General features: G+C 34.3%; 2 protein-coding genes across 2 annotated transcripts; one reads left to right on the plus strand and one right to left on the minus strand.

Annotated features, from left to right (window-relative positions):
• Positions 1 to 17,807: 17,807 nt before the first annotated feature.
• On the plus strand, positions 17,808 to 23,455 carry LOC133854129 (protein NRT1/ PTR FAMILY 7.3). The gene is made up of 5 exons (XM_062290175.1): positions 17,808 to 17,903; positions 18,068 to 18,182; positions 20,926 to 21,143; positions 21,332 to 21,894; positions 22,126 to 23,455. Exons 1-5 carry the CDS (start codon positions 17,877 to 17,879, stop codon positions 22,994 to 22,996), a joined length of 1,794 nt encoding a protein of 597 aa, XP_062146159.1. The 5' UTR covers positions 17,808 to 17,876; the 3' UTR covers positions 22,997 to 23,455.
• A 7,436-nt stretch (positions 23,456 to 30,891) lies between these two features.
• LOC133854419 (pyruvate kinase isozyme G, chloroplastic) lies at positions 30,892 to 44,515 on the minus strand. Its single transcript, XM_062290619.1, has 12 exons — positions 44,134 to 44,515; positions 42,514 to 42,795; positions 41,818 to 41,983; positions 40,935 to 41,069; positions 40,721 to 40,831; positions 40,510 to 40,598; positions 39,809 to 39,871; positions 37,147 to 37,322; positions 32,964 to 33,066; positions 32,553 to 32,701; positions 31,277 to 31,385; positions 30,892 to 31,193 (listed from the first exon to the last, which is right to left on the minus strand). The coding sequence occupies exons 1-12, from the start codon at positions 44,347 to 44,349 to the stop codon at positions 31,080 to 31,082; spliced, it is 1,713 nt and encodes a 570-aa protein (XP_062146603.1). The 5' UTR covers positions 44,350 to 44,515; the 3' UTR covers positions 30,892 to 31,079.
• Between the last annotated feature and the right edge of the window lie 20,105 nt (positions 44,516 to 64,620).

Raw genomic sequence — 64,620 nt, forward strand, 5'->3', positions numbered from 1 at the left:
TCCCAATGACACATTCTATATTTGATATGAATTATTATTGATACCGGATAAAGGATCACACAAGAATCGATGAATAGAGCATGCCAGAGTTTTCCTTCAAATTGGGTTGGAGGAAATTTCATTTAACTTAATAATATATATATATATATATATATATATATATATATATATATATATATATATATATATATATATATATAATAATAAAATTTAATTCTTCCAATTTTATCTATGCAATTAAAAAATGATGTGCTTCTCACGTGCAAATAGACGAATGACAACATTTTTATAGACTCAGTAAAAAAAACTTCTTCCAACCAAATTTGGAGAAAATCTTTATCCGCCGTTATAAATGCATAACATTCTAAGGGTGTAAGTCAAATTAACCAAGCTAGTTGAGCTTGACAATGGTAAAACAACCTATTATTCCTTTCAGAAGTTTGAAGATAAAATTTCGAGTAATATTTAAATCTAAGCTCAACAGTCAACTCTAATTAATTTAGCCTTGAAAAGAATATGCCACTATTGGAGTTTAGATTAATAGAAAGCCCATTATATATATATATATATATATATATGCTCATTCAATATTGTTCATAATTAAGGTGGACGAATCAAATTAAACTCTAGAGCTATTTTATTTTGGATGAACAAGTAAGCCTATTATTTGACCATTTGAAATCATAACTTCTAGTAAAACAATGTAAAAATGATATTAATTAAAAGTGTACTAATTTGATTGTTAAAGTCCTATCGACACACTATGGAACAATGATATCTATGATCATAGAATCCAAAACTTATTAAGAGTACAAAACTAATGTCCATCACTAGTGCAAATAGCCCAAAGATTACAAATACTGTAGAATTTTATAAAATAATGAAATATGCTAAAAGAAAATATCAAGGCTTAATATGAAAAATATCTTAAATATTCTAACAACGAAAAAGAGAGAAAATTGGTAATGCAGGTGTGGAAATAGTGCCTCCCAGGGAAAAAGGAAAATTGAATGACATTGAATTTGGCCAATATGTGTCAACCTAGCTATTTGGTTGAGATCCTTTATTTATTTATTTATTATTATTATTATTATTATTATTTTATTCATAAAATTAATAACCAATTCATTTGGAGAGTTAATGGGATAGACACACTAACCAATTAAGCTAGGGTTAGTAGCAATCCTGAAAGCCAGGGATCTTTGACAAAGATTGATCGGGGGGATCTCATATAGTGGTAACTTAGTCATCAATTTTGTCCACACCTTGTTATAAGTTCAATTCCAATTTTGCGTTTAGCCTAAACCTAAATTTAAATAATTGCTAGAAGTTTCAATGTGGGTTCTTCATCATCTCTCATGACGTATAATCTTACAATTAATGATCGATGAAGGCACAAGGTGAAAAGAATATAAAGAAAAAACAATAATGCTATATGTAGCAGACTATTATATGATGTTATATAATTAGGATGACGTGACAGTGAAAATTAACTTTTGAACCAGTAAGAACTTGTAAAAGGAAAAATCAAGGGTTAACTAGCTAAGTTGTTGCTGATAATTAGTTATTAGCAATGACTTCTTGTTGTCGTTGATAATTAATTATTAGCCACAACCTAGTGTTGTAACTAATGACTATTATTAGTGGCGACATTTCATTTCAAATTTTGAAGTTACTAGTGACGACTCTAAATATTATCAGCGCGCTGCTCAATGACAAAAGTCATTGCTAATAAAGAGTTATAAAAAACGACTTAAAGTCATTGCTGATGAGCAATAAAGCCAAGCTTTTTGCAATGACTTATCGGCAATGACTTGTCGTCGCTAATTAAAAGTCATTAGTGACGAGTTTTGGGCTTGTAGCAACAAAATGTCGTTATTATAGACTTATTTTTTTGGTAGTGACTGTTACATCATTACAGTCGTATAACAGTCTATTAAATAATATTTCTTTGAGAAAAATGAAGAAAAAGAAAGAGAACAATAAGGGATATTGTATGACAAAGATTCAAAAAGGGAGAAATTAATTAGTTAAAGTCTTGTGGTTGTAATTCTCAGTACCATATATGAATTAAGAAATCATTAATTATTCTAATACTGTTGAGTAATAATAAATAATATTAATCTCATCATGAAAATGAATTAATTACTTGGTTGACAAGCTTGCAAAATCATCATTCATGTCCTAATTAACAAGAAACCATTAAGAGAGAACTGTTTTCATCATCATGACATCCTCCCATTGATATGGTATTCAGCCCCTAGTATATGCACAACTTTTCTAGGAAAAAGAGAACCACAAAATCTTTCTATTATCCCAATTTAATGGAGTTGGTCATGTATTATATTATTCCTATTCTGGATGATCATTTCGATCAGAACCTTTAGAGCTTTGAAGAAAGGTTTTCTGGCTTGTTTTGGCAGAGTTTTAAACTTTCAAGCTACTACTTTCTCCCTACCTTTTCTTTTTTCTTTTTGACACAGAAATTCAAGTTGTTACAGGTGCATTAAATTACGTCTTCTTTACAACCCATAAATAACTTTCATGTGTCCACGATTATCGTGTAACACATGATGTTGACATGCCAACCAACTAAATTCCTTCAAGACAATGTCATTATCAAAAAAAAAAAAAACCAAGCTATATATGCTTTTCTCCATGGAAAAATGAACTTTAAACAACATTGGAGAGAGTTGTTCGACTTGAACTTGATATGTTTTGGTGTTTCATCATACTGAGGCTCCATATTCATAAATGGGGTTTTTTTTTTTTTTTTCTTTTTTCTTTTAATGATTATGCAGTTTAATAGTGGTTTGCAACAGCAGTTAAACTGGTTTCATGAAACATCAAGAGAAAGAATGGAAAACGCTTTAAAAGGAGACGCAACCAATAGAAGTTAGTACTCTAATTCCCTACATGGGAGGGCCTAACTGATAAGATAGGTCATGGACATGCGCTGATGTTGTTGCCTTCACCTCAGTGGCTAGAAAAGTCTATGTCTACTTAGTGGAGCTAAGTCATTGTTAATTAAAAACAGAAAAAAAAGAAAAAAAAAGACGAAGCATAAGCACGCCATGTTTCTTTTTGTGGCTCAAGCTGTATCCAAATTTAGATCCGCAAATAGTATCCAGAATTTTCTAGTCATTGGACAGATGCAAGCTAGAGAGACGTACGTACAGTATTTTCATCGATCCTCGCACGAATGGCTCATGACACACCATGTCAAAGTTGCAAAGAAAAGTCTAAGAGGACTGAATGCACGTACGTACAGTCTAAGAGGACAGTATTTTCAGTGATGATTATCATTGGAATTAATGTGCTTCATCGGAGAAGAGGTTTCATATCACCAACAGTTTTTTGCTTATTATACAGTTTTGCAGTTCAATTTTTTTTTTTTTTTTTTGGCACTTAACTAATTTGGAGGCCAAGGAGCAAGCGATGCTTAATTGGGTTAAAAATAAAAAAGAATGAGAATTCACTTACCTGTCATAAAAACAATTAGTAACAAATATTTGATGAAGCAAAATAACATTTAGACAGGACTATGCTTTTGTTGGAAATTAATGGAACATCCATATGGCCTCTTTAATTAGTAGAGTTAGGGTCCGTTTGGGTTTGCGATTTCAAAAAGTGCGATTTAAAATAACGATTTTAAAATGTGCGATTTGAAAAAAGTGATTTTTAAAAACGCAGTTAAGCGTTTGGCAAAATCGCAGTTTGGCCTTTAAAATCGCGAATTTACCTTTAAAATTCTGCGTTTTCAAAAAAGCACCATCTTATCTGCGATTTGAAAAAGCAGATTTTTTGCGTTTTCAAATCGCAATTTTTAAAAACGCAGTTCCCAAACGATCTATGTTCTGCGATTTGGTTTAAAATCGCACTTATTGTCTACGAAATCGCAATCCCAAACGCACCCTTAGAATCCAAATTAATTGAGACCGGCCAAAGAGTAGGTACGTGATCGATCAGGTGGTTATTTGATAAGTACTACTCTGTACTCCCTACTAATTTGGATTAGAGTAAGACTGATCTACTAGAAAAACTCTTATGTCGATTATAAGAGGACTGAATGCACGGTTCAGTACGTAGCACACTCAGTTATACCCTAAAAAAGTAGAGAAAAATTGTTGTCGCACGTACTCTCTACAACCATAACCTCTAGGGTAGACGTACTATACGTAACCATCAAGAACCCTAGAATTTGAAGTGTAGAAAATCTATGGAGACTCTAGTAGTCTTTTTGGTGATAAAGATGAGCTCTAGTTCGTAAGATCATTTATTGGACATGGGTTATAAGACAAGCAATGAATTTGACCTCTGGGAGATCCACTCGGAGAGAGGTGTACATATAGTATATCCCTGGTTTTAGGGTTTGTGGAATAACCTAACTCGTGAGAAGATAGCTAGCTGAGGGACAGCATCTTAGTGGCCGGCTAGCTAGAGAGGTCTATGTCTACTGCCAACAGGATATAAATTCAATATTGTTAAGTAAACATAAATAGTATGCTAACCTGGCCGCCTGTTTTCCTTTTAAGGTTCAAGCTGGTCCCGCTAGATTTCCCGATCAAACATTTGCATGCACAAGTTTTAGTGCTCTATATCCAATATTTTATCCCCCCCCCCAACTTGAGCTTCAGTACATATGGAAAAACATGGTAACAATCCTACCATATGCTAATTTTGTGGTTCCAAATTAACGAATAGATTAGACCCGCGGCCTCCATTCCTAGTGGCTGACAACATCCTTATCTCAATGATTAATTCCTTAATTTTCTTCTTCTTATTACTAATATGACATAATATTGATCTTGTAATTATTACTGATATGAAACAGCCCGTCAATGAAGTGAAAACCTGATAACTGGTTAGTGGTTAGTGGACGATTACAAAAACAACTATCAATGATTAATGATAAGCGAATTCGAAGATTATGGTACCAACAGTAGAAAGTTAAACGACTTTTGCTAGCTTATGGTGAAATAGCAGAAAGAGTAAAGACATGGAAACTAAAAGAAAATTTGCTTCTTTATTCAGGGCACCAAGAGGCGCAACCAATGAGTGCCTAGAAGTGTGCTTACAAACATGGATTACAAAAAAAATACAGGCCGTTGTCTGCCTCAATATATTGATGATACGTCATCAAGTTTGTTCAATCAAATGGATATTCCTTATGAATTTGGTAATGATGGTGATGTTTTCAGAAAATGAGTGGGATCTGACTCGTATAATAAATGGCAAGAGCAGCAACGTGGAAACATGGAGGCAGATGATCGATAGACCATCCATTTTCGATACTAAAATCAACATCACTTTTCAGCGTGGAAAATAAGCATTTAATTAGTGTATCCGTGCGTAAGAAAATCTAAACATGATCTTCATGGTGTTGCTGTTGATAAGTCAGTGCAAAGGAGAGATTAATAAGAGCAATTGCGTTTCACCATCAGTTTGGTGAGTTTTTGTTAAACATAGTAAAATGAATTTCCTTCCAAGTTTCATCTACCAGCTGCCTTGCTTCTAGTGATCATTGATATATATATACTGTAGCTTGCTTTTTGTAATTGAAAGAGCTAAAAATGGTTAGAATGATGACATGCTTTATTTTCTCCTTTATTTGTTTAAAACTGAATATATGGTGCATACCCCCGCCACGCACCCTGTGAATGGCTTTTGTGGGGTTGTCTTTTTATATTTTTGCCTTTTATTCCCTTCTAGAAGAGTAAAAGAGGAAGATGGGTGTTGGGAAATGTAATTAGGTCATGCTCAACCTCTTTTTCTTTCTTTTTTCTTTTTAACTAATAACTCTATGCACAAGGACTAGGAAAAACAGATCAAGGAAAAATAGAATGAGAACGAATTCGTCTGTGTAATATAGGGTAGAACAATATATACTTGTATAGCCTATATATAAACTTTTACTGAAAGTACGTAATTTCAGTCATTTCGAGATCGAGTTAATGGCTTTCCTTTTCATACAGCACAGTAATGGTTTAAACAATATATATAGGGAGAGAAAGAGGCTCGCACAGTAGCCTTTATAGAAAAGAAAACAATTAATGTAAACTTCTTCTGATTAAGAGAGGAATACCATCCAAGCCATCCCACTGATGTGTAGATAGCCACACTCAAAAGTTATCGCATTAGGCACCGTCTCTTACTTCTTCTTCCTAGCTCTTATCATATGATTATACTTATTTCGAGGGTTAATATGCCCTTAATTTATTTATTTTGTAACAAGTAGTTATAAGGCAAAGAAAACATTATGGACCAGAGACTGAATTTTCCAAAACGAGAAGATCGATCAAGGATGTGGGCGTGTGGATCGACTTTGAGTGGTTTAAGTTCATCACAAGCATGATGTTTTCAAGCTTTCAAGAAAACGTTAAAAATAAGTGAAAACGGCGAGTCCAGAGAAACAATAACAACAAAGGCGGGCTCCATAGGGCAGACAAACAAGAAATGACAAAGGGTAGGTCTATCTGACTATATATAAGCACATTTTTAGAAATCTCTCAAACAGTAGATAGTCATCTATTGACACATGCAGAAAGGCTTAAAGCCAGTTGGGCTCTCATTTACCTATTGCAGAGAGTATAGACAAGACCCTAAAAGAGACCAATAGAAACCTAGTGAACTTGTCAAACGTATACTATACTATTGAGTATACATGTGTGAGTGTAAAAAGATTGAGTTCTACATTAAAAAGATGTAAAAAGTATGAGTGATTAATATAGCATAATTAGGCTCAAACTCATAGAATTAAACTTTTAGATTGTGTGGTATCTTAACATGTTATATTATAGACTCACTAAAAGACTCTCCAATATATGTGTCAATCTTCATAACATACACAAGTCTCCCTCTAACAGCGAGCCACGTACATAATCGTGGCATGATAAGGAACTGAACTAGGGAACCAAATAGCCTTATGTTGAAAGATAGGGTTCCCTTTAGGCTGAAAAATAATCCCAAGCACTTTTGGTAGAGAAGAGGCCACTTGGGTTATGATGTAGATACATTAGCCAACTTCATGGAAAAGTTTGAGTGGATCGTAAGAAGGGTGTTTGAGAAATGCTAGACATCCAAATATTTTTTTTCTAAAATTTGGTTCCAACCTGATGTATCACAATTCTATGAGATTGTGATACATTTCCCAAAATGATAGATCTCATGGAATTGTGACACATCAGGTTGGAATCAAATTCTGAAAAAAAAAATGTTTGGATGTCTAGCATTCCTCAGTGTGTCTTGTGAGGGGGTATTTGTGATTTAATAAATACCCAAGAGTTGGATTTTATTTTCATTTTTCCTGATGGCCGCTCAAGCGAGACAGTTTGCTCATGCCAATGATCGAGCGAAGATGAGATGTTGTTGGTAGAAATTCTAGAAAGACTCGATCGACATTTCGATTGATGTTCAATCGATCAAAGTGACGAGGTCTGCTTAGCAGAAATTCCTGAGAGGTTCAATCGATAGTTTGATCGATCGAAAATGCGATCTTTTGTTCAATCGATCGAACTTGCGATAAGGGTTTTTGTTTCGTAATTTTTTTTCAATGTTGCTACCCAACTTCTATTTAAGCTCAATAAAGATTGCCTAGTCGGCATTCAATTGTATTTTTCAGTTTTCTTAATAAGAAACTCTCATAGAGTATTTTTCTTCAGTTATCCTGCAATTCCTTGATTTTTCATGGTTTTGTGGAAGAGTTGCAAATTTGCTTGCTTGTAAATTATGCTTCCTACTAAATCACGTTGCATCAAGTGGTATGAGAACCTAACTAATTTCCTACAACGGCACGCAAAGGAGCATATGGAGGAAGACATGCAACCATTGTCAATGTATATGAACGCGATGAGGCAACACATAATTAATGAGCAATTTGATCAGTTTGGTGATCATCGAATATGTGGAAGCATATGTTGGTCAAGTTTTTGCCATAGCCGTTGCTAACGGCGTCACTATCAACAAATTCAGCGTTTTGCAGAGAAGGATGGCGAGTATAACATCTAGGAGAAGCCCATTAATCCGTTTGCGGAGTGTGGAAAGAAGGAGTGCCCCTTGGTGGCAAACAATGGTAGTAGATAGGAGGCAAAGTTCAAACTCGACATACCGAAATTTCAAGGTCGCTTGTTGTAACGCCCCCATTGACTAATCCTTATATTAGGAACTAAAAGTGCTTTTAAACATTAATTACGCATCGAAAAATAATGCCATACCCATTAAACAAAAGTCTGAGCGGCATAAAATTTTAAAACCATTTCCTTTACTCTAATTAGTCTAATACAGTCCTCATAATCTAATGAGGACTTTACATACTGTTCTTGCTTACCCACAACTTACATATCACTATAGTGTTCCATATACCTTGCACTTGGCTACTGCATTACCTAAACTCATATTCCCTTGTCGTCTCTACTTTGCGGTTGTATCTGCTCCTTTACTTTGGAGGAAATCTTAGATTTCAAGGAAGTGTTTGATGATCAGAGAGTTTCTTTGGTGATGTAGGGGGATCCGTATCAGATGATGTTGAGTTGTCAGATTGCACATTGATGGCGCTGAATTACTTGGAGCAGGTAGATCACCCCAAGATTGGAAAGAAATCGTGATCTAGCCTAATTGGGGCAATTTTCGAGTGCGTTACAGTATTTTGGCCATAACTTTGGCTATGAGTATCCGATTCGCGCATATGACCGCAATTCGAAAAGCTCTTTTCAGCGCGCACGTCTTTGTCACCAAGCTATGCTTAGTGCACCTTGTTTCGAGCCCAAAATCCGCTATTTTCCTTTCCAAAACCTTAATTTTAGATATTTTTTTCCTTTTATGGTAACTTTTCGTTTATTAATTAGAAGGTGATTCTGAGCCCGATTTTGACCAGATTTTTGGCAAACTGTTTATTTTATTCTGTATTTCGATTTATTAGGGCTTTCGGGATTTTGCTATTTTTGGTAAAATTCTGAATTTTCAGCTATATTAGCCCAGCTTGTGGGCGTTTTCCAACGGTTATTGATTATTGATAATTTTATCAAATTCATAGTTTGTCTCTGTGTTTGGGATAATTTTTATGTTTTCTTCCTTGTAAACTACCTGTTGGTTAGCCTACAGAATAATCGCTATTCTGTCCGGTGTCATTTGGGGGCGACCAAATTTAAGGGGAGAGACGTTAGGTGGTGACAGCAGCCAAAACAAAGTAGAGTGCGGTAAGGAAAGACAAAGCTTAATAATTGAGAGAAGTTGTTGAAACACAAGAGAGTGGCGTTCTTGCCCCACATTAATTATGTGAGGATGATGCATTTATCAACTTCATAATATCAAGCAAGGGACACGTTTTGTGGATAACTACACTGCGAAATTATATAGATTGGTGGCATGTGTTGATCTTGCGGTGTCATATGATCAATTGGTTTCAAGATACAATGAAGGTATTAAACAATTACAATTTCAGGATGCCCTGAATTTCTTTGATCCTATTAATGCATCTAAAGCCAATTAGAGGGCCTTGCATTTAGAGAAGACTTTGTCTAGGAGACCGTTGGGAGTAGTATAAGGGAGTATTGGAGGTTTTAATCACCCAAATCCAACACCCTAATAAGGCGGCTTCGACTAGTGCCCCACCACGTTGCTCCAAATGTGGCGAGCCTAGATATTGGATTGCTGATTGTAGCTAGCTAGAAAATGTGGTTGCTTTGGTAAGGGATTATTTATTGAGTTTGGGAGTCAGTTGATGATTTTGTGGGTGATACCAATTAGATTCCTGACTATGATGCTGGAGAGGATTATGAAGAAGAGCTTGTCCAAGGTGATGAGGGTCATTTCTTGATTGTTATGAGGGCATGTTTTACACCCGGTAAGTCTAATGGGGATGACTAGCATCGTAAAAACGTACATCTTCCAATCTACTTGTACCATTGAGGGTAAGGTGTGTTGAGTTATGATTGACTAAAAGAGTTGTGAGAATGTAGTGCTTGAAGAGGCTGTGCCAAAATTGGCGTTGGAGACGGTTGAAAACATTCATTTGAAAGGGATTGTAACTAATCTGCTGGGAAAACTCACAATTTATGAGGAAATTGTTAAAGATACACGTGTGAGTATGAATCTTTAGGTCCCAAATTAGAAAATAATTATAAAAGTGAGTGATTATATAATACAATTGGATATAAACTAATAGGCTTAAACTTTTTGCTTTATTGTAGTGTTTCAGTGGTGGAGCCAACATTTTTCTTCAATGGGTGCAAAGTCTCATAATTGACCCAACATTTTTTTTTTTTTTTTTTTTTTTTTTTTTTTTTTTTATGGATGTAATAGTAAAAAAAAAAGAAAAAAAGGAAGCACAACTTTATAATTAATTTTACATATACCTAAGCATTTTTTAAAATTCTAATGGGTGCAATGTGAGTATGTGGCTTCGAAACTTTCCTAGATATTAGAGAAATATTTTCTTGTATTCTCCTATCATTCCATTTTTGAAAATTAATCATTGAATCCGTAAGATCCACACGTGGGTCTTGTGTAGGTCATACAAATTCAATGGTTAATTTTCAAATTGAAAGGATAGGAGAATGACCCAAAGATACTAAATAGCGCATGTCTCTAGATGTTAGTTATCTTCTAACAATAACTAAGGAGTAGTCTTAGGAAGGAATTGAACACAATACCATTTTTGTATTTGGGAAATTAATTTGTAGACTTTGAAATGAGATTAATTTAAGGTTAATATATATCTTCAGTGGGATGCCGCCCACTTTATGACCATCATCATCCACCACTTACATTAATATATATGTGATTTATATATATATGATCGACTCACTCGTGGTTACAGCTTGGGTTTGAGAAAGGAAATTAATCATGTATTTGATATATGCCGTGTTGGGAATATTTCTTCATATGTGTTTACTGTGAAAATCGACAAACTTACCTTTCCTTGATCAATAATTTAATTTAACATGATCAGCAATCGATCCTCCATTAAGCTGGAGATAATAGATATACATACATCGTATAGGCCAGGAGTCCACTGCCATCCTCTGCAATCCACTAAGTAGATACTATACTTTATGTCTTTGTCTTTGCTTAAAGATAAAATTTATAGGGATTTTCATTCTTGTCATTTTCTTTCCTCAACAGTACGTACTACTAGTGAAAGTTACTTTTCTTTAAGGCATAGGCATTAGGCATCCACAATTAAAGAGAGAAATTTTTTTCAAAAGCAGGTGGAGATAAAAAGAATCATATTAATTATTGAAAGATATATAGGAGCACCTGCGATATGATCATCTTCGTCACAAAATTACAATAACAAAGCAATACAATCCAAGCTATATATATTTATACAAAAAGAAAGTAATTAGCATGATCATGAGCTTGCTGCCTTAACTATTGGGAGATCCTTATTCTGCTATATATATAATTGCATTTTTACTTAGAGAAATGCTTGGTTGTACACTCACATCCTACTCATATCCCACCTTTGTCAATGTGGACAAATAATATTGTGAAAAAAATTAGAGTTCCACTACATTCTCTCTACTATCTCTCACATTATTGGTACATGTAGACAAGGGTGAGATATGAGTGGAATGAGAGTGTACAACTAATTATTTCTCTTTATTTAAGATATAAAACTATTGGGAGATCCTTATTCTGCTATATATATAATTGCAAATATAATATATCTATTTTCTCTTGAGATATAAACCCGGATGGATATAATTAGGGAAAAGTACATATATTCCCTTCAAACTACCAATCAATTGTCAATGTACCCTTCAAACTACCAATTGTATCAATGTTCGGCCTCCCTCAAACTATCAAAAAATGTCAATGTCCCCCTTAAGACTAACAAAAAGACAAAAATGACCCTAAATTTTTTTGAATAAGACAAAAATGTCCTTATAAATTCAGGAAAAAAAAAACTAAAACTAAAAACAAATAAAAATATATATATATATATATATATATATATATATATATATATATATATATATATATATATATATATATATATATATATATAAAATCTATTTTTTTTTAAAAAAAAAAATCAATAAATTCAATAAAAAACGAAAAAAAAAATTAAAAAAAAAAAAGAACGATTTTTTTTTTAAAAAAAAAAAAACAAAAAAAAATAATTGAAAATTATAAAAACAATTTTTTTTAAAAAAAGAAAAACCTGGTTTTCTATTAAATTAAAAAAAAAAACTTAAACAAAAAAAAAAACTAAAAATTATAAAAACAATTTTTTATAAAAAAAAAAAAAAAACAAAAGAAAAACCTGTTTTTAATTTTAATTTTTATTATTTTTTGTATGAATTTTTGTTATTTTATATTTTTTAATAATTTTTTTAGTTTTTATTTTATTTTAATAATTTTATGAAGGGTATTTTTGTCATTAGGAGGACATTGACATTTTTTGGTAGTTTAGAGGGGGACATTGACACAATTGATAGTTTGGAGGGGGGAACATTGACAATGTGATGGTAGTTTGAGGGAATTATATGTACTTTTTCCATATAATTAATAAAACTTCAGAAATTTGGTTTTAAATCCTTAATAAGTTTTTACCAAAATATGTGGAGGAACTATATACAATTGTTCTAGAACTCTTCTGAGCATTTTATGGTACATCTTGTCTTGCTAAAAAATATTCTGCATGTACAACTTTAAGGATGCATGTTAGAATATTACCATTGCTACAATATATTACCGTATTTGTGCCAGAATATTTTCACAATATATATTCTCAGCATATTATGAAGGGCTGTAAGCGAGCAGAGCTACTTATGACATATGTTTGGGCTTAGTTCGGATTAGTCCCGCTCGGAATCAGTTCGTTTATTAAACGAACATGAGTTTAAACAAAAAATTCAGGCTTGACTCGTATAAGCTCGGGTCAATTCGTATAGGCTCGAATAACTTTATTTTTATTATTTTTCTAATATTATTTTTAACTTTGTAATGACAACATGTTAAGTATTTTTTTTTAAAATAAATGTTCTTCATAATGTAATAGATAAAAGTTGAATTATTATAATTGTGAGTCTGAATATAGATATAAGTGTATTTGTGTGTATATATGAATGTATAAATATATATATATATATATATATATACACACACTATAAGAATAAGATAAACATATAAAATTGAGATTAGATTATTTAAGATTTGAGTTAATTTCTAATTATTTAAACAATAAATCTTAATCACTATTAAGTAACTAATAATTAGTATTAATTTTTTTAAAAAAAAAATTAAATAATCGCGACATTTGCTTTATATATGGAATGACTAAATTAATTGAGTAGCTTGTGATCAAGTTTGAGTTCGTTAAAAAAATAAATGAATAGAGTTTGAACAGATAATCTGATTCGATGATAAGATCGAACTCGACTCGCGTTCGAAAAAAAAATTAAACGAACCGAGCTTGAACATTCAATACTCAGCTCGGCTCGGCTTGGCTCAGTTCGGTTCGATTACAGCCCTAAATTTTTGATAATATTATTTATTAATACGTTGATTAATATTATGGTAACTTTTTTTTTCTTTTTTTTTTTTCTTTATATACTACCATATTATATAGATATTGTAAATATTCTGGGTATTATTTCTACATTCTGTACATATATACTTATATATACTTTTATTTAGCGTATTTAATTAGTGTTTATATACTTATAAAAAAAAAAATTAGTGTATATATAAATGACACTCATTTTACTGTAAAGTTTACATGCATCAGAAATTCAAAAGATTTTTTTTTCTACAATTCGATCTTTTAACATGTCTTTTTCTAAACTGGAGCCAGCTGGCATGGAGGTGTATAATATACAACCGATGCTTGATGTCGTGCTGATATATATTGATGAATTTAATTAATTAATTAATGATGTAATTCTGTGGACTAAAATGAGAACGTGTTTCTTTAGGAATCGTCAGGCGAATATATAAAGCACGATCATTCATAAAATAAATAAAAATTATAAAAAGCACAAAAGAACATTAGCATATATTATCTTACATATGTAGTAAACGAAATGCATGGAGAGATGTTGGCCAAAAGTACGGCCTGGAAGAAAGTTGGCATGATTTATGCATCGTGCCATTTTAGCAGAAGAACCTCTAATCTAAACATCAGGCATAATATATATATATATATATAAATGCTTTTTATTTTACAAGATCGTGAAAACTTAATAAAATCGACTTAAAATAGCTAGGGTTGCAAGTTCACATACTGTTTACCAAACTCAATAAGAATCCAATTCCTACGCAACTAAGGGGTATAATATAAACAGTATTGGCGGAACCACATTTAGACCGGTGAAAGTTAAAGGCATCTTATATGTATAGTTTTTGTATATCTCATATATATATATATATATATATTTCTAAATTAACCATTAGATATGTACGACGCACGTGTAGGTTTTTGCGGGTCCTATAAATCGATTCAATGATTAATTTTAAAAAAAGATATATGAAAAATGTAAAAAAAATCATTTCTCTAAAAGCCATAACCAGCCCCCACCAAAGTTGATATGCGACGATAGAGAAGTTAAGAGAATTTTTCTTTGTTGTTTGTGGAATTAATTACCTCTCACGATTTGGAAATTCATAGACTTGCATCTCCTATTTTTCATTTTTTTTTTCAAGTTTAATATCTTAGTTTATCCTCATTCAAATTTGAAAGGGAAATTATTCAGAACTTCCATTCATGTTTTGTTTTTTGTTTCTTTTTATAAGTAATCATGTCTACATGTTATATATGTTACTGATATATAAATTTATATATTTAGAAAAAACTTCACTTACACTTCCAAAATATCAACGATTTTGTAATCATAATCTCGAACTTTGAATTTTTGCAATGTCGATATCCCAGTAATTTTTCCTTTTTAATTTCACCCATTATTTGTTCAAATGCCCAAAATGCCACCCTTTTTTAAAAATAAAAAATAAAATCACTCAAATCTATGTCCAGCCAAATCTATGTCTAACCAAATCTATGTCTAACTCAAATCACTCAGACCCTTAGAAATTTAGAGTTTTATGTTTTTTTTTTTTATTATTTTTTCTTAACGGGGCATTTTATGTCTCTTTACAATTAAAAAGAAGAAGAAGAAGTTGTAATAGAGATATTACTTTTTAATTATTTTATGTCTATGAGTACGTAATTTGTGTTTAATATATGTTTATCATTTATGACAGGAACATTGACAAGATATGTCATGAAATTAGTGTAGTTTTATGATGAATACCTAATTTTCAAAGATCATGCGGGGGAACCAATTTATCCATTAAATAATTGACGACAAAGTGCCTTTGAAGACAGCTTAGGATCAAAAAGCAAGTTGGGATATGAGGATTTGTTGGGGAATGTCTTAGCAAGTTGAGGTAAAGAAGTGTATTATTTGCTCATAATTCAACACTTACTTAAAGACATCGATCTCTTCAACATATATGCCAATGGTTTCCACTAAGGAAAGAGATCAAACTCTAATCTGGGTGCCCTTGAATATAGTTTTTGGAATCCTATCCTTTGTAATAATTGAGCAGCAAAGTCATACAAATATGTCTCATGCACTAAATAAAAATATAATCAAATGGTTAATTCCTTTATTCCAGGAGATGAATTATTTCAAGAATCCTCATCCTATTCCTATTACGAGATGATGGGCGGCTCGAGCCTTAGGCAACTTAGCCGGTCACCTAAGGCCCCTGGCTAATTGAATAAGGCCCCTAAAAAAGAAAAAAATTAAAGCTCTAATATGGTAATTAAAAAGTTAATAAAATACTCTTTAATTAAGGCTCCCACTTAATAATTGTACAATAAAAGTTATTTTCAAAACAAATTTTAAGACTTTAATATGGAAAAAATTTAATAAATAGTTTCTAATTAAGGTTCTTAATCATGTTAAAAGTAATTATAAATTAAAAGTCTCATTATTCATATTCAGGAAAAAAAAAATCCATAAATTTTTGAAAAGTCCCACTTATTTACTCTTTTAAAAACCTAATTAATTTTTACATTCATGAAATTAGTCTAACGTGCATACTTTTTTCTCCAACGTTTACTTGAATTGAATGTTTAAAAAAATGTAAAAAGTCTTCAAAGTGCATAAATTCTCATTGTTTGGTTATACATAATCGATCAATAGAATTACATGCACCCTCAGTGAGTTTTCAATGTCCAACAATTTTTTCTGCATTATGTTCTATTACAAATTAAATCAATCTTTATGTAATTTATTTCTATTTTTCTCTTTATTTTTCTTTAAATCTTATGATTTCATGTCTTTGAATCAAGTGATAATTCATTCTATATCTAATAAATAATATATATATATATATATATATATATATATATATATATATATATATATATATATATATATATATATATATATTTTTAAAATACATTTTATAAATGTAAGAAAATGCTCTAATTGACATATTAAATAAAAAACATAATTAATCTAAATATTAAAATAATTTTAATTTAATTAATATTTAAATATATATATAAAAAAATGACATCACTTAAACTTGTCACTTTAGGCCTCAAAATTTATCGAGCTAGCCCTGCATATATGAGACTAAAGTACTATGTAATTTATACTTAATTAAAAAGGCAGCATCACCAACTGGAGCAAATATCAACATGTTTAAACTAAAATCTGTAACCCAATCTTAACATGTTTTGACAAAAATAAAGATGAATTAATTGTAACTTAATCGATCTATATTTTTCAAACCGAAGTCTCACTCTTTCTGCTAGCTAGGAACCCATTTAAGGGAGGAAAAGGTTGTCGTATATATATATGCTGCTGTTGGCGTAAGCTTTTTATTAGAATATAAATTAAATAATTAAATTATCAATTTTTATGCGCTTAAGTTTTTGGGATTATAAGCGGTGATTTAATATGAATAGTATATGAGTTTAAATATTATCTCTGTCATTCACTCCATTTCAGTTAAATATTCTGTTTAAACTTTTAAAATAAATAGTGATTTAAAAACTTTTATGGGCTCCTCAATGGATCAAGTTCATTTTGTACAAAAATGAAATATGCCCCTAATTATCATTTGATACAAAGAAACCATTTGTGAAAAATAAAAATAAAAATAAAAATAAAAAGATTATTCCATCCAAAAATCATGTAATTAACTAATTATATATCTTAACATTCTTCTTTTCTCTTCAGCTTCCCTCCTATCTAGGGGAGGTTTAATTGCCTCACCTACTTAACTTTTCTCAACTCTTTTCTACTTCCACTTTCTTTTGGCCTTATATGTAAGGGAATTTTTTTCTTTCTTTCTTGGCACATATTTGTTAAAATAATGCTATTTAGTAAATTGTTATATATACAATTAGAATAACGTAATAGTGAAAATCAATATTTGAATTAGTGGAAGCTTGTAAAAAGAAAAATCAATAATTAATTTTTATTGTTATATCATTCAAATCTTATGAGAGTCGTATGACAATCTACTAAATAACATTTATCATATTTTTTAATCTGTCCATGTCAAACTAATTACCCAATTAGAGACAACGAGGATATAAGAGAGGGATCCTATACTGTTGAGCAATGCACCTTCCCACTCCCGGCCACCTTAAAATTAAAAGGTGGAAGATCACTTTCTATTTTTTTCACAGTCCAAACAAATTGAGACATTAAAAAAAAAAAAAAAAGGTGATGATTTGGCATGTGGATGTCCCTATTTTATTCCTCTAAATCTCCACCGTCCATTCCACTCCCCCCTCGCTCTATTTATACCTCCTCCTCACTTCTTTTTTCGTCCCAACCTCAACCTCTTCTTTGACAATCCACATTCCTCTCTGCTCACATCCCCAGCAACTTCAAGATCGATCATCAATGGCCTGCTTAGAGATGAGTAAAGAGGTGAGTGAAATTACTTCCTCTGTTTTACTCACTCTGTTTCTCCAAGCACCTTTTATATATACCATTGCATGTCATATATTTTTCTCTAAATTTTGTTGTTTTATACAAAAAGAATGTAATGATAATAATAACATGGATTTACTAATTTTTTCGAGAATTTGCAGGTTAAGTTCAAAGAAGAGGAAGAAGCATGCACTCTTGATGGAAGTGTTGATTGGCATGGCCGCCCTGCGATCAGAGCAAAATCTGGACGATGGGTTGCTGGAATTATCATACTTTGTAAGCCTTTTTAACACATCGACTTTTAAAAAGAATCTTAAGAGACCAGGGAAAGAGTTTAATATATATATATATATATAAACAAGATTGCTTAGTTTATTTTTGTCTTTTCCAATTGTTTATAGGATATATTTCCCATTAATATAACCAGTTTCTGTGAAAATTAAAAACTTTTTCGATGATCCCATCTTATTAGAGAATCTTGATACATAGTTCATCTTCATAGAGTCACTTTCAAAGATCCTCTGCTTTTCCCGACCAGAGAGAAAAGGACCAGAATCCAACCTCCTACCACTGTGGGTGCCATTATCAGGCATATCTATCTTGTTTTCATCGCTTAATCCCAACGCAATTCAAGCCTATTACTCGCATATATACACGCTCTTGCATGCATACATAAACACAACATACATGTATACATAATCCATTTAGATAAGCAGTTACAAGAAGAACTTTGATAACTGATAAGAACCAAAGCCCACAAGAAGACAATCCTATAATTTATAAATGAAGTGTTTGGCACTGAAAACCCAACCAGGTGTCGCAGGTTGAGAACTAGACGACATGCCTCTCTCAGGCGCAGAGAGAGAGAGAGAGAGAGAGAGAGAGAGAGAGAGAGAAAGAGAGAAGGTGAGGAAAGCATGCATATGAAGTCAGACGTGTCTGACACGTAATCAGTTTCTTGATTTTGCATGACGTGGGTATTTTACACGTGGCACTTGTCACAAGCTTACATTAAAGAATGCATGAAGTGATAATAAAAGCCGAGCGCCGCTCCACCCCCCCACGTGAATTTAGCACCTCTTCCTAGCCATGTCTGATGTCTTCGTCTTTCTTTGTCCAAAAAAAGATATATTTTTTTTTTTAAAAAAAAAAAAGAATTCAAAACAAAAAGAAAAGAAATAGAGAAAGAAAAAAATTCAAAGGTAATATATAGAAGGTTGAGAAAGAAAGAGATCGAATAAGTAAGAATATTGGTGCTAATTATTCTGTGTGCTTGTGCACGTGTGAATAAGATCCTTATTCTTCGAAGAATATAAAAATTCGAACAATTTAAAAGATAATTAAAACAGCGAGATCCATATAGCTTAGAATCCAATAAGTCCAGAATAAGTAAGTTATGTAATCATTTTTCTTAAATTGATCAAATATATATATATATATATATATATATATATATATATATATATATATATATATATATATATATATATATATATATATATATATATATATATATATATATATATATTGTGTTTGCATTATGTTTTTTCTTTCATTAATTTCAGTCTTTTTTTAAAACATTTTTTGCTTTTTGTTCTAGTTTTTTTCTATCAATATGAAAAGTAAGCAATTATATGATTTAAATTATGCATGTTAATGTTAAAGTAATTTTACTTCACCCAATTTCTTTATTTTTATATTTTTGGCTGAAAATTTTAATTAGTGGTCTACAGCTTCAAACTAGTCGCAATCATTTGTATCATGAAGTTTGGTCATCATACATAATATTAGAAGACCAAAATTAATTATCTCTTTCATCTACATTAGAACTAATATTAAATTAATTTAATGTTTAAAATGTGATCTGGTCTTTTTTCTCCCTTCACACATACACATGACATGTCCCACTAACTAAGCTAATGATTAATGACGTGAAAATCACTTTCATAAAGTATTAATTAGTGGAATAGGATTAGAATTAAAAGATAAGGAAAAAAAAAAAACATTTTACTAATGCCATTTGGAACTGAAATAGTGGCCTCAAAGTCACTACTACAAAAGAACAAATGCTTTTTGCTTTATTGCTCAAGGCAATAAGGATCATTCTTTGGTGCTCTTTGTCACGCTTCTAATTAAAAGGAATGCCTACAGCCTTGAGATAGATAGATATATACCTCTTATATATGTACTTGTCAAGTTGCTAAAAAATAGCTTGAGTGCACATATCTGATGAATGATATGCTTATTATAGACGTTTTAGATCGAAGAGTTCCATTCATGCTAACAAGATAGACCAATTATTGGCAGTTCAATATTTTGATCTTGATTTACAAGTACTTGTAGTCACGCAATCTGTTTTTATGCTTTCTGAGAGGTTTGGCAACTGTTCTTACGAATCTTACTATATTTAGTGCCTAGGGTGAGCGTGGAAGTTACTTTGAGAATGAACTTTTGATATATATCCCCTATGTGGAGGATGATTTGATGGCTTAGCTAGCTTCCTTTCTTCTATCTGCAAAAGAACATAGCTAGGGTGGATATGTATATACTCCTGCTCCTTTCTTAACTTTTTATCAACAATTATTTATTTAAAAATAAGGTTAGAAACTACACTTTTATCTCACCATTATTATCACTCCATGATGACGTAATAGTGTTAATTAGACACTTAGATTAGCCCTTGTTTAAAATATAAATAAATAAGGATTAGCTATTTATTTGGTTCTGCTTAACGGTACTAATTTATTTTTACAAAAATTGGCAAACCCTCAAAATTCAATAATACCTAAGATTAATTCCCAGGAAAAAAGATTTTCTGAGCCCAATTTATTTTATTATAGGTTCAATTAGTTTTGAGCCCGTCTTAATTTAATTTGCCCATTTTATAAAGCAAACCAAGCATATATAAATATCTGTTTCTTTTCTAATGTTCACTTTGGCTTAAATTTCCCTAGAAAAAAGTAGGCTCTTAGTTTGTGTTATATATGCTAATTAATTGCTTGGTTCAATGATTGAACAGTGAACCAAGGTTTGGCTACCCTAGCATTTTTTGGGGTGGGAGTGAACCTGGTGCTGTTCCTGACAAGGGTCTTGCAGCAAAACAATGCTGATGCTGCTAACAGTGTGAGCAAATGGACTGGAACTGTCTACATCTTCTCTCTAGTTGGCGCTTTCCTCAGTGATTCCTACTGGGGAAGATACAAAACTTGTGCAATATTTCAGCTCATCTTTGTCATAGTAAGCTTCCTCAATTTTTAATTATTTTATTTTTTATTCAACTCCTGGACTAGAGCATATCACAAAGAGAATGAGTGAGAGTCTTCACATTCTCATAACTGTTTTGTTAGTTAAAAAAAATCATTCATGGAAAAAATATATGAGTCTTCACATTCTCATGGTACCTATGTGCATGCATTTCATGGCAGGGTTTGATATCACTATCACTATCATCATACCTCTTCTTGGTCAGACCTATAGGCTGTGGGGATGGAAAAACTCCATGTGGTACACATTCAACCATGGAGATGGGGTTATTTTACTTCTCCATCTACCTTGTTGCCCTGGGAAATGGAGGGTATCAGCCAAATATAGCTACATTTGGAGCTGATCAGTTTGATGAAGACGACAGCAAGGAAGGACACTCAAAGGTTGCCTTTTTTAGCTTCTTCTACCTGGCTTTAAACCTTGGTTCCCTCTTCTCCAACACCATATTGGTGTTCTTTGAGGACAAGGGGATGTGGGCTTTAGGATTTTGGGTATCCGCAGGATCTGCCTTTGCAGCATTGGTCTTGTTTCTTGTTGGGACGCCAAGGTACAGGCACTTCAAGCCAAATGGCAACCCTCTCTCCAGGTTTTGCCAGGTCATAGTTTCGGCGGCAAAGAAATGGAGGTTCGAGATGCCACCAAGTGCAGAGGGCTTGTTTGTTGTGGATGGAAGAGAGTCTTCCACAAATGGTTGTAGAAGGATACTCCACACCCATGGATTCAAGTAAGCATAAGAGAATGATCATTGGCATATAATTTAATCCATTTGGTTCATAATACTTGCCTGAAGATCCATCAAAGCAGGGAATGAGATATAGTTTAGCCCCATTATACCTTATTTTGGGCCAACTTGTTTTCCAATGTTCATGCTGGGAATCCTGATCTTGTTAAAGTAATATTTACAAAACAACCAACAAGTACTCAATCTCATTTTCATCTATATTCTATGTTGTAGGTTCTTGGACAGGGCAGCATTTATCACATCAAGGGATTTTGACGACAAGAACCAGAGCATTCATAACCCATGGCGTCTCTGCCCAATTACCCAAGTGGAAGAAGTTAAATGCATTCTGAGACTGCTCCCAATTTGGCTCTGCACCATAATCTACTCAGTGGTCTTCACACAAATGGCCTCCCTCTTTGTGGAGCAAGGTGCTGCCATGAAAACTAAGGTCTCAGGCTTCACAATCCCACCTGCAAGCATGTCTAGCTTTGACATACTCAGCGTGGCCCTTTTTATCTTCCTTTACAGGCGAGTTTTTGATCCGCTTGTGGGTAGAATTAAGAAATCTAATTCCAGGGGGATTACTGAGCTGCAGAGAATGGGCATTGGCCTTGTTATAGCAGTGATGGCAATGGTTTCAGCTGGAATAGTGGAGTGCTATAGACTAAAGTATGCAAAAAAAGACCGCTCGCATCGTGATGGTTCAAGCTCCTTAAGCATCCTTTGGCAAATTCCTCAGTATGCATTTATAGGAGCTTCTGAAGTTTTTATGTATGTGGGTCAATTGGAGTTCTTCAATGCACAGACACCAGATGGGTTAAAGAGCTTTGGAAGTGCACTTTGCATGACATCTATCTCTCTTGGGAACTATGTGAGCAGCTTGCTTGTGAGTGTGGTGATGAAGTTCTCCACTGAGGATAACCTGCCAGGATGGATCCCAGGAAATCTGAACAGAGGTCATTTAGACAGGTTTTTCTTCCTTTTAGCCGCCTTGACAACAGTAGATATGGTTGTCTACATTGCTTGTGCTAAGTGGTTCAAGTGTATCAAGATGGAGGGAAGATTTGAAGAGAATGACAAGGCAAATGACTTTACTGTATGATCCATCTGAAAAAGTACTTCAGCAAGACATTTTAAGGCCTGCAGTACCAGCTTATATGAATAAGAGTGGGAAGGGGGTAGCCACAAGCACTACATGTGCTCCTGCTTGAAGATAAATGGAGCAAGAGAAACTCATTTTCGTCCAAGTCTCTTACAGTTGCTTCTTGCTGTTTCCACACCAAACTCAATGAGTTTTTCTCTCCATGTTCTTGTAGCTATGTAGCTAGGTTACATAAGAGTTGGGTTTGAAGAGGTGGGTAACCTTTGGCTTAAGGCCTTCTAGTTCTACCAACATATTTCTCATTTGTTGGTCCCATTGCTACATGGGTGTAAGTGTAACATTTGCTTTCAGAAAGTACTTCTATTGTAAAAATGACTTGGCTCTCTGTAAACTGCAGAACATATCTGTGCATAGAGAGCTGCTCTTTGGACATTAATAAAAGCATCCCTTCCCTCCAAATCTGTGTTTCACATCTTCTAGTAGAAAACAATTAAATAAACTATAATGGCATCTTAATATGTGAGGGTTAAATATATATACATACATACATACATATATATACCTAGAACATACAATTAGTAACACACTCATATATTTTGACAAATCTAACCATTTATGCTCAGTAAAATACATTCGAAATTTTAAAAGATCTTAATCTGATGCAACGTTTGACGAAACGACTTGCAGAATTATGAGTCATCTTCAAGATTTAATTTGAGTATATATTTAAACGAAGGAATGATTCATTCTTTTGTGCTGGACATCATAGGAAGAAGGGTTGGAAAGGACTATTTGGCATTGCAATAAATCCTGGAGGGACTGATGCAAAGTATACAGAAGAAGATCTAACCATTACTGTCAAGCATTTCGTTTCATTCCTTTCCATGATAAGTTATTTTACAACAGTGCATATTTGAGGGAGAATTCTCTCACATTACTCATAATATGCCCGTATACACTCTTACGCCCTGTGTAAATAGGGTTGCGCGGTCGTTGCTGTTGACCTTGGGCAGGTAACGCGGTTTACCTGTGGCCACAGGCCCCACCCCCGTCAGCTAATTAATTGAAGTGCACTTAAACTGACATAGAGACAGATACCGCTTTCACTAAGTGAATCAGCGGGTGCGCTTCCATCTCGAGCTCCGGTACCGAGCTAAATCTCTGCGAATCTCTGCGGGTCTAGGGCCCAAAATAATAGTCTCCTCCACACACGTGCCCTTTTCCCAAAAATTTATATATAATCTCATAGAATTTCCTCACAAAACTTTCTCATTCTTTACTTGTATATCCAGGGGCAACGTGTTTGAGGGTTTTTTACTGAAAATCACGATTTCCAAAAATATTATTTTTACTCAATAATTTTTCACATCAAAACCAATTAAAAACAAATCCTTTATATAAACAAGATAATTTAATAATTTGAAATACTGAATCAAAAATAATCAAATCGAAATTTTACAAATAAATGAATAATTAAAGTAATATATAATAATTTGAGAAGGGGTAGAGGGTTCCCTTACGCAAATAAAGGAATAATTAAAGTAATATAATAATTTGAGAAGGGGTAGAGGTTTCCCTTACGCAAATAAAGGAATATTTAAAGTAATAAAATAATTTTTGAAGGGGTAGAGGTTTCCCTTACTTGGACTTTCTATTAGCATCGGGATCGAGCTTTTTACTCTCCTTGTATAGTTTATTGGTTTATTAACTAAGAATTTTCACTAGAAAATCCAGTGAAAACGATGAGTTCGGTCACGGAAAAGTCACCGGAAAATCGCCGGAAAAGTCGCCGGAAAGTCGCCGGAAAACTCTGCCGGAGACGGGTTTCTTTCTGTATTTTTTTTTCCTACTCTCATGATTTTCTCCCTTGTAATTCTCTCAATCTCACGGTCTCACACTCTCTTGTTCAGTATCTCTGCGTCTCTTGATTAAAAGAGAGCAAAGGAAGAACAACAAAGCAGGAGAAGGGAGAAGAGAGAAGAAGGAAGGAGTGTGGAAAACAAGGAGCCTTGCATGCTTATTTATAGGAGAATGAATGGTTAGGATCAAGTAGATAGGTTTTGATCCAATGGATGAGAATTGGTGCATCCAATGCAAGTGGGTTTCATCATCACTAAGGTAGTGCATTTGCATTATCATTAAAGAAAATGAAATTTAAGCCAACTCTCTCTCTCTCATTCATGATGGCTTGGCCACTAGGGAGATAGTGCACAAATTAGGAGAAGTGGGTGATGAGTTGACAATCAAAGGAAGTATTAAGTAATGCTATATAAATTTTCGTCCAAATAGAGACCAGCCTACTCCAAGCAACGTTTTGATGGTCAAAACTACTCCGATCGCTGTGAAATTTTGAGGGTAGATACATGACGTCAAGACGAACACTTTCTCTTTTTGGTCCAACTCAATCCGAGTTCGTTATGACTGAGTTTTGGTCAATCAAAGTTTCTGGTTTACTTTGACAAGTTAAAACAAGATATTGTTTAGACTACTTTCATTTTATGATTACTCTAGATTCTATTCTAGACATCTTTTATTCTTTCATCATGAGAGGAGGAGGGAATAAATGTAGTGGAATGTTGCACTAGGTGTTGAATCATTATATCTTCCACTATCATATTTAATCATCCAACTAGAATGATTAAACACACATTTATTAATGGTATTCTTATGGTATAAAAATAGGTCTTTCACATGTTGAGTTGGGTGGTGACTCATGTAATCATCATGATCATAGGAAGATAACATGTGATAGATGGGTTGGATTTGTGGATAGCAATTGAAATGGGTTGAATTCGAAATGGGCTCATTAATTATAACTTAACTGAATTTTCGTCCTATTCAGAGGTATAATTTTTCACGGATGTTTTCGGGTATCAAATAGAGTCCAAAAATTATGAAATTTGGAGGGTAGCTAGAGGACTTCAAGATGAGCGTCTCAGTTTTTGAATCGACCAAAACGGAGTTCGTTTGACTTTGGAATAACGAAAACAAGGTCAAACGAACTCCGTTTTGGTCGATTCAAAATTCTGAACGCTCATCTTGAAGTCCTCTAGCTCCCCTCCAAATTTCATGATGTTTGGACATCGTTAAGGCCATGAAAACATCCGTCAAAAACACAACCCCTGTTCTGGACGGAAATTCACATTATTCATTAATGGGTCATCTTTGAACTTAACCCAACCCATTCCAATTGCTATCCACAAATCCAACCCATCTATCACATGTTATCTTCCTATGATCATGATGATTACATGAGTCACCACCCAACTCAACATGTGAAAGACCTATTTTTATACCATAAGAATACCATTAATAAATGTGTGTTTAATCATTCTAGTTGGATGATTAAATATGATAGTGGAAGATATAATGATTCAACACCTAGTGCAACATTCCACTACATTTATTCCCTCCTCCTCTCATGATGAAAGAATAAAAGATGTCTATAATAGAATCTAGAGTAATCATAAAATGAAAGTAGTCTAAACAATATCTTGTTTTAACTTGTCAAAGTAAACCAGAAACTTTGATTGACCAAAACTCAGTCATAACGAACTCGGATTGAGTTGGACCAAAAAGAGAAAGTGTTCGTCTTGACGTCATGTATCTACCTTCAAAATTTCACAGCGATCGAAGTAGTTTTGACCATCAAAACGTTGCTTGGAGTAAGCTGGTCTCTATTTGGACGAAAATTCATATAGCATTATTTAATACTTCCTTTGATTGTCAACTCATCACCCACTTCTCCTAATTTGTGCACTATCTCCCTAGTGGCCAAGCCATCATGAATGAGAGAGAGAGAGTTGGCTTAAATTTCATTTTCTTTAATGATAATGCAAATGCACTACCTTAGTGATGATGAAACCCACTTGCATTGGATGCATCAATTCTCATCCATTGGATCAAAACCTATCTACTTGATCCTAACCATTCATTCTCCTATAAATAAGCATGCAAGGCTCCTTGTTTTCCACACTCCTTCCTTCTTCTCTCTTCTCCCTTCTCCTGCTTTGTTGTTCTTCCTTTGCTCTCTTTTAATCAAGAGACGCAGAGATACTGAACAAGAGAGTGTGAGACCGTGAGATTGAGAGAATTACAAGGGAGAAAATCATGAGAGTAAAAAAATAATAATAATAATAATAAAAAAAAAATACAGAAAGAAACCCGTCTCCGGCAGAGTTTTCCGGCGACTTTCCGGCGACTTTTCCGGTGATTTTCCGGCGATTTTCCCGTGACCGAACTCATCGTTTTCACTGGATTTTCTAGTGAAAATTCTTATTTAATAAACCAAGAAACTATACAAGGAGAGTAAAACTCGATCCCGATGCTAATGGGAAAATCTAAGTAAGGGAACCCTCTACCCCTTCTCAAATTATTATATTACTTTAATTATTCCTTTATTTGCGTAAGGGAAACCCTCTACCCCTTCTCAAATTATTATATTACTTTAATTATTCCTCTATTTGCAAAATTTTGATTTGATTATTTTTCGGTATTTCAAATTATTAAATTATTTTGTTTATATAAAGGATTTTGTTGGTTTTGATGTGAAAAGTATTGAGTAAAAATAATATCTTTGAAATCGTGATTTTGAGTAAAAAACCCTCCAACACGTTGCCCCTGGATATACAAGTAAATAATGAGAAAGTTTTGTGAGAAAACTCTTTGAGTTATATATAAAGGAGAAATTTTTGAGAAAAGGGCACGTGTGTGGAGGAGACTATTATTTTGGGCCCTAGACCCGCAGAGATTCGCAGAGATTTAGCTCGGTACCGTAGCTCGAGATGGAAGCGCACCCGCTGATTCACTTAGTGACAGCGGTATCCGTCTCTATGTCAGTCTAAGTGCACTTCAATTAATTAGCTGACGGGGGCAGGGCCTGAGGCCTCAGGTAAACCACGTTACCTGCCCGAGGTCAACAGCAACGACCGCACAACCCTATTTACACAGGGCATAAGAGTGTATACGGGCATATTATGAGTAATGATTATTTCCAAACATATATTATATCTTGTATATAAAAAGGAGTTTTTGACAAATGTTTTGGAGATTTATAAAAAGGAGTTTTTGACAAATGTTTTGGAGATTTATAAAAGGAGCTTTGACAATTGTTTTGAAGATTTTCAAAAGAATTTAACTCAACTGTTTTATGGTTGAGGATTCCTTACTGAGCATGTTTTTTTGTGCTCACCCCTTATTTTGTTTTTGTTTTCAGGTTATGAACAGAGAGACGTAGGTGGCCGGGATGGGATCTAGGAATGCATTAGGACATTTCATTTATGTTACCCTAAAATTTTCAGTTATTGTATCTTTTATAATTAAATTTTTCTAAATGACCGTTTCCGCATCAAAAAAAAAAACTCTGAGTTTTAAAATCATTATTATTTTTATTTATTTAAATCAGCGTACTAGTTAAGATATTTGGCAGACCTTACGAATCTTTGCAGTTTTAAAAGAGAAAGTGACGAACCTAAAGATTCGTAAGGTCTGCCAAATATCTTAACTAGTATGCTGATTTAAATAAATAAAAATAATAATGATTTTAAATCTCAGAGTTTTTAATAAATGCGGAAACGGTCATTTAGAAAATTTAATTATAAAAGATACAATAACTGAAAATTTTAGGGTAACATGAAATGTCCTAATGCATTCCTAGATCCCATCCCGGCCACCTACGTCTCTCTGTTCATAACCTGAAAACAAAAACAAAATAAGGGGTGAGCACAAAAATATGCTCAGCAAGGAAATCCTCAACCATAAAACAGTTGAGTTAAATTCTTTTGAAAATCTCCAAAACATTTGTCAAAAACTCCCTTTTATAAATCTCCAAAACATTTGTCAAAACTCCTCCACACACGTGCCATTTTCAACAATTTCTCCTTTATATATAACTCATAGAGTTTTCTCACAAACTTTCTCATTCTTTCCTTGTATATCCAGGGGAAACGTGTTGGAGGGTTTCACAAATGTTTTTCTTCTTTTATTGTTATTCCAAAAAGTTGACTTCACATCTCAGTTAAAATAATAAATTCTCAAAATCACAATTTCCAAAATATCATTTTTACTCAATAAAAATCAATTTAAAATAAATTCTTCATGTAAACAAAATAATTTGAAATACCGAATCAAATCGAAATTATGCAAATAAAGGAATATTTAAAGTAATAAAATAATTTTTGAAGGGGTAGAGGTTTCCCTTACGCAAATAAAGGAATAATTAAAATAATATAATAATTTGAGAAGGGGTATAGGGTTCCCTTACTTGGACTTTTCATTAGTATCGGGATCGGGCTTTGTATTGTTTTCTTGGTTTATTAAATAAGAATTTTCACTAGAAAATCTAGTGAAAACGATGAGATTCGGTCACGGGAAAATCGCCGGAAAAGTCGCCGGAAAAGTCACCGAAAAGTCGCTGGAAAGTCGCCGGAAAACTCTGCCGGAGACGGGTTTCTTTCTGTATTTTTTTTTTCCTACTCTCATGATTTTCTCCCTTGTAATTCTCTCAATCTCACGGTCTCACACTCTCTTGTTCAGTATCTCTGCGTCTCTTGATTAAAAGAGAGCAAAGGAAGAACAACAAAGCAGGAGAAGGGAGAAGAGAGAAGAAGGAAGGAGTGTGGAAAACAATGAGCCTTGCATGCTTATTTATAGGAGAATGAATGGTTAGGATCAAGTAGATAGGTTTTGATCCAATGGATGAGAATTGGTGCATCCAATGCAAGTGGGTTTCATCATCACTAAGGTAGTGCATTTGCATTATCATTAAAGAAAATGAAATTTAAGCCAACTCTCTCTCTCTCATTCATGATGGCTTGGCCACTAGGGAGATAGTGCACAAATTAGGAGAAGTGGGTGATGAGATGACAATCAAAGGAAGTATTAAGTAATGCTATATAAATTTTCGTCCAAATAGAGACCAGCCTACTCCAAGCAACGTTTTGATGGTCAAAACTACTCTGATCGCTGTGAAATTTTGAGGGTAGATACATGACGTCAAGACGAACACTTTCTCTTTTTGGTCCAACTCAATCCGAGTTCGTTATGACTGAGTTTTGGTCAATCAAAGTTTCTGGTTTACTTTGACAAGTTAAAACAAGATATTGTTTAGACTACTTTCATTTTATGATTACTCTAGATTCTATTCTAGACATCTTTTATTCTTTCATCATGAGAGGAGGAGGGAATAAATGTAGTGGAATGTTGCACTAGGTGTTGAATCATTATATCTTCCACTATCATATTTAATCATCCAACTAGAATGATTAAACACACATTTATTAATGGTATTCTTATGGTATAAAAATAGGTCTTTCACATGTTGAGTTGGGTGGTGACTCATGTAATCATCATGATCATAGGAAGATAACATGTGATAGATGGGTTGGATTTGTGGATAGCAATTGAAATGGGTTGAATTCGAAATGGGCTCATTAATTATAACTTAACTGAATTTTCGTCCTATTCATAGGTATAATTTTTCACGAATGTTTTCGGGTATCAAATAGAGTCCAAAAATTATGAAATTTGGAGGGTAGCTAGAGGACTTCAAGATGAGCGTCTCAGTTTTTGAATCGACCAAAACGGAGTTCGTTTGACCCTGTTTCCGTTATTCCAAAGTTTAAAGTCTGTTTTGAGTTTTTATCAAATTGCAAACAAAATACATATTTATTTTCATAAATAATCGTAGTTATTCTTTTTTCCTTAGACTAGAATAATTTTTAGCAAAGAGAAGAACTTCTGCAAAAATCTCGTTTGACACTCGTTCGACTGCCACTCGAGTGAGATTGTGATAGGTTGGTCACTTGATCTTCGCCCAACAGGTGCTCGAGCAAAATATCACGGATAGCAAGTAAAAAGTTCACTCGACCCTGGCTCGATGAAAATTGAAACAAACATGGAAAATGACAGACTTGGCACCTTATATATCAACCCAAGCAAACTATCTATAATTCTAAATCAATGAAATAATTCTTATGCACTGTATTCCCAATAAATACCCAACATCGTGGTTCTCAAACTTGGTAGATATTAGCTGCTCTAAACTAATATCTACCGAAGTAAAAGCCTCTTCACTAGAGCAAAATCAACCTTGGACCTTTCGAACTTGAATGTGGTGAGTAGATTCTACACGCCAGATTGGTTGTGCACCACTTTGGACAAGAGTAACATGCTCTCCCTCCTTCAACAGAGTCTTGCCCTGAAGCATAGAATTAAAACATTTAACCCTAAGATGATAATTCAAGTATAAAATGGGTACTAAACCGCTGAGAAATCACTGACCACTAGTAGCCTGAGTGCCCTGGAGAAGGTCTCCTCTGCATCATCTGAAAACTGCATATATATGGGCATGACACCACGATAAAGCACCAACCTCTGCTTGATCCTTTCTCTGCAAAGGATGAAATTATGTCGGATAGCTTTAGAATCAAGAATGCATATGATTGCCATATTACTCGGCTATGCCGTTCTAATCAAACAAGAGTTAAAGCTGTTGAATAAATAAATAGAAAAAAATTTGTTGGTGTTGAGCATAGATTCTACTTGGCTAAAACCTAGGTAGGTTTTGCACGGGTCTTCTCTAATGGGACAACAGAATTGTGGCGTATATTTGTTTCAACACGGCCATTGTACATTGCAGAGTCGATAATAACAAAAAAGCCATTAGATGTCTCAACACAAAAACTTTTGATCCTCTCTGCCCTAAGGTTATCAATCTTATGTTAATTTGCCTTTTCAACTCTTATAAATTAAGCAATTCTTAGAGCACTAATAGCAACTTCTTTTAGATTTTCCTTAAATGTGGGGAACCAAACTACTTTTTGCTTCTCTATTCAAAGAAGCTCCATAAATAGCTTCTCTTATCATTGCTCTATACCATTTAAATATTGTTTAAATTAAATGCTAGGAGAAAGAGAGAGGAAAGAGAAACAATTTAAATATTATTTCAAATAAATGATGTAGGAAAAATAAAGCCTTTCTATATTAAAATAATGTTAAGAGAACCACTTTTGCTTCCCTAGATTTAGATCCACATTTTGGTTTCCTTTGTGTTTTCTTAGTTTAGAGAACAACAATGGAATCTGTTTCAGATGGTTTTTTATGAGTTTTCCTACATCTAGGTACATGAATGGGTTTTAGGGAAGTTGCTGCTAGTGCTCTTAGAGCAGTGTGACAGACTAGCTTCTACATAGATGCATAAAACAATTGATCAAGGCCAGACAAGTAATTCTTTCTGGATACATGCATATCTTCAGAGTGTCTTGTAAGTTATGTACATAACTTGACAGGAAAAGCCTGTCCTTGAAACAGAAAACATCCAGGTCTACCACCAGATTGAGTAAAATTGAATATCAACATGATAAATGTACAGATGTCAACTTGTCAATCATTCCAAAGTAAAAAAATGTTGGCCACTACATTACCAAATAAACAAATGCTTAGCGCTATTACTGTAATATCTACCAATATAAATGCTTTTATACAGGTTATAGATCACATAAGAAATCAAGACGTGGCTTGAAAAGAATATTCTACGAGATACTACTACTGAACTCACTCGTTTGTGAAGGCAAAGATTGTCGAGGAAGGCCGATAATGGCTTAAAAGTATAGCCATGGATCCTGTTTTTGTGAAAACAATAATTGGAGTATTGAGAGTGTTGGCCATAGTCGTGGCATGGAAAGCAAACATTTCACTCATATGGCTCTGTGAAAGAATGGCAACAATGTGTCAGATAATGAAAGAGAACTTAAAGATGGATTTTAATGAGCAATAACTAAGCCACTGCAGCACAGGACCAAAATCCATTTTTTTCAGTTCTCTTTTAATCTAACATCGTAAATCCCGAATACTTTTAAAGTAAAATGTGAATTCTATGCCTAAACTAACTTAAATAACACACACATACACACATAAACAAACAAACAAACAAAAAAATCTGTGATTTCTAATTGTAATGAATGCGTACCTTGTAGGTACTCAATTGATTTGGAGGAGTTGAGCTAATTGGTAGACTTGACTCGGTCCTTAAGGCCACAGTATGCATTACTTTAACAGCTTTCAATGGATACCTTGAACCATTGTTATTAACGTGCAGTTAAAAAATCAATTTCAAATATAAAGGAAAAGAAAAATAAAAATTCATTTAGAAGAGGATTAAAAAGAAAAAACTCATACATTAAAAAGAGCACGCATGGTAAGAAAACACCGTTGATGTTCTTACTAGAGATCCAATGTTTGGGTATATCTTCTTACCCGTGAAAAAGAGTGAAGCGGTATAACATCATTATGAAGGGCGACAACAATAACATCAGCAATGACAAATAAATAAACAAATGTATAAATAGTATCCCCCTCCCCCCAACCGTATTCCCCCCCCCCCCCCCCCCCAAAAAAAAAAAAAAACCCAAAAAATACCCAAAAGAAGTACAAATAAGCATGGCGTATTTAATAATCGGACATAAATATAGCATGTTCAATGGGGCTATGTCTATTGATCCGGTGGTAATTAAGGATCATATTGTGAATTATTATGACACACTGTACACCGAGCAGAGTTCGTGGCGGCCTAGGGTAGATGGGATTTCTTTCTCCTCCATTGATGCGGATGAGTGTCTCTAGTTAGAACGAGGCTTTGAGGAGCAAAAGGTGTGGGAGGTGGTGCGGGAGATGAACGAGGATAAGGCACTGGGTACAGATGGTTTTTCTATGGCTTTCTTTCAGAAATGTTGGGGGGTTCTCAAAAAAGATTTTATGGCGGTATTTTCGAAATTTCATAATAGTTGCCAGTTTGAGAGGAGTTTGAATGTAACTTTTGTTTCCCTAATTCCTAAGATGGTAGACGTGGTGGAGGTTAGTCCTTATCAGTTTGGTGGGAGGGGTCTATAAAATTATTTCTAAGGGCTTTGCTAACAAGCTCAAATCAGTGTTGGGGAAAATTATTTCGAGTTCTTAGAATGCTTTCATTGGTGGACAGCAAATTTTGGATTCAGTTCTTATAGCCAATGAATGCTTGGATAGCCAAATGCGGTCAGGGGAGGCCGGGTTTTTGTGCAAACTGGATTTGGAGAAAGCATATGATCACATGAATTGGAATTTCTTAATTTGCATGCTTCAGAGGTGTAGGTTTGGGGAGAGGTGGAGGGAATAGATTAAATTTTGCGTATCTATAGTAAAATTTTCCACTTTGGTTAATAGCGCCCCTACAGGTTTCTTTCAGAGCTCGCGGGGGATTAGGCAAGGTGATCCTCTTTCTCCTTTGCTGTTTGTGGTGGTTATGGAAGCAGGATATTGAATGCGTCTATGCTCCAAGGCTTGCTGTCAGGTTTCTTGGTGGGCAACAGGGATAATGAAACTTTAGTGGTGAATCATTTGCTGTTTGCGGATGATACCTTAATTTTTTGTGGAACACAAGCCGAGCATGTTCAAAATTTGAGGTGTACCTTCTTATGTTTCGAAGCGGTGTCAGGGTTGAGGATCAATTTAGGCAAATCCGAATTGGTCCCTATTGGTGAGGTGGAAGATGTTAAGTCTTTGGCACATATTCTGAGTTGTAGAATTAGGTCTCTGCCGATGACTTATTTGGGTATGCCGTTGGGGGCGTCGTTCAAATCTATTTATATTTGGAATGAGGTTATTGAGAAGGTGGAAGAAGGTGGAACGAAGGTTGGCTAGTTGGAAGAAACTTTATTTATCCAAGGGTAGTAGGGTGACGTTGATTCACAGCACTCTTTTTAGCATTCCTACTTATTATTTATCTCTGTTCCCTCTTCCTGTGAGTGTAGCTAAGAAACTGGAGCGGCTTCAAAGGGAGTTTCTGTGGAGTGGTATGGGTGATGAGACTAAATTTCATTTAGTCAATTGGCATCGAGTTTGTACTCCAATCAAAGCTAGTGGACTAGGAGTTCGAAATGTTATTAATTTTAATCAAGTCTTATTGGGGAAGTGGAGTTGGAAGTTTTCTCAGGAGCGCAATGCTTTGTGGAGATCGGTGATTGAGGTGAAGTATGGGAGTGTGAGGGGAAGTTGGTGTTCATTGCCGGTGACGGGGCCTTATGGTGTCAGTATTTGGAAGTTTATTCGAAGGGGGTAGGATAATGTTGCCAAGTATTTGCGTTTTGAGGTGGGTGATGGGTTCTCATATTTGCTTTTGGCATGATTTATGATGTGAGGACAAGCCTCTCAAGCTCTGTTATCCAGCTTTGTACACTATTGCGCATTCTCCTGATGCTTGGGTGGTGGATAATTTGTTTGTGATAGGAAGTGTGGTTCATTGGAATGTTCTCTTTACGCGCTATGCTCAGGATTGGGAGGTGGAGATGGTGATGTCCCTCTATGAACAGTTATACTCTATTTGGGTTCGGCATGGGGAGGTTGATAGGGTGGTGTGGAATCTTTCTAAGAGGAGGAATTTTGAAGGGAAGACTTTCTATAAAGCTTTAGTTTGTCACGAGGCGTCTTCTTTTCCTTGGAAGGGTATATAGCGTGTTAAAGCTTCAAAGCGGGTGTCGTTCTTTGTTTGGACAGTGACTTTAGGAAAGATTTTAACTCATGACAATTTATGTAGGCATGGTATTGTGGTGGTAGAGTGGTGTGTTATGTGTAAGAAGCATGGGGAATTCATTGATCACCTTCTTCTTCACTGTGACGTGGCACAAGTTGTTTAGAGTTCTTTTTCTAGCTTGTTCGAGGTGGAATGGGTTATGCCTAGTAGTGTCTTGGATTTATTGAGTGGTTGAGACACTTTGCTGGGTCGTGGTCCTGTTAACCGTATTTGAAAGCAGGTTCCTTTATGTGTTTTGTGGGGCTTGTGGCGTGAGAGAAATTCTAGACTTTTTTGAGGATGTGGAGATACCGGTTGGGGCTCTTTGTAGAAATGTGCTTAATATGTTATATCTTTGGGTGTCGGCGCATAGCCCGAATAGTATGTCGTTCGTTGATTTTTTACTTTCTTGTTCGTTTCTTTCCTCTTATTAGGGAAACTTCTGTATACTTCCTATGTTACTAGGGTTGCGCCCCTCTGCGCTTTTTAATGAATTTTTACTTATCAAAAAAAAAAAAAATAGCATGTCATGAAATAAAATGTACCATAATATATGGCTCTTTCTTTCATTCAATAAAATAGAGTATCCATATTACCAAAATTATCAACAACTAATTTCAATCAAACTGACAAGCAAAACCAGATTTCACCCAACTCAGAGGCCCCATAAGACCTACATGATCAACCTTAGATATAGATAGTCTGATGGGTAAAAGTAACCCAAATGCTTCAATCCAAAAGCCAATGGAACACAACATTTTCAAAGAAAAAACAGATTAGACAATTGAAAATCCTCCCGGCAACAACATAGACAACTGAATGCATTATATGCCACGTTTTATCTTCCCAAAACCTGCTAGCCTAGTAGTTCAGATAGAATGAGTAGATGTATTCCATCCCTCCATAAATAAAAGATTTCTTTTCCTCTTGGAATCATCCCAGAATACAAGTTCATTTTCAAAAAGTGGAAACACTTCACATTTTCTTATACCATCCTCACCGTTTTTAAGAATAATAAACAAGATTTTCACTAGAAGTCTTCTACATCTAATTTATATGCTAAAGGAAATTTTAGGAAGATTACTCAATTTTTATTTTTCATTAACAATCGTGCCATTTAGAACTAAGAAAATTACTTTGGAACTAACAGATTGATTTATCCATCAAATCGAGAAGAAGATAGGATGTTAAATATTCCTTATGTGGAGTCAGAAGAGTGGCATAAAGCACACTAAAACTTAAAACTAAGCTATAAGGCACTAATAGACACCTTGCAACAAAGTAAATTACATAAAACTGAGAGAATATGGATGAAAAATCTAGAGTCTATATTGATAACAAAAAAAAACCCTCGAAATATCAGCCAGTAGTCAAAGCATGAAGAACCTAATAAACCTAATCTTTTCCCACACCCTTTTCTGCTTAAAGAAAACGATAACTTCATACAAGAAAAAAAAAAATAAAGAGAAAAAAAATACAAAAAAGGAAGGATAACCCACATTATGACTTTAAAGCAGCACAATCATCACAAATACATAATTTGAACTGCTATTATTATATGAACCAAAAATAATTACCAAGCCCAACAATTATAGACCAGCAAACTTACTTTCCATGGGCAGTTTCTCCTGAAAGCATGACTGCATCAGCACCTTCTCGTACCGCAATTGCAATGTCAGAGACCTCTGCCCTTGTTGGTGTAGGATGATTTATCATACTTTCCAGCATGTTTGTCGCTACAATCACTGGTTTCTCCATACTGTGACACCTTCGAATAATGTCCTCCTGTTTAATCAAAACATAGGATTTAGTTACATGATGATTTAGAATACAACATTAATCATACTTTCTAAACTTCAGAATAATAAAAAGAGAATCAAAATAATTACATTAAGACATAATAAGTGATAGATGGATAGAGATAGCAATTCCACACTCAATTATTTGACATGCTAAGTATGATTAATCATGCCCACTTGATAAGATCAGAACTTTAACACAGAAGAAAGATGAATTGTATAATGCAACATATTCCGTCCATCATAACTGACCCCAGAAAACTGATTATCCAATTTAATTTAGAAGCACTATTTGGGGTCTGAAGTACTTTCTCAATCTTTTCTTTCTTTTTCAGTACAATCAGTGTGCTAGGCCCAATGAGAGATGACACACAGGGCCAGGAGACCTGCACATATTTAGAAGTTGATGCAGACCTCAGAGTTGTTTTAAACACACTTGGACGGAGGATGCCAAAGAATATGCACAGAAATAGAAATGGGATGTATGGCTCTGTCAAGATTTTCAACAACTCTTGGCATGCAATGATCAGCCTTCTATTTGGATCAAAACTTAGGGTTCAGAAAAACCTTTTCAAGTGCAACATGTGACTCAATAAGGAATTTTCAGAAGCCCGCATTACAAGCCAATTTGAGACCCTGGTATATAGCTCAAATCTCAGCTAATAGAACCATACAAGACCAAAATTCATACGTGAAATCCTGGAGCTTAACACCATCAGCACTTCAAATAAGACTCCCAGCAGCTGCAGGCACTGGATTCTTTCTGAATTTCCTTGTTCACTTTCAACCAGCCCCCTTGTAAGGTGGGAAGGGGCAGGGAGGGGGGTATCTCTTGACATCCCACAAACTTCTTGCCCGCCTATTATTCTTCCTCGGATGGTTTTTAATTCAGATCGGATGGCTTGATCCAATCTTAGGAGTGGCCGGTAGGTTTTGGTACGTCTAGGGAGATTGTTGTGTGGGATCAAGGGGCTGAAGGCTGGGTTGGGGAGGAAGGAGACTCTCCTTACCCCTTGGGTGTTTTTCCTCCCGTCATGCCCTTGGATTGGGTGTCGGATGGTGTTGAGGATGAAAATACGTCATTCGCGTTGTTGGATGCCATTGAAGAGGATTTCCATCAGGTTTATAAGGGTAAACGTCTTAAGATTAAAAGGAGGAGAAAGTTGCAGAATCTGAAGAGCTCCATCAACTACAGTGATGTGAGCGTGCCCTCTAGGAGTGGGAAGGAAAGGCTCAGATTCTGTAGCGTTGAGTGCTCTTTGTGGGTTTCGAGTTTTAGGGTAAGTCCTTGTGGGTTTGTTTGGGCTTTTCTTTTGTTGCTTTGAATGCTCTTTGTAGGTTTTGTGCTTTAGGGCCTAGGTCCCTGTGAGTTTGTTTGGTGGGTTTCTTTCTTCTTGTTTGGTTGTTTCTTTTTTGCTTTCTAGCTAGGTGCTTTCTCTTGTATACTTCCGGTATACTTAAGAGCGCCTTACGCTTTTAATACAACTAGTTTATTACTAATAAAAAAAAATGTTTTTAATTCAGAATGATCTCAAGAATTGTGAAAGATCAACTCAAAAGTCATATTGCAAAAGTAAATGGCTTTACTCAAATTTAAGGGAAAAATGCTCCAAAAACCTGAGGAATGACTTTTTATCAAATCACTTTCTAAGGTTTAAATTTTATCGATTTACTCTCTAAAGTTTCAATTGTTATCAAATGTCCACCCTCCATTAATTTTTAATGGTGTTGCCACGTCATACCCAATCAAAAGGTGACACGTGTCTCTCTAGTAAAATATTAAATAAAAGAAAGAAGGACCACCACCAATGTTTCTTTTTCTTTCTTTTTTATATTTATATTTATATTTTGAATTTTCTTTCTTTCTTTTTTATATATATTTTTCATTAAAAGGGACACATGTCACCTTCTAATTGGGTATGACATGGCAGCACCATTAAAAAATTAATGGAGGGTGGACAGAAGGATTTATTTGATACCAATTGAAACCTTAATGAGTAAATTGATAAAATTTAAATCTTAGAATACCAATTGAAACCTTAATGAGTAAATTAATAAAATTTAAATCTTAGACAATGATTTTATAAAAAGTCATACCTCAAGGATCTCTGGAGCATTTTTTCCTAATTTTAATAAGCATGTATTAAAAAAACTTAATTTTGATTCTTTTGCATAATTATTCTGAATTTGAGTAAAAGTGCAAAATATACAACCAATGGTGGATCAAAAGATAAAGTGTTGGGACTCTTGCTTCTCTAATTAAATTAAACATAGTTATGCACAAACATACAATGCTTAGATTCATTCTTCCCTGAATTAGATATACAATATTCCAATGTTTAGCCAAAACCATAATAATTACTGAATTTGTTAAACACCGTAGCTATACATGTGAAGCAACTTTGTCTTAGAATTAAGACACATTCAGTTGAAATGCCAAAGATATGGTGTACATTGTTAACATCAATTTACCTGCAATAAAGGAACATCCTCGATTGGCAGTTCAGCTCCAAGGTCTCCACGGGCAACCATTGCCTGTAAATTCAAGAAAACTAGTTAAGAAGCAAAAGGGGAGCATGATATTAGACAATTTAGGATCACGTAAAATTGTTACTAAACAAATACTTAGCACCAACAATTTCTTTTCAAAATAATCTATATAAACACGAGTAATTCTAAACATCATACCCATGTCCCTCTTGTGTCCCTCTAAAAGTGATGTGGCTTTTAAAATCACCATGTGATCAAAATTCAATTTTGATCAATCGCAAGCTCAATGGTGATTTTAAAAGCCACCTCATTTTTAGAGGGACACAAGAGGGACATGGGTATGACATGTAGCATTACTTCTATAAACACTACATGAATGCATCGCTATGCTCTTATAAGTTGAATGGACTTGATCCAAGAATTCAAGGGATACAAAATGAGATCCTAAATTCCACAGAAATTTTCTTTTTCCTTGGACTTTTGTCACCCAAAGGTAGGTACTACTCTTTTTCCTTCCTAATCAGATTTATACTTGAAGAAAATCTCCCATTCAGTTATATTTCTTTATTATCTAAAAAGATAGCAACAAAATAGCATATTAAATTTTCTCTCCTTGTTACTTTCTAATGGCAAAATATGTAGTATGTAAAATCACTAAATTATCAAGAAAATTAGAAACTAACCCCATCAGATGCCGAAATTATTGAATGAAGATTTGGTATAGAGTCAGCACTTTCAATTTTTACAATCACATGAATATCTGCACTACAACCTACAGAGGAGGTTTGTGATAATTAAGTCTACTAGTAGAAAATAAAAAAAAAAATATAACATATATATATTTATCCCCAAACAAACCCTAGGCATTAAAAATAAAAGACAAATTAAATTTACTTTTTAGGTAATCCTTCAACTCATGGACCACTCTAGCATCCTTTACAAAAGAGACAGCATAGAAATCCACTTGATTGTCCACCCCAAATTTGATATCTTCCCAGTCTTTCTCTGAGGAATGACACACAGAGCAGATTAAAATGGTGAATATGAATGCCAGAGATAGATGTAGACCCTCAAATCAAGACAATTTACATTTTAAAGAAAAGATTACCTGTTATTGAAGGCAAAGTTGCACTTTTTCCACGCACATTTAGATGACGCCTAGATTTCAGTTCTCCACCATCAACTACCACACATTTGACCAGATCCTCTGTCTTTGATTTAACAGCTAAAGACATCATTCCACCTAGCACATAGAGAAAAAGATATCTCATCAGGTCTAATGAACAGATCAGAAAAGTCGAGTCTTGCTTAAAATTAAAATTTCAGTATTTTTTTATTTTTTTATTTTTGAGGGGATTTATGTCATAGGAACCAATGACAAGAAAGAATTTAATTAATGTAAATCAAAATCACAGATTCTGAGATATATAAGACCTAATTTTCAGGTTGCTGCAAGTTGATAAATCAAATATATGAAACAAAGGACTAACCAACTAAAAACTAATGTAAGGGTAGCAATCCACCCAATCAGCAGACGACAAAAGTCCACCTATTCTGAAAAAATGCAGTAAACAATGACTAGCATCTACAGTGTAAAACATCAATATAGTTCAGTTCTTGCCCAGAAGTCAACTAATTCTAACCCCAAGAAATCGAGGTTAACTAGAAACCAGATCAATATAAATACCAGTCTAGCATCAAAGATGGCTAATCAGAAAACAATGATTGAGAAAAAGATGGAAGAAAATGGATATAATCTACAAGTAGATCTGAATTCTCAAGAACTCTGTCAAAAACTTAATAATTTAGTGAGTTTCCACACGAGTCTTTCATCCTCTTAAAAGAAAACTCTGATGATTGAAGGACTTCTTTACATTTTTGATAATTCAAACGGTATATGCAGAACAAACTCTTTATCAGATTGGATAACAACCCAATATTTAGTTTACTCATTCACCAATTCAGCTCCCATGAGGGGCATCTATACTTACCATCAACCAGCAGTATGTCTCCAGCCTCTACATCATTCACAAAGTCATCATAATTTACACTAACAGTGTCATCTGTGCTGACTCCTCTTTTGATAGTGAAGCTAAATTCTTGTCCCTCCTTAAGCAGAATTGGTTGAGGTACATCTCCACTTCTAACCTCAGGACCCTGCATGTATAGATAATGCATCAAAAACTTCAAGGTGCGTTTTTTTCCCAAGAAAAGCAAAAAATCAAAATAAATACATATACATATGTATAAATAGTTCACCAAATAAAGAAAAAAAAAACAAAAACAAAACCTAATAACTTAATGAAAAAAAATTTTCCATAGATTCTATTTCAACATAGATCTACTTCCTCTGTGGAAATAGTAAACACAAGCGTGTATCAATGGAATAATTTCCCATCCTTCTAAATAGTCGTTGTATATGAAATTGTTTGGTGAGAATTAATACACATGTTTGGACAAAAATTTCCCACAATAAGGCTGTAGGCATTTCCTACAACCCAACCTCTAAAAAGTGACATGTGTCTCTTAGTATGTGAGAAGTACATGTTTTTTTAATAGCATGTACTTCTCACATGCTTTTTAATAGCATTAATAAGAAAAATGTACTTCTTACATGCTTAAAGGACACGTGTCACTTTTTAAAGGCTTATGTCCCACATTTTTAAGCAAATAAGTGGCTAGTATACCTTGGTGTCAAGCATTATGGCTATAACCTTGTCTTCAAATTGAGCATTGTATTCTTTTACAAGGTCAATGGTCTTCTGGTGTGAAGCATGGTCCCCATGTGACATATTTAAACGTGCAACGTTCATTCCAGCTTCAGCTAGTTTCCATATCATTTCACGTGAGCTTGTGGAAGGACCAATTGTACATACGATCTTAGTTTTCCTTTGAGCATTCAAAGCTACCCTTTCCTGACCAAGAGTGAAATCACTAGACTGAAGCTCAAATGGAGAGTTCAATTTGTCCTGGGTAAAAAAGAAAAAGAAAAAAAAAAATGAGCATTGGAAGGTTACAAATTGCAAAACAAGCAAAAATATGGAATGAGTAACATATTGGATTAAAACAATGTCATTCCTGCAACAAATGTGTCTTAATAAGCATAAGGCACTCTGTATAAGAGAATCGTATCTGCAATTAGTTTAAATCATTAGTTTCTTCCAAATATTGTAATTGTTAACCAAAAGATAATTTTCTCTGAATTGATATTTTTTATGCAAACCTGTTTAACCCCACCACTTCACCAACGCTATGTTTGGTAAAGTACAAGGGCAGGGGGGGAAATGCTTATAAATGGCTTGCCTTTTTCTTTTTCTTTTTTTTTGGCTCCACATAGCTTTCTATAATGGGCACACATAGAACATTATTAAGTGTATCCCTTTCCTCCTCTTGTATTTTTAATGAAACAAACCAAGGGTAAAACATTCCACTTCTTGTCCAGGTCTGGCTCCACATCTCAAAGACAAGGAAAAAAATTTCTCCAGAAAAACCCCAGGACTCAGATAGCATCATGCAACTTTATACATGATGCAGCAGCAACGAAGAAAAAATTCCGATAAACAACATGGCTAGGACATCAATAGAAGTCAATGCTGAATCAACATGGCAATTATTAAAATATGGACCATTGCTGGTTACTGCTATGAGAAGTATAACTCAACGCTACCTAATTATCCATGAAAAAACAGTAATTAGCTCCCCAGAAAAACTGCTTAACACTAGTCAGCATGTCTGTATGAGTAAAGAAAATAGTTCACCGAAGCTAGAAAAAAATATTAAAGAAACCAATACATTCACCCTCCATTTGGTTTCCAAAAATTGCAGGGAGAAGAAAGGAAAATTCTAAATCTAGTGTCATTAGGATCACCTAACTACGCTAGAAGATTTGTGTAGAGATTTCGCATTAGAGAAGGCCTTTGCAGTCTCAGGTGCCATATAGTGAAACCTCTATTATTCAAGATTCTTTCTCTGTGTTCCTGCGCTTTCTCGGTTACAAAACAGAGCAAAATTATACCATCAAAATTCCAAGGCTGGCTGCCTCAGCTCTTGAAAAATCAAAAGCCTATGATTCAAAATGTTTTCCCACACTATCCGAGTAGTCAAACAGAGCGAAACAGTTCTATGAAGCAAGCATCCGCTGCTTTAGTTCCCCCAATAACCAAAAACCGAAAAACAAGACCTACAATTCAAAATTACAATTCTTTCCCTTTTCCCACACTTCCCCAGCATCCAAACATAGAAGACCACTAAAAATCAACCACAACCCAAAAACCCAGATACAAAAATAGAAAGAAAGCAAAACTCACAGCACCCAGAGCACCATTTGGAGAAGTGAGCCGGCCACTCTGGCCCTGCTCCGTGATACTCATCGATCTAATTTGCTTCCGAACGCATTTCCTTCTTGGCACTTCCGACTGGAACACAAAGTCGCTCAAGTACTTGGAGGCCGCGAGGCGATCAGAGGCCATAATGAGGTCGGGATTCGGCAGGGACATTCTCGTGGGAAGATTGATCGTCGCCATTGGAGAAAGCTCTAGAGAGATAGAGCAGAGGGTGGCGGAGAGTTCTATAAGTAACAAAGTGAATAGAGTGTGTTTGCGTGCGTGCGTGTGTGTGGGAGAGAAGGAACGCGAGGACGAGAGAGAATCTCGTTGGAACAGTTGGACTTGTTCCCTGCCTCTGACGACTTTTGCGACTCTCAGCAACAAAAATATCAAAAGAGATTGTAAATAAATAAATAAATAAATTATAAACTTTATAAAACAAAGAAAAATAAATTTAATTTTTTGAGAATCTTAAATAAAATGCCTGAGAAACAAAAGATGTTAGATTTGCCTGATAAGACTATATAATCATGGAGGGTTAACACACTATAATTTGGAAGAAAAATGTTTTAAATATTACAGTTTTTATTATAAAAAAATTTATTAATTGATGTGACAATTCATAATTAATAAAATAATTAAATAAAAAACTTTAACTTTTTAACTTAATTAATTAGCGGTTGATTATATTTTTATTTATTTCATCAATTACAAACTGTCAGGTCAATTTATAAAAAAGTCATTTTATTAAGAGTGCACTGAAATTTTACAGACCAAAAATATAACATTCTACATATTAATGTATTGCCATAAAATATTAATAACATGAAAGAGGATCTTAATTATACTTAAAAATGTAAAAATGATAATAAGCTGTTTGTGAATCGTTGACTTTCCAATAAAAAATTAAATGATTAATTATTTTTAAATAGTGTACTTGTGAATCATGACCTTCCAATAAAATTTTAAAAAATGATTAATTGTTTTTAAATAATTTACTTAAAAAACAAAGTTCCAAAAGAAAACTTGCCAGGATTGCTTGATCTTGCTTTCTCAATATGATTTTGTAAATTGGTTATTCAAGGCAAAAAGCAGTTAAACACAAAAGGCAAACCCTAGCGTGAACTCGCTCTGGGCAAGTGACACGTGCACGTAATGCGGAGTTGTTTTTTATGTTTAAGGTCGCGTAGTGTCTAGGGGACAACATACGTATATTCTGTTCCCGTGGGCGTGGAGTATATTATGTACGTGTATGTATCGCTTTTTGGTAAAATACAGCTGGAGCTGGCAAAAAGACACGTGGTCTGTAGTCTACTTCTTCTCCCCAAACAAAAAAATTAATAATGAACAAAAATCTTCCTTTTCTTTTTTTATTTAAGTAAAATGAACAAAAATCTTAGAACTTAAAAGTGAAGTCGATCCGTAATAATGTCTAAACAAATAAAATCACAGCACGTGTCATTCGTGTTCCTTCAATATTTTCATGCCGAAGGAATTTGGCCTATACATCATAAATGTGATTTTTTTTTTTTTATAAGCTTACATTAGCATTCTTTATAATGAAATATCATTTTTTATATTATTGTTATTATTATTATTATAAGAAAACTTCATTTATAATTTATGATTTTTTATTACTTTTGTAATTAAGTACTCAAACTTTGAAAAGTGTCAATTTATCGTATCCATCTTTCAATTTTTTTTAATTTCAACATTCCGTTAAAATTTTTCGTTAAATATTCCTATCAAAATTTTTAAAATACTCATCTTTTTTTGTTAAGAAAAAAGAAAAAAATTGCAAGGATTTAGGTGTTAGTCAAAATTTAACGGAATTTACAAAAATACTAATATCTAAATCTTTGAAAATTTTATAATTTTTTTTTTAAAAAAAATAAATAAATAAATGAGTATTTTGAAAATTTTGATAGGATTTAACAAAAAATTCTAACAAATAGTTGAAATTGAAAAAAAAAAAATGAAAGATGAATATATATTTTAAATTGACACTTTTAAAAATTTGAGTATTTAATTACAGAAATAATAAAAAATTAAAAATTATAAGTAAAATTTTCTCTATTATTATTAATAAATTGAAATCCATTGCCTTTCCTATGCATTTCAGCGTAAGAGTGTTATTGCTTTCCAGTATTGGATTATACAAAACACTTTTTAGCAGACATGATTTTGATGTCCGTTAATCATATCCACAAATTTGTTTAGTTATTCTCATGCATGGCAGCACGTTGACCTGTACTTGTACGTTAAGAAATCATGCATGTATAAGGGGATAACCTGTTCTGCCCATGTGAAAATTGGAATGCAAATCTTCAAGCGTTGATGGAATATTCAACATCCACCATTAAAGAATTTATGGCATATTTTAATTTGATTTATTAATAGAGCAAAATTTAAAAAGATCAAAAAAGTATTTAATGTGCTGATTCAAGATATTTGAAATTATTCTAAAACGGAGCATTCTAAGCTTGATCCAAAGAAAAATAAAGGTATAATAAATTTAATCCAAATTATTGATGGGGCTGATCTTGCTTAATTGAGGGTGGATTAATGGCTCTAATTTTCTTTAAAATGGCATAGATTAATTGCTGATTATAGCTTGATTGAGCGTGAAATTATAAGGAGAAGGTGATTGCTTACTTTCTAATTTCAGACCAATTAATTGGCTTATTGACTTGCCTATTTCATACCAATTAATTGGTTGATTGACTTGCCAATTCCATACCAATTAATTGGTTGATTGACTTACCTATTATTAGTGTTAAATTTTAGGCTCCTATGAGTTTAGTCCCTTTTTTTTTTTTTATCTATTTTCTTATTTTCGAAATACGTTAGTTTCATTTTCTTTATAGTGGGAGTGTAGGGCTGAAAATGTTATAAATAGCATACACTCATTATAATGAAGTATTATGAATCGAAAATGTAAGGTTTGTTTTCTTCTATTGGTTATTCAGAAAACTTCTAAACTTATCAAGGATTCTTCTTTGTAGTGTTGAAATTTTATACCTTTGGTTTGTGGTTCAATTATAATCATTGGGTCGGGGTATGTTACTTTATACCTTCGGTTCACGTTTCATTTATAAACGTTGGGCCAAGTTTTCTATCAAAAGTTTAAATTTTAGCTTTCTTGGGCAAATATTCCAATATTATTTGTTGGGTCTCAAAGCATGTCGGTTGAAGTTCGCATCATTTAGTATCAGAGCCAAAGTTCTAAAATCAAGTTTACTATTCTTTTATCTTTTGTCTCTTGTTATCATCTTATCTTGTTTCGTTTGTATTCATTATTCATTGTTCTTCGTATCAACCTATCTTGTTCTGATTGTATTCATTATTCTTTATTCTTGTTTTGTTTCGTCCACCAACTTAAAATAAATAAATAATGTGGAGTTGATTTTTGGGTGCCACTACTATTCTGAGGAGAAAAAGGTAACGATTCAAGGTCGAATCATTTTGAAGATAGAGGGAATAATGAAAATCAACATGCACCATTAAAGGGTACATTGCATATTCCATTTGAGTCTATTACTAGAGCAAGATTCAAGAAGATCAAAGAAGCTCTTAATTAGTTGATTCAAGAGAATTCAAGTGGCCTTTTCATCTTGTACAAAAAAAAAAAAAAAAAATCTATAAAAAGAGTTTAAAAAGCCTTAAAATTTTCATTTCTTTTTGTTTTCCCATACCTTCTCAGCAACCCATAAACCAAAAATAAATAAATAAACAATAAACAATTAGATCTGTGGGTCACAGTATCCCGTTGACGCATTACATACCACAGGAAATCAAAAGGAAAACGAAAAGAGTATAACTTCTATTAGGTCATGGCAGAAATTAGGTATTTGTTGCCTTCAAATGAGAAGTTGACACGTAAGCCTAGAAGCAGAAAATCAAATAGAACCAAAACACCGGATTTTCTTCAACGTTTGCTACAAATGTTGTCCAGGCCCGATCATCTTCAACGTCTGCTACAAACGTTGCCCAGATTCCAGAATTAGAGCACCCAATTATCAAAACACACGAACAATGCCCAGGCCCGAATGTCGCCGCCCACGCTAGGACTTCTGAGAAAATCCCACACTAGTAACTCTCCGTCTCTTTCTCTCTCTGTGTTCTCTCTCTCTGATTTTCTGTCTATGTTCTCTCTCTGTCCATCTTGTTCCACCACAAAATGCGGACGGTCGTGAAAATGGTGAAAATGGATTCCATTGATGTCCAACTAGATAATTATTTGGGTTTTATTGGTGATAGTTGGATTTTTTTTTTTTTCTTTCTATTAATTAATTCTTCAGTCCTCATTCAAGTGTAAAGCAATTCTTTCATAAGTTTTTGTATAATCTAAAGAAAACAAAAATACAAATACGCACATAAGGTGTACGATGAAATGCCTCAACAAATCTACTGGATTATGGGAGGCTCTGTTGTTAATGTAGGTATGAGTTTTTGCGTGAAATTGTGATTGTACTGTAAGCTGTCATGGTCTTTTCTGATATAACCATGAGTTACTCATGGAGTCTACTGATTGCATGGAAATCTAGACCAAAATGGAGAATGGTAAGAAGTGTTGGTTATTTAATTGATTTTTGCAACAATTTTGGTGAGCAAATTTTAGTGACAACCGAGTGTTGCTGCTTCATTTACCGAATTTGGAGTATCTGTGCAATAGAATCTCACAAGGGAGAATCTGAACAAGCCACTTTAGCTCCCTTGATTGGATCCTCAATTCAATCAGCTACAGGGGTAGTGTACAATATTACGGAGGAAAGGTCATAACCCTGCAGGAAGTGAATAGAGTGTCTCAGGTACTTTGAGAAATATATGAGATATTGGTTTCTATTATTCTATGTTCTAACCAAAGAAGGCACACGTTGAATTCATTTTGTATTTAAATTGATCAACAATGTTGAATTTATTCCAAGTGCATATTCTCATATAGATCCATGCCTGAAATCCCCCAGAAATCAGCAAGCTGGGTTTATGATTGCTGCATCCAGTGCGGCTGTGCGGGGATTTTTCATTTCTTTGTTTTCTGGGTGCAGTGTACTAATATATGCATATGTAACAACCTTTTTCACGTTCTGACAAGTTTGGTAGATCCTTCTGCTAACATCATATTTGGTCGTGGATGACCGCTACAATGGAGAGATTCATGTTACTATCATTGCTTCAGGCTTCTCGCAGTCATTTCAGAAGGCATTATTAACAGATCCCAAGGCAGCAAAGCTGATTAACAGATCATGTTGCAGCGGGCCAAGAAGATTACCCTACATGATAGGGAATGCCCTTTCCCCTCAAGTCCACAACCTCACCTTCAACTGTTCCAGCAAGACCGTCTACACGAAAGCTTTTCTTCTAATGCCTTTCTGTTTTTTTTTTTTAACTCCTTGTGCTATTTGGCTCTATAATGATCTCGAATCTAAATGTATGAGAATGTCATTTTGTTTTAGGGGTTGCTCAGTTTTTATGTAGGTAACATTATTGGAGTTCTCTTATTATGATTTTTTGAACTTTTGTTTATCTTTTTCTCCTTATTAGAGAGTTCTCTTGTATACTTTCTGTGTACCAGAGATGCGCTCCTTCTTGAATTACTTATAAAAAACTAATTTTTTAGTACATGTTATGTTTATACAATCTGTTATATCCCCAAAATCTTTTCTGTTGTATAACACTCACATGTTGAACAGCAAGTCCGCCGAAGAGTATATACAAGAAATAAAAAGCATATTACTAATTGCACCATTGAACTGTCAAAATGGTCACAAACATACAAAACTATCATGTAGAATACCTACAAGGAACAAAATATACTAATCCCAGCTTTGGTTTGCGTTGTGTGCCGGTGAACAAAAGACACAAGCTAGGATATCACGCATCTCACTTGATGTAGCAGCCCTACCGTGCATCCGTCGCAAGCCTTGCCCGCCCACCTTAAACTGTCCTATACGATGACTAACATGTGTCAAGCAATATTATATCAAGGGGTCGGATACTGAATCCGGATGAGGTGGAGCTGGGCTATATCTGACGCACTACGAGCATAATCGCCCTCTAATCTCAGCACAACTCAGCTGGGCTTTTCTGTTTGTATAACATTCACATATTGCCCACCCATGCACTGATGCACTAAATATTCATTTTAGGGAAAAGTTTGATAAATTTGGGCTTGAGAAATCATCCCGGGGTGTCGGGGTCAATGGGGAGGCGAGTTGCGTATACCTTGAAACAAACTTGAAGACAACTATAAAGAATCACACTATTGTAAACAAATTATCATTAGAAGAGAGGTTCCTACTCTTAGAGATAATATGTAGGTTGTCCCACATTGCCTAAGTGAGGAGAAGCTTTGGCTATTGGCTTATATAAAAGCTTTATCCTCTTGTCCCACATTGTTAAGATAGAAGGCTCATTTCTATTCTAGTCTCTATAAATAAGAGAGCACTCATTGTATTCAATTCATTCAAAAAAAAGCATAATGTAGCCCTTTGGGCTTTATCTTGTGGATGTAGGTCATAGACCGAACCACGTAAATCTCTTGTCTCTTTTATTTTATTATTCCGCATTTTATTTCTTTTAGATTTAGATTTCTTTCATGGTATCAGAGCTGCCGATGCTTCCAAATCTAACGTCATCAAGAAGCAAACTCAAGTTTTCACAAGTTTCCACCTTGAGTTTGAGGGGGAATGTTAGAGATAATATGTTGGTTGTCCCACATTGCCTAAGTGAGGAGAAGCTTTGGCCATTGGCTTATATAAAAGCTTCATCCTCTTGTTCCACATTGTTAAGATAGAAGGCTCATTTCTATTCTAGTCTCTATAAATAAGAGAGCACTCATTGTATTCAATTCATTCAAAAAAAGCATAATGTAGCCATTTGGACTTTATCTTGTGGATGTAGGTCATAGACCGAACCACGTAAATCTCTTGTCTCTTTTATTTTATTATTCCGCATTTTATTTTATTATTCCGCATTTTATTTCTTTTAGATTTAGATTTCTTTCTTTATCTTGTGGATGTAGGTCATAGACCGAACCACGTAAATCTCTTGTCTCTTTTATTTATAGAGACTAGAATAGAAATGAGCCTTCTATCTTAACCATGTGGGACAAGAGGATGAAGCTTTTATATAAGCCAATGGCCAAAGCTTCTCCTCACTTAGGCAATGTGAGACAACCAACATATTATCTCTAACACCTACAAAGTTGGTGTTCAACTTCCAATTTTAGACTAATAGACATTTATCAACAGAGTTTACATATTTGCTCACCTTGCAGCATTGGAAACCCCTACAGCAGCTGAATACCCACCTGCAGCCCCTTGCCTGAAGGAATTAAAAGAAAAAAAATCCAACCAGTCGTGATATGCAAGGGAGACCAGGAGAGAAAGACTGAGACTAAGACTGAGCCTGAGAGACTTACCGGTGGAGGAGGCCTAGGGCCGGCTCGATGTATTTTGGGGCTTAAGGTGATAATTTTAAATTAGGCATTTTATATTAAATATTAAATAAATATTTTTATTTTTATTTTATATTTTTATTTAAAAATTATTTTTCTCAAGTCCAAGAGTTTAAGAGTCTTCCAAAGAAGAGATAAATAGATAATGCTTTCTTTCTTTTTTCTTTCTTTTTTTTTTAAATTTTTTAAGAATCTCATTAGACTATAATTGGGCATTAACAAATGTATTTTTTTGGGGCCTTCTTCCCGTGGGGCCCCTAGGCGACTTAGGTCGCCTAGGGGTAGAGCCGGCACTAGGAGGAGCAGAGCTTGAACCGTTAGAGTAGCACCGTTCGGTGGAGTTGGGGTTTGGCCTGGGCGTTGGCGGCGTGGTCCAGTTCGAATAGTGGCCGTAGTGTTTGGCCCAGTCGGTGGCGGCGGCTTTCCGGCCTGGGCAGTAACACAGTGGGGCTGTGGATTTGGTGCGGACGGTTGGTGATGGTGCAGATCTTCCGATTGGGGGAGTTTTTTTGTTGCTTAGATTGTGATTTGGGCGGTGGGGGGTTTTTCTTTTTTTAGAAGGTAAAAATGGGAGTTGTGGCAATATTGGGGTTCGAGCATTGCAAACGCACGCCCATATCGAAATATTTTTTATAATTTTTTTTATATGAAATTAAATTGAAACAATTGGAAAAAATACTGTAATCTTTTTTTTAACACATCCGAAAATGATCAAAATTTTAAACCTCCGCATCAATAATCATAAGTAGAATTCTGTATATATAATGAGCAAACCATTACATTCAGAGTAATACAAGCTTCTCTTTTACTAAATATGGAGATTCATCAAAACAAAAACAAAAAAGCAATCGCACACAATTATGAAGATAAAATCAAAGCTCTATACTGCTCTGTTGTAGCTACAAGTACAACCTGCTATAATAAGACCATATGAAGACTTGATAAAAAAAAAACACACCATATAACTAAGACAAGGCCGATGAAGCTCCATTAAAGAAAGAAGTCATGATATGTTGCCTTCGTTGTTCTCTTCAATTACAATTGCTTCAACTTCAACTTCAACTTGAGGTACAATTGCTTCATGTTCAACTTGAGGATGCTGGTGGATGCAGGTAATGATGATGACAGCAGGAATGGCTTGAAGGCAGTGACAAAACCAAAAGATAATGCGCTTTAACAGATCCGAAATAATTCCATACCAAGGTGATAAGATAAGGAGTATGGGAAAGACAAACCAGAAGAGATGAGATGGGAAAGAGAGAGAGGCCACCAATGGAAGAGTGAGGGGAGTGGAAAAATCTCCTGAGCTAAACTGAAATGGCTCCAGACTGAGAGTAAGAGGGAACTTGACAGAGGTGAAGAGAAAGAGAAGTATCAGTATGGCAATGACAAGAGCCCAAGCTTTGGCTTGGGGCATGAGGACCCAAAGGGTGAAATTGATGAGCGGGAGGAAAACATATCGCAAATCTACCAGAAAATCCATTTTTCTCTGCTCTCCAAAGAAAACAATGCAGGGTGCTAGCTGACTGCTGAGGAGGAAAGTCGACGTACCGATCGAAAGAGACGAGAAGTAGGCTTGGCTTGAATCTTAAGCTTCTTGATAGCCTATTTATAGAGGAGAAATGCTACTGTTTTTTTATTTAATTAAAATCTGAACGACATTTCAGAAATTCCCTGACTACTTCCGTTCCTTCTGACATTCGAAATTTTTATGATGTAATCTAATTTCGATTGAGGTCAGCATTTTCGATTACATCATTCGTTTTTCAATAGAAACTTTTCTTTACGAATGATGTAATTCGTTTTTCGAATGATGTAATCGAAAATGCCGACCTCAATAGAAACTTTTATTTCCCTTTTCAGACATACGACCATACGAGTGGCCAACCAACCTCCGGCGTATTCTCATTGTCTTGTAGGTTGTCTGGAGTCTGAGCCACCAAGAGAGCAAACCGAGCCATCAAAATAACCAATTAAAAGCTGACACGTCACCATCCCGAAGATTACCTCATCATCCCCAAATTTGTTTAGTGATTCTCATGGGACAAATTTGTTTGACCAGTACTTGTACGTTAAGATAACTCCCTTCGTTTTTCTTTTGTTGGGACCTCGTTGAAATCATGCAAGGGATAACCTGTTGTGCACATGTGAAAATTGGAATGCAAATCTTCAAGTGGATTATCTAGAGATCAAGGCTGATCATAACACATAAAGAATAGTTGTAAATTTGAAGTCTTTATATACATATGAATGACAAATGACAATGATATATTCTGTGGAAATATTCTCAATAATTAGTAGATCGGCTTATTTAATTCATGCAAGCTCATCTACATATATAAATCCTAAAGAAAGGCTAGCTACAGTAACAGTTTTAGCAAAGGCTCATCAAGAAACAAAAGCTAAAGCCCATTCAGGAACAATTCGCAAAAAGCTAAGAGTATCTTGGAAGCATTAAATCCTGAGATATCCGGACTGCACGGATGCAAAAAGTCAAGAGTATCTTGAAAGCATCAAATCCCGAGATACCCAGACTGCACGGATCCCGGGTAGCCCGGGATCATCCCTCGGAATCAGAGAGTCAGTTCCCACCTTATTTGACGTAAGCGGTTGAAGCCCATCTATAAATAGGTACACGCCATCAAATATTATTAAGATGAATTATTGATTATAAAAACTTCATATAAATTATCTCAAATATTGACTTAAACATCGGAGTAGGATCCGACTGACACTTCCAGTGAGCTCATTTGCTGATATTTATTGTTTTACAGTATTGGCAGGAGGACTTTCCAAAAACTTGTTTCACTATACTGAAAACTATCTTTACATATTCATTCCACCAAATTCAAAGTATCTGATTTTCTTTCACTCACCTGATAGTTTGGAACAGTAAGATTTTGTTTGAATAATTTGTGGCGGTTCATCGTGTTAGGCACAAGATTTGAAATTCTTGACTTTTAGATGCATTTTTTTTTTCTTGGGTTATATAACCTGCAGTTCTAAAGAATAGCATACTTGGTTGAATTTGAAAATGTACGTACGTTTTGTTGCCCTATAATGGAAGTAGAATATGTAAATATAGCATAATTTTCTCAGGTTCATCTTCCGGATATATATATATATATATTAAATTCACTTGAATGACGTCGTTTTAGATTTTGGAAATTTAAGATCTTTAGGTTATGTTAAGTTTTTTTCACTATCATCTCAAAGTCATACCTCATTTCAATTTTTTTTTCCTTTGGTAATCCAAATCTCAATTACTCTATGAAACAATGATCATGTATGACTGATAATCGCGAATTGTATAAAAAGTTAAATATTAGTTTATTTAAGCTTTCATATAGTAACAACTGTATTATTTAATATTGCATATAGATTTAGATAGTAATCCAAAACGCTCGTTACCTCATATGCAGATAGCGGATAATAACATTTACTAACCGCAATGACTGCACGGATGCGGATAGTAATTATATAATATGGATGCGGATATTTAAAAGTGATAATCACATTTTTGTAGATGCAGATATTGCTAATAACCGTATCCGCATCCTCATCCGCATTCTTACCCATACTAACAATGATAAAGTATCAGCATTTTCATCCATACTAAAAATGATAGAGTTACTAACTTATTATTATTATTATTAAAAAGCACATGTTTTTTTAATAACACGTGCTTCTTACATGTTTGTTAATAGCATTAATAAGAAAAATGTGCTTCTTACATGCTTAAACACATGTCACTTTTTGGAGGCTTTTGCCTCACATTTTTAAACAAATGAGTGGCTAGCATACCTTGGTGTCAAGCATTATGGCTATAACCTTGTCTTCAAATTGAGCATTGTATTCTTTTACAAGGTCAATGACTCAATGGTCTTCTGGTGTGAAGCATGGTCCCCATGTGACATATTTAAAAGTGCAACGTTCATTCCAGCTTCAGCCAATTTCCATATAATTTCATGTGAGCTTGTGGAAGGACCAATTGTACATACTATCTTAGTTTTCCTTTGAGCATTCAAAGCTATCCTTTCCTGACCGAGAGTGAAATCACTAGACTGAAGCTCAAATGGAGAGTTCAATTTGTCCTGGGAAAAAAAGAAATAGAAAAAAACGAGCATTGGAAGGTTACAAATTGCAAAACAAGGAAAAATATGGAATGAGTAGCATATTGGATTAAAACAATGTCATTCCTGCAACAAATGTGTCTACATAAGCATAAGGCACTCTGTATAAGAGAATCGTATCTGCAATTAGTTTAAATCATTTGGCTCCACATAGCTTTCTGTAATGGGCACACATAGAACATTATTAAGTGTATCCCTTTTCTCCTCTTGTATTTTTAATGAAACAAACCAAGGGTAAAACATTCCACTTCCGGGTCTGGCTCCACATCTCAAAGACGAAAAAAAAAAAATTCTCCAGAAAAACCCCAAGACTCAGATAGCATCATGCAACTTTATACATGATGCAGCAGCAACGAAGAAAAAATTCCAATAAACAACAGGGCTGGGACATCAATAGAAGTGAATTTAAAGTGTTGAATCAACATGGCAATTATTAAAATATGGACCATTGCTGGTTACTGCTATGAGAAGTATAACTCAACGCTACCTAATTAATAAATTATCCATGAAAAACAGTAATTTGCTCCCCAGAAAAACTGCTTAACACTACTCAGCATGTCTGTATGAGTAGAGAAAATAGTTCACGGAAGCTAGAAAAAAAATATTAAAGAAACCAATACATTCACCCTCCATTTGGTTTCCAAAAATTGCAGGGAGAAGAAAGGAGAATTCTAAAACTACGCTAGAAGATTTGTGTAGAGATTTCGCATTAGAGAAGGCCTTTGCAGTCTCAGGTGCCATATTGTGAAACCTCTATTATTCAAGACTCTTTCTCTGTGTTTCCTGCGTTTTCTCGGTTACAGAACAGAGCAAAATTATTCTATCAAAATTTCAAGGCTGGCTGCCTCAGCTCTTGAAAAATCAAAAGCCTATGATTCAAAATGTTTTTCCACACTATCCGAGTAGTCAAACAGAGCATAACAGTTCTATGAAGCAAGCATCTGCCGCTTTAGTTCCCCCAATAACCAAAAACCGAAAAACTAGACCCACAATTCAAAATTCCAATTATTTCCCTTTTCCCACACTTTCCCAGCATCCAAACATAGAACACAACTAAAAATCAACCACAACCCAAAAACCCAGATCAATAATCATAAGTAGAATTCTGTATATATAATGAGCAAACCATCACATTCAGAGTAATACAAGCTTCTCTTTTACTAAATATGGAGTTTCATCAAAAAAAAAAAAAAAGAAGCAATCGCACACAATTTTGAAGATACAACCAAAGCTCTATATATACCGCTCTGTTGTAGCTACAAGTACAACCTGCTATAATAAGAACATATGAAGACTTGGTAAGAAACACACCATATAATTAAGACAGGGCCGATGAAGCTCCATTAAAGAAATAAGTCATGATATGTTGCCTTCGTTGTTCTCTTCAATTACAATTGCTTCCGGTTCAACTTGAGGTACAATTGCTTCCAGTTCAACTTGAGGTACAATTGCTTCATGTTCAACTTGAGGATGCTGGTGGATGCAGGTAATGATGACAGCAGGAATGGCTTGAAGGCCGTCACAAAACCAAGAGATAATGCGCTTTAACAGATCCGAAAGAATTCCATACCAAGGTGATAAGATAAGGAGTATGGGAAAGACAAACCAGAAGAGATGAGATGGGAAAAAGAGAGAGGCCACCAATGGAAGAGTGAGGGAAGTGGAGAAATCTCCAACACTAAACTGAAATGGCTCCAGACTGAGAGTAAGAGGAAACTTGACAGAAATGAAGAGGAAGAGAAGTATCAGTATGGGAATGACAAGAGCCCAAGCTTTGGCTTGGGGTATGAGGACCCAAAGGGTGAAATTGATGAGTGGCAGGAAACCATATCGCAAATCTACAGAAAAATCCATTTTTCTCTGCTCTCCAAAGAAACCAATACAGGGTGCTGACTGCTGAGGAAGAGAGTCGACGTACCGATCGAAAGAGCAGACAAGTCGGCTTGACTTTAATCTTAAGCTTCTTGGTAGTCCTATTTATAGAAAGAGAAATGCTACTCTTCTTTTATATATTAAAAAAAAAAAAAAAGGGGGTCCATGCTGTGCCCCGAAATCATTTTCATTTTATTTATTGGATAATTGCATCATTCCCTATGTTATGTCATAATTATTTTTTATTCTCTATAGTTTAAAAAGTGCATGGGAGGTCCATATGGTTAGCAATAATTACAAATCGATCCCTACAATCAAATTCCGTTCAAATTTTTAACATATTTTGTCAAATGCTACGTCAGCGTCACATGTCACAAATAAGATGGTGACACGTGTCCATCTTAATAAATAAATATAAATTTATTAAAAAATAAATATATATATATATTTTTTTTTATAAAAAAAAAAAAAAAAAAAAAAAAGGGGGGGGCAAGGGGTGACTGCCGACGGTGGTGCGAGGCAACCCCCAGTGGCCGGGATCGGGCCACCCCTAGTAGTAGATCTAGAGGTGGCGCGCGGCCACCCCCATTGGCTGGGGGTGGCCTAGCTACCCCTTGCCCTTTTTTTTCTTTTATTTTTTTTTAAAAATAAGTTTATTTATTTATTTTTTAATAAAGTTATTTATTTTTTTTATTAAGATAGACACGTATCGCTATCTTATTAGCGACACATGACACTGACGTGGCATTTGACGGAATCTGTTAAAATTTTTAACGGAATTTGACTGTAGGGATAGATTTGTAATTATTGCTAACTACAATGACTTCTCATGAACTTTTTAAATCATAGAGAATAAAAAATAATTATGACATATCATAAGGACCATCAGTGCAATTATCCATTATCTACTTTAAGGATTCCTGGCTACTCCCAGTCCACGGTCCACAGTCCCCAGTCCACAACTCTCCCGCAATTCGGCTGACGTAAGCTTCATTTTATTTATTTAGGGTTAAGACTTAAGATTCCTTCTATTTTTTATTGGGTAAAGGATTACGAATATTCCTGGCTATTCCCAGTCGCCCAGTCCCCACAACTCTCCCGCAACTCGGCTGACGTAGCTTCATTTTATTTAAAGCGAATTGCTTTTTTAAACCACGTAGACCAAGATATAAAGCGAAATGCTGTCCTATGCCTCTCCTACCAATGCTTTTTACGTGAAGTCATGGAATGGAATGCAATGAAGCCTTTCAGACATACGACTACACGAGTGGCCGACTTTTGTCTTCTCCTTAGAAATCACTTCTAACATGTTAAACTTAGACCATCCCAAACGGATTATGTAAACTCAACTTTTGGTTAAAGTAGATGAGTATGGGATTTGGTCGGAGGAAAGGAAGATGACTCTTCTTCCTGGACCACTGGGCGGCCTCGCTTGATGAGGCCGGCTGGGTCTTTGCCGCCCGTGTTAACCCCGCCAATCGGAGGATCCAATTTGCCTCATAACAACAATGGCTTGATAATTGGCCCCGTCTTAAAAAATTATTATTTTAATAAAGTAAAGAAAATTTTAAATAAGTTGTTGGATGGGATTTTGAAAACTGGTTATCTAAGATAACAAAAAGAGATTTTGATTACCTATTTTGGCTCAGAATTCTCATAAGCCGCTGGGACTGCTCTTAGTAATTTCGAAATTAATCACTGACAGTTTCTTAAAAAAATAATTACAAAAGATCAATATTACCATTTATTCTCAATAAATCAATCTCGTTAAAAAAAGAGCATGAAACTACTATGCATGTGGGTCTCATACATGTGAATCGCACATGCATGAGTTTCACACGAGTAATTCTAAATGTATATTAAATGTCTATCAAAAAATAAGGTGGCTTTTAAAATCACCATTGGGCGTGTGATTGATCAAATGGTAATTTTAAAAGTCACCTCGTTTTTTTTATGGACAATCAATGTATATTTAGAATTACTCATCCCACACCCAATGTGTCTTGGTGTAGACTTGATGTAAACTATTGAAACAATTTTCGGTTTGGTGACGTGTTTGCTCTTGATGGGTCTTCCAATGAATCGGGTATTGAAACTTGCAAAACAGCAAATGATCGCCGGGAGTTAACTGGCGGAACCTCATCCGATGCCTAAGTCAATGAGAGTCTTTTTTTGGAGTTCAAAAGTGGAATCCCCCCTCCAAATACTTGCTTAGCAAGCTATTTATAAGCTCTTTGAAGTAGTTGGAGTGTATGGAGGTTTTGAATTTTTAGGGATCCTGGCCACCCCGGTATGGGATGAGCAGTAATGTAGTACAAAATGATCAGGAACTCGTTATGGCGCTCGAACGCCCGGTATGGTGCTCATAGATTAGGTATAGAATTCAAGGACGTCTAATTAGGTATCTGACCTAATTTGACCCCACTAAGTATCTAGCTTAATAAATGCTGTAGATTTAAACCATTGAATACCTCTGTCGTATCTGTCAGCATGATGTGACTCTGCAAATCCAGGGATTTGGTAAACGGTATGGCTCCCTGTCTCTGCAAATCTCTGTTGTACCAGAGTAGGTGTACTTTGGTCCTATGAGTCTCGGTAAGCCGGTCGAGGGAGAGATCCTAATTATCTTTCTCGCATCTTTCCACGATGCTCCCGAGACATTCAACCACCAAACCGAATGAATGTGGAACATACCAAGGTTCTGCTTGCGCTTCTCGAGGTGAAACCTCTTGAGCGATAATACGCCTTGAACCAAGGGTCGGGACGTTCATTGAAATGTGTAGTTCACATCCGAATTTCGGATGGTGGACTGGATTGCATATTCCAATGTTTGACTGGATGTTTTTTATAAATTATAAACTTATGAAAAAAACAAAGAAAAATAAATTATAAATTTTTGAGATCTTTAATAAAATGCTTGAGAAACAAAGATGTTAGATTTGCCTGATAAGACTATATAATCATGGAGGGTTAATCCACAACGATTTGGAAGGAAAATATTTGACATATTACAGCTATTATTATAAATTTTTTTATTAATTGATGTGATAGTTCAATAATTAGTAAAATACTTAAACAATAAATTTTGACTTCTCAACTTAATTAATTAGCAGTTGATTATATTCTTATTCATTTCATCAATTATAAACTATTACGTCAATTTATATATAAAAAAAAAAGTCATTTTATTAAGAGTACACTGAAATTTTACGAACTAAAAATACAATTTTAAGTCAAATCGTACTTTCCTTCCCTAGGAGCACTCAATTTGAAATATACTTAACATTCTGCATATTAATTTATTGCCATAAAATATAAATAACATGAAAGAGGATCTTAATTATACTTAAAAATGTAAAAATGATAATAAGCTGTTTGTGAATCGTTGAATTTCCAATAAAAATTTAAATGATTAATTATTTTTAAATAGTGTACTTGTGAATCATGACCTTCCAATAAAATTTTAAAATGATTAATTTTTTTAAAATAATTTACTTAAAAAACATAGTTCCAAAAGAAAACTGGCCAGAATTGCTTGATCTTATTTTCTCAATATGATTTTGTAAATTGATTATTCAAGGCAAAAAGCAGTTAAACGCAAAAGGCAAACACTAGCGTGAACTTGCTCTGGGCATGTGACACGTGCGCGTACACGTAATGGGGAATTATTTTTTTATTTTAAAATTTCTGTGAAAAGGTCGCGTAATATCTGATGGACAACATACGCATATGGGAAATGATTGGGGTACAACCCCTTTGTACAACTTTGGCACAACCCACTCACGATGAGGTGGGGCCCATACATGTGGGCCCCACCTCATTGTGAGTGGGAGTTGTACCAAAATTGTGATGGGGTTGTATATTTATCATTTCCCTACGCATATTCTGTTCCCGTGGGCGTGGAGTATATGTACACGTACGTACCGTTTGGAAAAATACAGCTGGAGGCTGGAGCTGCCAAAAATACACGTGGTCTGTAGTCTACTTCTTCTCAGTTCTCCCCACCCCCCCCCCCCCCCCCCAAAAAAAAAAAAAAAGAACAAAAATTTTACTTCTTTTTATTTTTTATTTTTTATTTTTTATTTTTTATTTTTTATTTTTTAAAGTAAAATGAACAAAAATCTTAGAGCTTAGAAGTAGGAGCGGAGCCGGCTTTTAGGCTTTGTAGGGAGGGAGGGCAAATTGAAAAAAAATAATAATTTGGGGGGCCAAAACTAAAAAAAAATTTAAAAAATAAGGGTAAAAATTTAATTATTATTATTATTATTATTATTATTATTATTTTTGGGAAACCTTTGGCTTGGGGGCCAGCCCCCTAGCCAAAGTGTGGCTCCATTCCTGCTTAGAAATGAAGTCCCTGATAATGTCTAAACAAATAAAATCATAACACGTGTTAGTTATGTTCCTCCAGTATTTTCATGCTGAAGTAGGGAATTTGGCCTATACATCATAAATGTGATTTTTTTTAATTATTATTTTAGCTTACATTAGCATTCTTTATAATGAAATATAATTTTTATATTATTATTATTATAAGAAAACTTCATTTATAATTTATGATTTTTCATTACTTTTACAATTAATTACTCATACTTTAAAAAATGTCAATTTATCGTATTTATCTTTTAATTTTTTTTCAATTTCAACATTCCGTTAAAATTTTTCGTTAAATATATATTTCTATCAAAATTTTCAAAATATTCAGATTTTTTTGTTAGGAAATTTTAATAGAATTTAACGTAAAATTCTAACGAATAGTTGAAATTGAATGATGAATACTTTAAATTAACACTTTTAAAAGCTTGAGTATTTAATTACAAAAATAATGAAAGATTAAAAGTTATAAGCGAAATTTTTCTAATTACTATTAAGAAATTGAAATCCATTGCCTTTCCTATGCATTTCAAGGTACGAGTGTTTTTGCTTTCCAGTATTGGATCAAACAAAACACTTTTTAGCAGACATGATTTTGACGTCTGTTAATCATATCCATAATCTCATGCATGGCAGCATGCATGGGACAAACTTGTTGACTGGTACTTGTACGTTAAGATAACTCTAACTCCCTTCGTTTTTCTTTTGTTGGCCGGGACCTCTTTGAAATCATGTATGTAAGCATGGGCGGACATGGGTCGAGAGGGGGCAAGTGCCCTCGCTTCTCAAATTTTATTTTTACTATTTGTAATTTTTTATTTTTTAATATGAATTATTGTTGCTCACCTTCAACTACTTATTAAGAAATAAATTATTTTTTAAAAGTATTGAGATTTATAACTCAAGCCATTTAAGGCAATAATTTATTATGTATTTTTAAATTCAGTCGCTCAGCTGTAATGTTCATGAGAAAGACCAAAAAGTTTTGAATCAAAACGCAACGTTTCATTTAATTGTAAAACACAGTGTTGCGTGTGGAAAAATTGCATTTCGTCAAACGGTCAACTTTTGTTTATTTATTTATTTTTATTTATTAAACTGATTTGAGTCTATCATGACTCGTAGGGTGAAAGAGTGGAGAATCGAGTAAAAAAATAAATTGATTATTAAAGTGTATGTGAGTCTCTTTGATATTGAGAGGCCAATCTTTTTAAGAAAAAAAAAGAATCTGAACATCAAGGTTTTTTTTTTTTGTTTTTGTAAGTCTGAACATCAACTCATCAAGGCTTAATCCACCATGGTACACCAACTTTTTAAAAATTATATATATATATAATTTTGTTACATATTTTGATTTTAAGAAATATATAATTGTAGTTGCATGTGATTATGAAGAACAACAAAAATTTTATTAAACCCTAATCAAATTTTAAACGAGCTCGTGTCGAGATAGATCTAACAAATTTGCCAGCAAATCCTTACTAAAGAAAAAAAAAAAAAAAAATTGATTACCATCCTAGTGATAAAGATCAAATCTACAAAAAAGACCTTGTCAACCAATTAATCATGATTTTTCAAAAACACAATATGAAAAAATATGCTGTCATTTTAATCCAGCATGGTTCACAGAATATGTTGATTGATTAGAATACAACATTTTAGAAGATGCTACATATTGCCTATATTGTTATTTTTTCAGACCAGATATTGAATATTAAGTAGGAGGAAACTCGTTTGTTACTGAAGGGTTTAAAAATTGAAAAAAAAAAAAATAGTTACAGAACCATGTAGGGGCTCACAATATTGCGTTAGCTATATTTTTTAATAATTTTAATTAAATTTTTATTAACTTTAGTTTTTTTTTTTTCATTTATCAAAAAAAAAAATATTATCCCCCCGAACCAAAATTCTGGCTCCGCCACTGTATGTAAGGGATAACTTGTTCTGCACATGTAAAAATTGGAATGCAAATCTTCAAGTGTTGATGGGAATCAACATGCACCATTAAAAGATTCATTGCATATTTTTGTTGGGTCTATTACTAGTGCAAAATTCAAGAAGATCAAATAAGCACTTAATAAGCTAATTCAAGAAATTTGGGATGATTCTAAAACGGGGCATTCCAAGCTTGGCCCAAAAAAAGATGAAAGACAACCAACCTAGGGACAACTCGCGGGAAGGAAATGATTTTCAGGGGACAAAAAATCGTCCCTCAACATAATCTTTTTAATAAAAAAAAAAAAAAAGCAAATAAAAAAAAAGTCCTTTGATGTGACTTCAAGGGACATTTTTTGATTTTATTTGCTTATTTAACTAAAAAGAGCATGCAAGGGGACGGGAACCCCTTGCATATCACCCCTCCTCGCGGGATGAGGGACATGGGGAGAAACCTTCGTCAACGAAAGAAGACTGAGGGAAGTGGTGGCCTCCTTGGACAAAAAATACAATTGCCTTCAACAGAAGGTCCACCAAAAAGAAAAAGGTAGACTTTATCTGGTAGATAACATTTTGCACGGGACAACTTCGCCCTTCACCGATCAAATAGCCGCAGTTCTTCTTCCCGAGAATTTCAAAGTCCCGAGTATTGCAACCTTTACCAGAATTGAAGATCCAGCTGAGCACTTGAATAAT

This window comes from Alnus glutinosa, chromosome 13 (assembly GCF_958979055.1).
Source record: "Alnus glutinosa chromosome 13, dhAlnGlut1.1, whole genome shotgun sequence".
NCBI classification, from domain to species: Eukaryota; Viridiplantae; Streptophyta; class Magnoliopsida; order Fagales; family Betulaceae; genus Alnus; species Alnus glutinosa.

Bases quoted from the DNA above. Each gene is read 5' to 3' on its own strand.
- LOC133854129 (XM_062290175.1), top strand. From the start codon at position 17,877: ATGGCCTGCTTAGAGATGAGTAAAGAG. The intron at 17,904-18,067 runs GTGAGTGAAATT...GAGAATTTGCAG, and splicing joins GCTTAGAGATGAGTAAAGAG to GTTAAGTTCAAAGAAGAGGA. The intron at 18,183-20,925 runs GTAAGCCTTTTT...ATGATTGAACAG, and splicing joins TGCTGGAATTATCATACTTT to TGAACCAAGGTTTGGCTACC.
- LOC133854419 (XM_062290619.1), bottom strand. From the start codon at position 44,349: ATGGCGACGATCAATCTTCCCACGAGAATGTCCCTGCCGAATCCCGAC. The intron at 32,702-32,963 runs GTACGCATTCAT...ATTCTTTCACAG, and splicing joins ATCAATTGAGTACCTACAAG to AGCCATATGAGTGAAATGTT. The intron at 31,386-32,552 runs GTGAGTTCAGTA...CATCCTTTGCAG, and splicing joins ATCTTTGCCTTCACAAACGA to AGAAAGGATCAAGCAGAGGT.